This window comes from Beta vulgaris, chromosome 1, assembly GCF_026745355.1.
Source record: "Beta vulgaris subsp. vulgaris cultivar EL10 chromosome 1, EL10.2, whole genome shotgun sequence".
Taxonomy (NCBI): domain Eukaryota; kingdom Viridiplantae; phylum Streptophyta; class Magnoliopsida; order Caryophyllales; family Amaranthaceae; genus Beta; species Beta vulgaris.
The window spans coordinates 1,232,939-1,305,027 of NC_079202.1; the positions used below are offsets into that span (position 1 = coordinate 1,232,939).

At 35.5% G+C, this 72,089-nt stretch overlaps 5 protein-coding genes across 9 annotated transcripts in view; 4 read left to right on the forward strand and 1 right to left on the reverse strand.

Annotated features, from left to right (window-relative positions):
• Positions 1-2,763: 2,763 nt before the first annotated feature.
• LOC104902260 (putative cyclin-A3-1) lies at positions 2,764-5,615 on the reverse strand. The gene is made up of 8 exons (XM_010689978.4): positions 4,769-5,615; positions 4,336-4,568; positions 4,175-4,250; positions 3,983-4,059; positions 3,843-3,876; positions 3,595-3,744; positions 3,370-3,504; positions 2,764-3,271 (listed from the first exon to the last, which is right to left on the reverse strand). Exons 1-8 carry the CDS (start codon positions 5,138-5,140, stop codon positions 3,197-3,199), a joined length of 1,152 nt encoding a protein of 383 aa, XP_010688280.2. The 5' UTR covers positions 5,141-5,615; the 3' UTR covers positions 2,764-3,196.
• Positions 5,616-10,684: 5,069 nt separating this feature from the next.
• Positions 10,685-39,831, forward strand: LOC104902242 (WD40 repeat-containing protein HOS15). Of its 5 annotated transcripts, none has more exons than XM_048637717.2 (14): positions 10,685-10,840; positions 18,772-18,917; positions 19,040-19,379; positions 21,052-21,146; positions 21,215-21,261; positions 22,867-23,017; positions 24,257-24,320; positions 25,037-25,192; positions 25,331-25,452; positions 30,695-30,769; positions 30,927-30,980; positions 31,061-31,134; positions 34,849-34,923; positions 39,270-39,831. In XM_048637717.2, the coding sequence occupies exons 1-14, from the start codon at positions 10,723-10,725 to the stop codon at positions 39,484-39,486; spliced, it is 1,734 nt and encodes a 577-aa protein (XP_048493674.1). In that variant the 5' UTR covers positions 10,685-10,722; the 3' UTR covers positions 39,487-39,831. The 5 variants fall into 5 exon arrangements, with proteins under 5 accessions (XP_048493674.1, XP_010688269.2, XP_048493677.1 ...); XM_010689967.4 differs by having other exon boundaries at positions 10,686-10,840; positions 25,034-25,192; XM_048637720.2 differs by lacking the exon at positions 10,685-10,840 and adding an exon at positions 12,278-12,573 and having other exon boundaries at positions 25,034-25,192.
• Positions 39,832-64,347: 24,516 nt separating this feature from the next.
• LOC125494170 (glutathione S-transferase T2-like) lies at positions 64,348-65,493 on the forward strand. Its single transcript, XM_048637762.1, has one exon. The coding sequence runs from the start codon at positions 64,348-64,350 to the stop codon at positions 65,491-65,493; it is 1,146 nt and encodes a 381-aa protein (XP_048493719.1).
• A 533-nt stretch (positions 65,494-66,026) lies between these two features.
• On the forward strand, positions 66,027-67,679 carry LOC104902945 (uncharacterized). The gene has a single exon (XM_010690885.4). It carries the CDS (start codon positions 66,150-66,152, stop codon positions 67,536-67,538), a length of 1,389 nt encoding a protein of 462 aa, XP_010689187.2. The 5' UTR covers positions 66,027-66,149; the 3' UTR covers positions 67,539-67,679.
• A 2,389-nt stretch (positions 67,680-70,068) lies between these two features.
• Positions 70,069-72,089, forward strand: part of LOC104902232 (cytochrome P450 81E8) — a gene marked incomplete at its 3' end in the record, with an annotated part of 2,453 nt that continues 432 nt past the window's right edge. The window contains exon 1 of the mRNA XM_010689938.4: positions 70,069-70,800. Coding sequence (XP_010688240.3) covers positions 70,232-70,800 — 569 coding nt within the window. The remainder of the gene's footprint in view (positions 70,801-72,089) is intronic.

Here is a 72,089-nt window from a genome sequence, read left to right on the forward strand (position 1 = left end):
TAGAAAATACACTAAAGGGGTATCAAATCTTACTCAAAATAATAATTGACTAAAACGCTCGAAGAATTTTTTTAAATTATTCTTCTCATTTCTCAAAAACATCAAACATGCTAATGAGAAGTTGGTAAATGTTATAAATTGAACTAGAATAATGAAAGAATTCTGTTTGGGCCCATTTACTCAACCAAGGATCTTGCGCCAGCTGGCAGCCACATGGATAAGTATAGGTCCCACCATTCATGACGTGGCCAGAGGTTCCTTGGACTTTTCAATGGGCCAGCAATAATCATAACCAGAAAAGGCAACACAGGCAATCCCTAGGAGGCCCATCCCATCAAAAAGGTCTCCTCTTAGGGATCCTCGGTCCTCACTGCTATAAATACCCCTTGTCCCATCAAGGAAAAGGTATTGAATTCTTACCTAACTAACCAGAACTTCTCACTCTAGACTCTCTCTCTCTACCTCAATCATCAACTGACTTGAGCGTCGGAGGGGGGATTCCGGAACAACCCCGGGGTAGTCTAACGTGTTTTGCAGGATTCCGGTGAACAGATACCCAGCTCAGAAACCATATCTTTAAATTAGAGACTCAGCACAGATCGTTAACCTTAATTTCTAGACAGAAACAAATTCAAATAGAAAGAGCTCCTTTAATTTCTTTAGTTTTGTACATCAGAATTAACCAAAGCTTACAACATTCTGAAGAAAAAAAAAATGGGGGCTTTTTCATATATATGTTTTTTAGTAAAAACTTACTTTCTGATTTAAGTAACTTAACAATAATTAAAATTCGATCAACACTAATTTACGTTAAAGGTTTTAATTAATTATGTTTTGACAAAAAAAGGCCAGGTCCTACTAAGTAACTAGTTTTTAGGCACAGGGTATGCTCCGCGAAATGACACTTTTCATTTATTAATATTTTACTTTAAAATGATAACACTAAATATGATTATGTTAAAACTTTAATTAATATATGAGCTTGAAGTTATGGGATCAAATCTTATACAAAGGATTTTCTAATTTTTTATGTGAATTACATAGACTCAATAATCCTAATGGAGAGTGTCACGCGGCACGGTTCCTTATTTAGGAATGTCTTTTGATATATTTGTATAGATGTTATTAGTATCGGGATCTTACTTTGGATCCCATTGGTTGATAGGATCGGATCGTAAGATCATAATTAAGATATCTACAAAATTAGGTAAAATAGTGAGAATTATGCTACAACATGGTTATAGTTGTTCAATATTCTATGATTGAAGTAACATGCAACCAAAATCTAATAAAAGAATGATGATATGTGAAATTATATTATTATTTTTTTATGATAGGATTCATACAATTGTATTAAGTGGGTAAGGTCAAAGATCCTACGAATTTAAGATTCTATGTAGGATCAAGATCGATGAGGTCCTTTTGAATCGTAGAATCATAAGATGATCATAAGATTCAGGTCAGGAGGTCTAATAACAATGCTACTAAGAATAGAAAACTACTTAGGGGTGTCTTGAATTAGTAGTGTCCCTAAAACATGAAGGTTCATTTCAGGGCATACTTATGTTGGGTAATGATGTGGAAATGGTAGTAGTCGAAAGATGACGATGAAGGAAGGATGTTGTGCCATGTGTGTTGCTTCAAGCTCCAACATTGTGCCAAGCTAAAACATTTGGGGAAGCACAACAATGGATCAAAGCAGCATAAACTGTAGAAGACCACGGCCTGCCCATGGTGTTGACTGCCCATGTGATTCTTTAGGTATTCAAAAGCACAAAAGCCACGGCGCATGCATGGTGTTTTAGGAAGACCACTACCTAGTTGTGATGTTCCTTACTACACGAGTTTCTACTTGTTTTGAATGTGGTTTTCCTTGTTTCATTCGGATTTCTTTTAACCTTAAAGTATAAATATATTTAGAGGTTGTTTTGCCTCATAATTATTATTATTCTCAAATTAGAAAGAGAGAGAGACAGAACACGCACGCTTTAGGAGAGATCCTTGAGAACTTGTTTTCACCATTAAACTCATCTTTGATTTCTAGTACATATTCGTGATTTTTCTCCCAGTCCTCAAGTTTCCACATTAAAATTCCTTTATTTCTATTTATTGCTTTATTCAACTCGTTGTTTTATTATTCTTTGAGATTCATTCCAGATTAATAGACATAAATTAGGATTACAATTTCCATGTAAATTTTTGTTACTATTATTGTATAAACTAGCCTTTCAACACTGAAAAAAAAAAACAAAGAAGATAAACAACTAGCCTTTCAACATATATTCTCTTAGACCACAAATGAACATCTTATAGGCTTGAGCATCTATATTAATAAATAATTACAAACAAATAGTGTAAATATAAGACTAAAAAAATTGATCAAAATAGATATTTAGTGGCTCAGTTCTCTGCCATTCTGACAACAAAGAGAATCGTCATGATTTTGTTCTGCCTCATGCACTCATTATGACTCTTCATTATCCATGTTCAAAGAGATCTTAAATGGTGAAGAAAAGGCCTAAATCTCTTAAGTTCTTACACTTTTTTGTGCACCAAGCAGCCAATTTAGGCATTCACGATCTAGGATCTTATGACCTGCAAATCACATGCTACAGTAATACATAGTAATACATTAGACCACGAGATATGGCTCTGGCTAATCCACCCATTGTTACTCTTTTTTGTCCTTGTTGGTTGTTGCAATAGTTCTTTGATGGTAAAGATTGATGCTTTCATTTGGATGTTCCATAAATTCACACAAGGTTGATATTTACCAAAACTTTACTCATAATTTGAAAGATCGACTATGGCATGAACAACAAGATGTGTCAAAAACTGCAACTCTTATAAGTAAGAATCTTCCATCAAGTGCTAAGCTCAGTCAACATCAATTAGGTAACCTCAATTAGGCACTAGACGAATCATCTACAGCTTATGCCTAAGTTACATGCTTATATACTGCACAAAAAAGTTCTCCGCTAACTTCATCAGCTCTATTAGTCGTATAAGCACAGGGCAGTGTCATGGCTTCGCATTCATCTCAGCACTGGTTTGACGATCCAAAGCAAGCCATTCAGATACAATCAGCAGCAATAATACGCGTAATGCTGGTCCAGGACCCCAAAAATCCTTATGCGCTTAACCAAGAGAACTCTATCTATGGTAAAAGAAGCAAGATCTACTATCCCCCACGGATCTATCTCTCATTAACATCCTCAAAATAAGAAGCGGGTATCTCTGATAGAGATGTCAACGTTGAAACGCATTTGTACTGTCACAGCAAATGAAGAATGATATCAGACAAACTACTTCAATGAAGCATCATCAAAATTTACCATAAGGGTGGGTAAGCAGCCGAAATGTATATACCTTATGCTGCTTGTATTTGTTTTTTACTGCTACCAAAGATCCGCCTCTTCTATCTAGTTGCAAGTCTTGGATCCGAAGAACACATTCTTTTAGATCTGAAGGCTTATATCCGGTGTAACTTTGCAAGCTTGAATTCTGTAAATGCACAATCAACTACTTTAACCTCCATTTCACAATACAATACATTACTTTACTAAACAGAAAATCAAGGTTCAAACTACCGACCCATGGGTGCTTTTTCGGATGGATTGTAAACTTTGCAAGGAAAATAACTGATGCCGCTACCATAGAAGGTAAGAACTTCACACAGCCATAATCTAACAAACTGAGCTCAGCCAAGTAGTAACCCAAAAATTCCAATTGCAGATTGGGATTCTGTACAACCAAAAGATAAAGCAAGAAATGATAAGTAAATCTTTCACAAAAGATTAACCAAAGATGGCATACATTATTGCCATAGCACACAAACTTACTTTAGAATTTCCTTGAGCAACCCTGGTGAACCTCCTGTAAACAATAAATAATGCGAAAGACACACGATTTAGCAAGATATCCACCAAAAACAAACAGATCAAACATAAGGCAATCATTGCAACACGCTCTCGATTCTCACCTGAGAAATGTCTTCGCCGTAGGATTACCCATCTCATAGTTGAGAGTTTTAAGCACTTCAGCCTCCATTTCTACAACCTTCACATTCAATGAAAAGCAAAACTCTCAATACTAACATAAACCCAGATTCAGATTCAGTAAATTTGATACTTGAGATAACTTAAAACAAAATTTTAAAAATAATATCACTAACCTCATGTTTAGTGTAGGTATTTTCTGTCATATCACAAAATTTTTCCACAGGTTTTGGATCTATTTCTTCATACTTTCTACAATCAATAACAGAGGACTTCAATAAATAAATAAATTACATTTAAGAGACAATAAAAATACCCAAAAATCACATAAACTTACGATGCAATAAGCATTGCAGAAACACCCAGAAGCTGAAGTCTTTGTCGATTAATAGGTTTTGTCGATAAAAATCGATCGATGTGTGAAATTGTCAAATAAAGTGTATCAGAAACAACTTTAAATTCTTCAGCAAGCTCAACTAACCAATCCACCAAAATTCCTCTCATATTTGCACTCACATCTTTCTGAATCTTCTGCATGTAATCCCCTTGTGGCCTTCTCTTCTCTTCTTGCTAAAAAAAAAAAAAAAAAAACCAATTCAATTTCAATCATAAATAAACCCTAATTCCCGCAAAAACAAACTCATCTCACAATCAACCGAAAAAAAATCAAATTAAAAAAATGGGTTCTCAAATTAACACCATTAATAATGTAAATATTGCTTAAATCCCAATAAAAACTTGAATAAATGAAACTAATTCAATAATCTTACCTCCATATTACGAAGATATTCATAAATTCCAGTAACATATGGACCACACATTTGAGGATCATTAGAAACAGCATCAATATCATCATTAGAAACTTTCGGTGGACCCACAACATCCTCCTCCGGCGTTTTTTCCGACGCCGGAATCAAGTTAGAGCTACTGAATTTACTAGATTTCCTCGAACGAGCTCGTGTTCGAGGCTCAGAACATGATTTTAAGCTTGAACTACCCAAAACATTCGACGAAATTTCACCTAAAACAACCCGTTTTTGCTTCGCTGGTGGTTGTTGCTGCGGTTGATCAGACAAAGCTTCAGCTGCTCTTCGCTTTGCTGATAGTCTAGTGACCCTCATACAGTTCTCCTGATTCGCCATTGTTATTGAAGAAGAAGAAATAGAATAAAAGATGAGAGAGAAAGTAATGAGAATGATAGAGAGAGAAAGTAAGAAAGGTGAAAATGGAGGTAGGAGAAGAGAGAGATTTTGTAGTAGTGTGATATAAGGGCGCCATTTGAGAATATGTTCAAAAATGTTAAACTTTTCGCGGTCCTTGTTAAAAAAAAATACGATGTTATGTTAAACTTTTGGGTTTGGTTTTTTTGATTGATTAAATTCACCGGTTCGAAATTCGAAAATTGGGAAAGAGTTTTCGCGGAGTTTGTTTTTAGGGGGTTTTGACACATTTGAGATTGAAAAAAAAAGGGCGGTTTCATTTTGTTGTTGGTACTTAAGATTCGAGTAATTTGGTAGTGTAAGGCGGGCAACTTTGTGGTCTTATTCCGTGAATTGGGATTTTGAGCACTGTGAAATTAGTTTGGAGAATCTTTCTACATGTGGCATGTGGGTGGACTTGAAGTATATTAAACCCACCTGAAGCACGAAGGTATAGGCATGGGCCGGATGGCTAGGACAGCCTCATAGTGATAGATACCATCAAGGCATCAACTAGTTGATGGCTAGTTGGCTACACAATGAAGATGTGATAAGTGGGTTGTGTCTTGGTTATGGATAGTGTTATGTTATGTCAAAGTGAATGGTTATTCGTCGATTGTCGTCCAATTTTTATTATCATGGCTCGTTTTGTTTACTCATTGTCATCTGACACTCTTTTTTTTTTAACTCTCTTTTCGGGATTTCTCGGCAAAACTGGTTATGATATTTGTTAATGGTCATAGTCGTAGTAGCTATTGTTTTTCTTATTGATTGTAATATGTTTTTTGTTGTTTGTTAGAGCTTAGATATTAAACTAAGGACATGTTCACCCCAACTTATTTTCAGTTCAATTCAATTCAATTCCTAATTTATTTATTATCATTACTATTGGTTATAATTTAATTCAAATCGGTTCAAATCAGTTGCAAACAGTTCAATTCATATTGAGTCGGTTTATTTCAGTTCGGCTGCAATCAGTTCAGTCCAACTGTTTATGTCGAAAAGAACATATCCTAAAACTTAAAATAATTAGCGAAAGATGAACTAGTTCTTGAATATGTAAAAGAACAAAAAAAAAAGTAACAAAGATCTACTTTCAAAAGCTACTCTAAACGTTATGAGTACCTTAAAAGATAATATTTGTTCTGCTACTAAAAATTGTAAAGGTACGGTACCATTTTCACATTTAATAGAGTTTTGAGTTGGTCAAAATTTCTTTAGTTGTTACTTGGAAAGTGTTGTTGAAGATGACCTTAGCCACTCTTCATTCACTAACACTAACAGATTGTTACAAATCATTTACTTAAAGGTTATTATGATGATTTATAGCGGACAATGCATCAAGATTGGATTTTTGTTAATATTATTAGAAAAAGGTGGGGCACACAGATAAGTGACGACCCATAATAAGGTTGTTCCAACTAGATTAGTCGTTGAAAGTTCATCTTGCGACAAATCTACTAAGAGGATTGGTCTTACTTTTTGCCTGATAACAGTGATGGATCCAAAACTTTTTATATTCAGTGGGTTGTATTTAAAATAAAGTACTCATTTTAGGGTGTGAATATCCCTAGTCTTAAGGATGAGTCTTCAGACAAGATTTGAGGGAGTCTTTGACAAGACTAGGGATATTCAAGGAGAAAGGGTGAAGGAGTCTGGGGATGAGTTTTAATTTCCCAAACTCATCCTAAGACTCATGCGTGGGCCCCACCAAGTATTTAACAACACTTTTTTTGGTTTTCCTTCCCCACAGCAACGTAAACTTGCAGTTTTTTTTTTTTGTTTAAGCTCCAATCCAACGGTAATATATTAGTGTTTGTAAAATTTTATAATATTAGTGTCAATTTAATTTAATTTTTTTTTTCATTTAACTAATTATTTATTGGTAATGATTTTAATTTATTACATTTTCATAATATAATGGTATTGAAAACAAAAAAAAAAAAAATTAGAATACATAAAATAAAGTGATGTGAGTCTGGAGATAATCTAAGGGATAGAGTATAGAATTGGAATGAGTCTGAAGTGAGTCTGTAGAATTAAAAAGTAGTAGAAAGCTGATGTGGCACAGTTTAAAGTTTAGAGGTGAGTCTGAGGGATATTCACACCCTTAATGTTGTGGGTTAAATTAGTAATTTGACATGCGAATTCAGACATACGTAATATTTGACTATTTAAAAAGATATTTAATAACAATATAACATGTATCTTTTAATTTACATAATGTTATATGTTTGTGTAGATAAAAGGCTAATACTTTTGACGCTCTTGTTTTATTTTCTTTGAATAAGAACTGATTTTCTTTTGTAAACTATTGTAAAAGGTTTGAATATTTTACTATGTATTTGATGGATCCATAATTACTACAATTGTACATGTTGTGAATGGTTTTTATTCGTTGATATGCCTTAAAGTAGAACATTGATTAAAGAATTACGAGACATAATCTTTATGAAAAAATCTTAACACATAAAAGAAGTATGATCATAAACGGGTTTTAAAGACCATGCTAATTCCAAGTAGAAAGATCAAAGAGGAAAATTTATTGTATAAGAAATTTTGTTCGCTATTAGTTAAAATCCTTAGCGAAAAACAAGCATGAAAGACATAATTAGAGACAAAATATCTTTTTTTTTCTTAGGACAAAGCCAAATTAGATAAGAGATAAATGCATGTTGTATATGTTGAGAATCAAAGACACGCCATATTAAGATGGTAAGTTTAATACTCCACTTATAGCCAACAACAAACTGAATTAATTAAGATTTTTACTTATTTGTTACAAACTAAACAAGTATAATTTTATCGATAAAACCAATAAAATGTATAAATTTCTCGATGACAACCCACCTTGGCCTACCCCTAGCTAAACTTCTACATGAATAGTCCCAATAAGCGCAAATTAGATCCTACACCGAGGTGTAGGATGAGCATCCTACACCTTGCCCATGTGGCTGGCTTTTGGTAGTATTTTTTAAAGTGGGCCAGCTTTTTCTCTCTCATCACGTGAAACAACTTTTTTAATGTACAAATGCATATGGTTTGGTGTACAATAATATACGAGTGTACATTTGGGGATTTTCAGTGATCAAAGCAATGACCATCAATGTACATTGTTATTTTATTGAATTTCGGTATGAGACTGTAATTGTACATATTGAATTTCATTAGTGAACAAACATCAAGCACACTAGTGTACAAAGATTGAAAATTACTCACTTGACATATTTCGTTATGGGATTGTAATTGTACATATTGAATTTCATTAGTGAACAAACATCAACACACCTAGTGTACAAAGATTGCAAATTACTCACTTGACATCAGCTTCATGAATTGTGTTACTTTCAGCTGGGGGGTTGTCATTGTACATTTTGATTTTATTAATGAACAACCACGAAGCCAAGAATGTACAAGGAGGTTGAGTGTGGAAAAGAGAGAAGTGGTGAATTTCGGTATGAGACTGTAATTGTTCATAATGAATTTTATTAGTGGACAAACATCAACACACCCAGTGTACAAGGATTGCAAATTACTCACTTGACATCAGCTTTATGAATTGGGTTACTTTCAGCTGGGGGTTGTCATTGTACATTTCGATTTTGTTAATGAACAACCACGAATGTACAAGGAGGTTGAGTGTGGAAAAGAGAGACGTGTTGAACAGTATATGGGGGAAAATGATGGCATTTGACATCAAATCTATACAAATATATTAAAAGGCGTGCGAAAACAAGAAATTGTGCCACGTGGCGCTCTCCCTAGGGAGTTTTAGTTCATATAATCCATGTACAATCAAAAAATTAAGAAATTGCATAATATAGGGTTTGATCCCAAGACCTCAAGTATATATACTAAAGTTCTAACCACTAGGCTAAGTTGTATTTAGTGTTATTATGATGAAGTATTATATTAATAAACGAAATTTTTTCTCCCCCGGGGCATAGCCCGGGCCTAATAACTAGTCAGTTATTAAATGGTGAACAATAACTGTCAAATCAGTTACTTTTTGTTTTTTCGACATGTACACTGGACGTAATAGGAATGTACATTAGCTGTCAAATCAATTACTTTTTTGCATGTTGAATGGTGCGTTTCATTCTTCTTGCCCTGCGTTTTGGAGTTGGTGTAGGATGCTCATCATACACCTTGGTCCAGGATCTACTAATTGCCCAATAAGTTTGTGTAGAGAGTGTAGATCAAGATTGTTGGGTTGGGGACCCATTGACCACCTTTATCTATTTTGTTAGGTCGTAGCCTTGTAGGGGTATTTAGCTAATATAATTGATAATAAATTTAATAACTCCAATATTCCTCAGTACAATTAACATGGGTTGTTTTGTAGAGCCTCATTTGAGCTACCTTTCTCGATGTAAAAATAATAATTTTCACTATTATTAAAATGTGTGAGGGAGAATCAAAACTCGACACATGTCATAACAATCTCCACATGTTGACATAACGCCACATCAGACATGACATGGCATCTTTCTTTTCAATTTACCTTTCTTGATGGAAAGTAACAATTTATACTATTAATAAAATGTGTGGGGGAGTATCAGAGGCCGATACATGTCACCAAAATCTCCACATGTTAACATGAAGCCACGTAAGACATGACATGACATATTTCTTTTCGATTCACCTCAGCTCGATGGAAAACAACAATTTATACCATTATATAAAGTGTGGGGAGCATTGGAGCATTGGAGCCTTGAACCTGTCACCAAAATCTCCACATGTTGACATGGCGCCACGTAAGACATGACATATTTCTTTTAAATTTGCATTATTTTTCATTCCAATCACTCTACAATCTTATTCCCATTCATGATTAAAGCTCTAAAATTTAAGATTGGACTCACAACTTTTTATTCTACTCATGAATAAGGGTGCCCTAATATTCACCAAAAAGTAAAATTATTCTATCACCAAACCAAATCTCTTTATTTATATACCACATCTCTTTATAAAAATCGAGGGCATCACTCCAACCGAATAACTAGTTTCATATTCGACATACACACAAAATTGCTAATTCTTGTGAGTATGACTTCACAAAAATACCAAAACACCCATATTTTTCCTTGTAAAACTCAAAACGCCTCAAATTGGCAAAAAATACAAATTTTGCAAACAATGTAGATGTAAGCACTATTTGCATATACAAGGTGACTCGATTGGTGAAATAGTATCTCTTTCCGAAAAAACATGTTTTTTTTACGGGCACACAAAGAAAATATTTTGTTATACTTCATCCATTTAGAAATAGTTGCACCATTCGCATAATGCTTACTATTTACATCTTACACTTTGATTAATTTTGGTAGTTTATATTTTAGGAAAAATATAGCCATATAGGATCTTGTTAGATTCGTCTCAATGTATATATTTTTAATATTAGCTTTTTATAACTTTTACTCTAATTGAAGCTATTAACGTTTGAAACCCTATATCGGTAACCGTGAATACATGAAACGGTGTCGCTATTTCTAAACGGAGTATAAAACTGGAAAAAAACCTTTATGCGAACTGCCATATTTCAAGCATCAACGTATCTCTCGTCTTACGAACCGTGGAAGATGGTGTCTATAACCTCAACTGAGTTGAATTATCTTGTCTTCCGATATCTGCATGAATCAGGTTTACATTTTCTCATCTCTCATTTTTTTTTTTCAAATTTCACATCGAAATGTGAATTTGACTTCGTTCGGTAATTCCATGATTCATGCACCTGTTATATGTTCCAAATATTTCCACATTTAGGGTGCTAGATTTTCTTTTTTGTGATCAGAAAAGATAATGCAAATTTTCTTAGTAAATGCTCATGTTAGTGGGAGAATTCTACTCAATTTTTTTATTTGTTTATATCTATATATGTATGGAGAGTTTGGTATTCTGGTATTGGTATTTTCTCCAGTATAATTTTTGTAATCTTTGCTTTGTTTTGTGGAGTGAAAAAGAGGATGATAATCTTCTTTATTCTAGAATTAGCTGTTGGGGTGTAATTATAATGATATCTTATCAACTCAGCGGCTAATAGTTTGAAGTTGATTGTGTGCTCCCTGGTTGATTTGGTTGCCTCCAATTCAGTTGAAGGTGGCTCAGGGATTTTCCGTCCTCCGTCGACAGAGGCGTTGGGGGTCGTCCTGGGGTAGAAATCTCCTTACATGAGATAGGAGACGGGTAAAACACGAATGATAAGTGATTTATGGGTTAATTATGAAGTTCAATTAGATAATATTCCAACTTTTAGCATTAATTAATTGTAGAGGGGTAATGCCAAGCTGAATAAACTGATTGTGGAAGTGGTGTTGAAGGAATGCTGATGTACCATGGTGCTCTGTAGTGTGTAGTGACATGATAATGTAAAGGACGTTCGGGTAGTGATGGTGTTTAGGGAATCAAGGGTGAAAAGAAGGTAGAGAAAATTAACTTATGGTTTGCCAGAAGGGCCCTTATCACTTAGGTTTAAGGTTCCTGCCCAAGGATAGCATGTAGTTGCTTACAATTTGATAATTCGCCTAACGTATAATTACTTTTGGACAATGGTTTTTCAATTGGTTTCTCCAATTATGTTCATCATTATGATCTTTCAGCATTGGAAAGCAGGAAATGTTGTTCGAATTGGTAACACAACTTCATTTAGAAGGCAAGTAAATTTTTCGCGGTGCTGTTTTCAGCCTCTATAATGGGACCTATCTAAGAACTCCTATAATTTTTTGCTGTACAATCGCATACTACTATGTACATATTTTGTTAGAGGAATATTGGGTCTCTACGATGATTGAAAACAACATCAAAGTGACACCTATGTGGTTAGACTGGAGATGGAATCCACATTATCCTCTTCTTATATGTCCTATTTTCAACAGATTAACGAGTTTGGGATAATTTACAGCGAATTCCCCTTTGTGTCTGTTTTTGTCACATTTTTCTTCTCCAATATTCTCGTAATTGTTGCCCTTCCCTCCGCGCCCCTTTTTCCTGTATTGACCTGCTTCTCCTTCTCTTACTTTTTGGCCAATCTGTATCTCTCTCTCTATATTTCCAATCATTGGAGCACTTCCATTTCATTATGGGTGGGTGGCCTAGACTTTGGCTTTTGGTGACCAATCCTTTGTGGCATAGTTAGGACGTAGGTCCTAGATATATGTCATCGTTTAACCAAAGAAGGAAGTAAAATGCAACAAATCGAGGGGAGGAAATATGAATCGAGAAAGAAGGTAATTTGTCATGGGGGAGACCAAGGAGGCATGCTGAGGTGATAAAAAGATGTTATGGTAGCATAGATGGTTAACGTGGGTATGCTGAACTTGGAGCTGATACTTAGCTGGTTGATTGGTGTGATTGCGGCACATATGGTCGCCAATGTTGTGAGTTTTTTTGTTTAGCTTTAAAATGTTTTATATGGGAATTTCCCTAAATCTCCCCCTTCTCGTGAATCCCACACTCTAGGCTTTTAGAGTGACAAGTGATTTTCAATTTATATTATTTTGACACAATCTAGTACTTTGTGATTCAATTGATCCGAAATAACTTTATATATAGGCTGTCTCTAACACCTGTATGCCTATACAAACAAGGTTTTCCAATGGGTAACATACGGGAATAATATAGTACACATGCTCATAACTCATAAGGCAACCTTAATAATAGGTGCTATTGAATACCTAGGATTTGCTTATGTCTTATGTCATCTAACGATCTATGTACCTTTTGAGATAGGTTCTCTAATGCGACTTTTTGTTATGGAAATATGTGTAACTATCCTAAAAATGTATTAGCATATGTTGAGATAGGAAATATTTGTAATTTACCCTTGTTATGATGCTTACCTCATTCATGTTGATGTGCATAAGTTAGCATATCCTTCACCATGAATGACTGAGAGGGTCTTGTATACCTTTGGTTGACCCGTTATCTTAAAATGCATTAGATGCAATTAGTTAAACTTTCAGTTTGGTCTCTAGTAATTTAAATTTTAAATTTGATAATCGTCCTAGAGTCTTTTTTAGTTTTGAAGATAGATATTGCTCTTTAAGAAATTAGAAAATGAAATACTTCAGAGAGTTTAAAGTAGAAAGGTCAACAACCAGGGGTATTTGATGATGATGCAAGCTCCGATTGAAAGAGAGTTTAGGATTAGAGATCTTTGGCTTTAACTTTTCCAGATGTCTTCATTGAGCAAGGTGACACGAAGAAAATAAGTTTTGTGGCCTGAAATTAGTTGGAGAAAGGAAAGGGAGATTTATTATGTGAATGGGATTAAAAATAGTTACTTGAACTATTAAACTAAAGGCTAAATCAAAAAAATTCATGAGAAATTAGGCTAAAGATATCAAGCTTCATTGATTTTAAGTGTTTAGTTTGTTGAATTCAACCTCTAATAGCTTTTGTTATATAAATGACATTAAGTAATGAGGAATTACTTTCATGGTTTTTAAGGTTTGTTTTGGTATCATCCCAATTTCTAGATTTTGATTTTCAAATTTTCAGCATTCATGTAAAAAATTACAAAATATCTATCTTAGCATGGACTAGTCAATGATCATGTTAAGTTTAAACAAGGAAAATACTTTATTTTATGTGTTATAAGAAGACTAGAAATCATAGAATGATACCAAATAATCCTTCGTTTTATTTTCCAGTAAAATTAGGCTGCTATTCTTTATAAATCCTAGTAAATTGGTTTTAATTTTTTTTTGAATCCAATCATTATCAGAGTTTCTAAGAGGTCGAAATGTTTGATAGATGAATACATGCTTATTTCTTTTTCTTGGGGGAGGGGGACTTTCCAATCTTATCATGCTCTTTTATAGATCTACCGCATGGTATCACTTCAAAGCATTTGATGAGCTTGGCTTTGTAGTTGGAGAAAGTTATGAGATATATGATTTGGTGGGGGAGAAGGAGAGGAGAGATTATCGAAGGAGGCTTTGACATAAGGCCTCCATGTGCTATAATTGACTAATTGAGGCTCTCAAAATAAATTGACATGGATGTTCGCTAATGAAAGGAATGTTAGAGTCATCCAAGCCAAACATGAGTAGTGTAATCGGGTTTGTGGACCAATTGGAACATTCATCTTAGGCTGTTAGTGTTCAGAATGCTATTTTATTAGGTTCATTGACACTTTGTGTCTATGGTTGAAGTTAAGCTATTTAATGTTTCTAGATTTATCTTTTGGCTTGATGCTTGGTGTGATGTATGACCTTAGAGCTCAATTCCAAACTCTCATAGGGTTGCCGACTTGCCTCGCTTAAAGAAGCTACAATGGCTGGAGGTGGTGAAGTTGAAGACTCGGAAGAGGAAGAAATCTGCACCTACTAGATTTGCTATTGAATATAATAATCAAAATTCATAGGGGATGATACAAGTGTAGAGATTTATGGTTAAAGAGGATTGCTATGTTAAAAAAAAAATGTGCAGCGTGCTTGAAAGGAATCATAAGTTCAACTTTGACTTCTACCTTGTAATCTTTTTAAGGTCACATGTTCTTCTTAAAGCATGGAGGTACTTCGGGAAGATCCCAATACATATTGAAACCAAATTTAGGTATTTGAGCCTTGCTAACTAATGTAGTCTTTTGAAATTTAAAGAGTAAGGCACTGTTCTTTTGGACTTATTTTCAGTTCAGTTAATATCACTTCACTTCAGTTAGTTTCCTCTCACAGTTTTCATTCAGTTCAGCGAGTTGAGTCCAAAAGAACAAGGCCTAAGTTGATCAACTCTTTTCTTTTGTGCTTGAGCTTTTCTTTCTAATGACTTAGGTTAACTTGCTACAGTGAATTTTTTTCTAATGTGTTTGAAGTGATTGAAAGACGATTGATCTCCTGAATGGGGAAACTAGTTTTGGCGTTTTTGGTGATGTACATAGAAGAAAGGCAATTTATTGATCTTTAGGGGAAGTCTTTTCACTCTAAGTGTTCAAGTTTCAATTTGTAAGAATTGTGTGTAGTTGAAGTTGAGTGCTTCAGTGGGAACAATTTATTTTGCTTGATTTTAGAGATAAGATTATGCACGATTTAATAGATGAAAGACCTGAACTTTTGCCTTCTTTTTATTCTTATTTTTAGGCGTGTGGTTTCTGTAGACTTCAAACCGTTTTGTGGCATGATACCTTTTGACCCTAACCCTCCTTTTGTGTATGATTAAGCGACCATTTATGTCGTATTAATGTAATTTTTAATGACTTGTCAGTGATGAGAGAGAGCAATCATCCAACTAGTTGCGAATCTATTTGTAAAACCAAAAAAGAGGGATCCTTTTGCCGCTTTGCAAGGAAATAGCTTCAATGCAGCTCCGTTCTGCATAAAGTGACTGAATCACTTATGTCTATTGTAGAAAGGGTGAAGCACGATGAAACATAGTGAAAAGGCCTTAAGCTTCAAGTTAATGGAAGTGTCTTTCGTAAAAGTTTCCTCACCTTCTTTATCTTGGTCAATTATAAGACAGGTAAGAGGGATTTTTCTTTTGAGTTTAGGTGGAACCTTGTGAAGGGTACTAGTCATTCTTTATCCTTTTTCCTTGCAACTCTTTCAATTTTTTTAGTTTATCGCACCCTATTCCATAGTTTTGTAGGATAGGAAATCAGTTCGTGTGAATTGTCATTTCAAGACATACTTGTGATTGCGAGCTAGACGTGTTCTAGTTTTCTGTGTATTCTTGATTATGTTTCCTATCAAGCTTTCCGATGCTTTAATGGATCCCCCCGTGCTGTCTCCCATAGCTTTGTTAATTTTTGTCTACAGAAAGCTCCTATCCATAAGGAATTTTTGATGGGTGGTTTTGGTGAAATTTAATAATTATGAGAGACTCCAAGGTTAAAAACCAAATAAATGCTATCTCCTTTTATCCACATCATGTTTTTTCCTAGTAAGGAGATGGGTACCCACTTTTTTCTTGCATTTAGAGTTGCTACTAGTTTAGGAGACCAACTTTATTTTTTTCACTATGATCAAGTAATTTGTTTTGTAGCAAATGCTGTTTTGGAGCATTTCCAAGCTTCTCATATGGGTTTTATAGATTTGATGGGTTCTGATCCTGTGTTTTTCATCCTTCTTTGCTATATTGTGGGTGCTGAAGGTTTCATAGATTAGGTTTCTAGCCATGATAATTTCAGGAATTCTAGTTCATAATATCAATTTTCTGCACATGGAGTGCATTTCATAGTATTCCAACATAAAAAGGGCTCCAAATGATTATGCTCTCTATATATGTGATGCTTTATACCCATACTGCTGCTGCAGTGTGCCATCAATGTTTTCTTTATTATTACCAGTCTTATATGCACGCTATGCGTGCGAAATTATATTAACAATTAATCATATTTCCTTTTCACATAAGAACTAACATTTCTTTATTGTCATTTATTTATGGGTTTATGATACCAACTTGCAATGAGAAATACGACCCTTATTATCATGTCAAGTGATTTATCTTTGTTAAAAATAATTTATCTAACTAAAAGCATTTATCCAGCCTTTTTATTAGTTTACCAAACTACCTAAAAAGCCAGAAAAAAAACTTAATGAATTAATATCAACACTTATTAATATTCGTTAAATATTTACTCCTAACTAAGACTTTTATTTTTGGCTATTTACAATTAACTTTTCACTTTTCAAATATGCAATTGCACCTCTTTATCTAAGACTTTTAAAGAACTAAACTAATATAAATTGATTATAGACATTCCAAATCGGGAGATTGCATTTTTAATTACAAATAATTACCAAATGTAATTACACAACACAATTAATTTAACTGTCCACATGATTTCAAACGCATAGCATGTATATGTGCTAGTAAATATAAAATATAAAATTTAAAATGATTTATACCTAATTAAAACTGAAACTATGTAGCACATATATATGCATTGGTATTATAACGTTAACTCAATCCCAAACCATTTTTCTTTGTATCACTTACATACTACTTACTCCTTTCGAGTCCCATGATAAGAGCACCTAATTGTATTTAAAAACTTAAATCTTGTCCATGTCAAAATCCATATGCCCAATTACGATTTCGGACAGTAGAAACATTCTGAGAAATTTCCAACATATGTGGTGGTGTCATCCTTCATTGTGAAACTTGACGAAACCAGCTACACAGTACGCACCGAACACCGATGACTCATCGACCACCAGCCATTATCTGTTAATAGAACAGATGAATTGAGAAAGGGAAGAGAGAAAAAGATGATGGGTTTTCCAAATCCATAATCAACTTTCTTAAATGATTGCTACCTTTTATGTTTCCAGTTTATGAAATGTACTCAAAATTAGTTCTTTAAAACGGTTTTATCAAACATGTTTTGTTTTCATTATTTGAAAGATAAACAAAACCGCCATAGCAGAAACCATCTCTTTTATTTTTAATTTTTTCTTTTTTCCATTTTTTGGTTTCCTAAGTCTCTTGACATGTAGTACATAGTAATGTAACAAAGAAAAAACAATTTTGTTATTGTAAATTGTTATCCTTTTGTACGCCTATGAAGGCTTATACTTTTTTTAGGGAATATAAAGGCTCATACTTGTTAGTAACATATTAGCAGATCATTCAAAGGTTTTTCTAATCTTATAGAAAGTAGATTTTTTAAAAAAAGAATAAAGAAAATAATGGTAACTCAACATATAGAACGCATTATACAATCTCCTTGTCTATAAAGTTAGACAAATTTGATGGAGATGAATTCCTCATCCAACCAAAATGATGAATTTGCAGAGCATAAGAGTAAAAGAAATAAAAATTGATAAAAAAATACCATCAGTGACGATAGTGCTGGTTGAGGAGGGACTTTAAATTCCTTGGTGGCAAATTTGAGAACACCGGTGAAAGGTGCGGCTTTTCCACTACAGTGAGGAACCAAAGTTCTTGAACCAAAGCCCAAAGCCCAAAACCCAACAGAAAAGTGAGAAACTAAAAAATGGTAAGGAAAAAATTGAGACGAAGAAGATTGAGAAAGCAAATGAATGATGAAGATTGGAGTCGAGGCCGTTCCTTCTTATGAACGGTTGATAATCTGATTTGTGAATTGTTTCTGTTTATGGGAGAGAATATGGTATAATATAGAAAGCAAAAAAACTTAACCGTTGGAATTCTGGGTAACTGTGTTAGGGGAATTGGGGTGGTTTTGTTTTGTACTTTGCAGTGAATTACAGTTATGCTGTGTGACGTGATTTTGAAAAAAATAATATATTGATTTATTTTATTAGATGTAATTTGCTTTAGTTAGTGAGGGTAAAATAGGAGTTTTTGTATTTTGGTGTCCCCCTATAGTTGCCTTATAGAATAGAGATTATTTTTTGTCTATTGTTGAATGTTGCGAGTTTGTGAGCAACTGAATGATGTTTTGCATTCAGATATGGTAGTATCTTGATAGATTGTTTGTTGCTGTATGTTTAAGCTGGATTGGATGCATAGAGGAAAAGTATCTGTGGAATGTCAGATTTATTTTTGAATATTTTCTGTGCTACATTTTCTTCTACTTATGAAGGAGCTGTATACACTATATGATTGTTGATTATTCTACTTTGTTAATAAACCATGTCGTTTCCTTCCAGGCTTTACACACTCAGCTTTTGCTTTTGGGTATGAGGCAGGGATAAATAACAGCAAAATTGATGGAAATTTGGTTCCACCCAGTGCTCTAGTTAGGTTTGTCCAGAAGGGTCTTCAATACATGGAACTGGAAATGAACCTCAGTTGTGTAGGTTTTCAATTCACATTTTCTCATAGTTTATTCTTCTAATGGTTCTGAAGAAATCAGCTTTTACAAATATTCTCATAGTTTCATATGATTCTTGTCTTGTACCTTAATAAGGTTTCCAGAGTGATGTAGACAAGGATGACAATTTTGCACTTTTACAACCTTTGGATCTCATTACAAAGGATATTGATGAGCTACAAAAGATAATCAATGAGAAAAAAGAAAGTTTATGGGATCACAAGCATAAAGAGAAGGACAAGGATCATGAGCATGGTTGTGACAATGTGCATGAGAGTAAGAGGGAGAATCAAAGAACAGAAAAAGGAGAGCAAGACAAAGAGAGGGCACAGATTGACAGAGAACAAGCCAAGAGAAAGGAGAAGCCACAAGATATTCAAGCTGATGTGAAATTTCATGAAGATAAATTTGGCATCCAAATTGAAGTAAATGAAACTTCTGGAGGTATAATTCCCCTAATTATTTTGCTCTTAACAATACTTTTTCAAGCTACAAAAAATGCTGTTTATTGCCTTCACGAAATATATATATGGGATTTTTCTTCTACTGGAATCAGGCAATCATCTCATAAAAAACTCTGAAATTTGCTTGTGAAATTCATCTGGGCGTAGTGTAAATTTTTGAAATCAGCTCAGTAACTGGTGCTCGTATTACACCAATTATCCAAGAGTAGTTGATAAAATAAAATCAAACTATATGTTCATACACTTGATGAAATAAGAAATTCATATTTAAAATATTATTAACAGATAAAGTATACATGAAATAATTACAACAAAATATTAGAAAGATGTATTTACATTTGTATTTAGAAACTTCTAACCCCTAGAATTAGAGAAGGCGAGGAAAAGAAAAGGAATTAGTGAAGGTGATAAAACAAAAATAATTGCAAGGTTGTGTATAGTCACAAGAATGATCCAAAAGTTAAAGATTACATAATGCTATCAACTTCAGAACCATTCACATGATAAGTTGCATACTTGGTATAATATCAGAGATGGTAAAAAGTTGGAATTGTTTTTCTTTCAATGGCCTGAACTTGTGATAATATTTGTCATATAAGATGAAAAGACAAAAAATAACTACAGATCAGTTAACTATAAAAATTAACTATAACTTGTAGTTCAGTTTTTTAAGGTAAGTTCAGTATTTACTTTACAATATGAATTATTTGATTTTTTATGTAATATATAAACACAAGCAAATCATGAAGCCGGTAATTAATAGACCAGAATTACCCAATGCCTTCAAGGCTTCAACACTTTTAGCTAGATGTCAATATAAAGTAAAAAGAGGAAAGAAAGATGTCAGTACTATATAACTAAAATTCCAAGTATCAAAGGGTGCTATTCCCAATTTCAACATCTATACTTCCTTACTAATGGGTATATGAAAACTTTGAAAGCTATCTCATATTATAATGCTGAAGAAGGCCCTCACGTTCCATATTCCTTGAGATTAAGAGATCACTTTTTTGCTTTTACTGTTTTCGTTTTTGTGTACTGGAGCATTCCATGTTTCAGCAACCCTTCTACGTACATACCTCGTCAAAATCTGTACTAATTGTTTCTGTTAAGTTAGCTTTAAGCTATTATCTCTCTCCTCTGTTTGTTGCTCTTTTAAGATTTCTGCGAATTCTTTAAGCCAACAGGTGTATAGCACTTCTGATGATGAGAACTTGTTATAGAAATTTTTAAGGCCAGCAAATGAATTGAAGGTTTTTCTTCTTTCCTTTTGAATGCAAGCTTCAAGAGGTCGCAACAGTGAAAATTTGTAATCATAACTATAGTGTATGATAAGAGCATATATGTTTGTTCATCTATTAGTGTATGACTCGTAGATCATCAGTCCTGGAATTTCCATCAGAAACCAACGTCCAACGTATTGCAGGACTGAACCGTTTTTTGCAGGCATTATTTTTTGCAATATTATGATCAATCATTATTGAAAAAAATATCTTCTATATACCTCATATCGGACAAAACTATGAGATGATGGATTTGTTGAGCAGCATACCTCATGTAAAGTATCCCACACTTTGATTTTGCTAAGCATGTTGTCTCTGAATCTATATCTGCTCTGCTTTGTTTGGTCTGTTTACATCATCACAAAATAGGAGCTGCACCAATGGATATATCAATGGATACAGCCTCATTACCTCGGGAAATACCATCCTCTGATGTAACAGTTCTGGAGGGTCATACCTCTGAGGTATGTGTGCATCTTTTGTGGTCATATCACCATAATCCTTCAATAACAATGCCTACTTAATTTTCCAGGTCTTTACTTGTGCATGGAGTCCAGCAGGTTCACTTGTTGCTTCAGGGTAGGTATTATATAATTTTATTTTATGGGGATTTTTACCTATGGTTCAACTATGCTTTTAAATGCCCAAGACAGTTAAAATTGCATTGGTTTTATGGGTGCTTTTGTTTTGCCTGATCGTTGCATCATCTTGGTGGCTGAAACACCTAGAAGTATGTTATGTTCCTGGAATCTATATGATGTTAAATGTTAATCATAATTATCAATAGTCTTTATATCTTTTTAATCCTTGTTTGACCTCATGGAGTTTAACAATCCGAATTCAATTATTGTTGTTGAAACCCAAACCTATTTGTTTTACTTGCTGTTGAAACTTGAAACAGTAGGATTTTGTTTTGTATGAACTCTTTCCTTATTAGTTAAATGTACGGAAGTTTGTTTTTATCTGATTTCTTTTGTTTCAACGGCTACATTTCTGAGAATACAGTTGATGAGTAATAGGACTCTGAGATCCATGATACTGTGCGTCACACTAATGATCAAATATTTCTTCTCCCCTTAGAGCACTTTGAATTTACCTGTCCACTATGTCTATTAGACACATGAACTATGTGTCTTCCTAGTCAATCTCTATTTTCCCTAGAAAATCGAGAGATTCCGTGATTTTAGATGCTGCATTATATGTGATTTGTTCACCAATATGTATTTTTTTATGACTTATCAAACTGATATCTCTTTAGTTATAATAGGCTATTGCATATCGGTTGATAAATAGCTGATACCACTGAATACTGCTACAATAGGCCAATTTCGATACGAAAAATATAAGATATATACCACACCAATTACGATTCTGTCTTACACCACAATGGAGTAGTTCTACTACAATACGTGACTATTATCAATTTATTGTTGGCCTTAATTGTTACTTAAAATTATTGACAACCACAAGTATCTTGCTTTTATGTAGGATACTTGCCTTTAGAAAACTTGCACTTTTGATGAGTATGAACTGTGAAAGGATTCATGGTTTTAAAAGCATTGCTTACGTTACAGATGGTATAGCATACAAAGTTATGGGTATGGATGATGACACATAAGGGTATGAATGATTTGAAATTATCGATATTTTATTGGGCAAATGCTCTTGATGTTTAGCATGTATGATAAGAATAGCATAAGAGACTTAGTAAAAGCGTTCTCAAACGATCTCAATCACAGATGACTATGTCTCTCGAGCTCTTCATTTTAACTCAAGTACTATTTTCACCACTCGAACATAGTTATTGACACTTCAACACTTTATTTTGGGCCCATATCATGTAGAATTCACATAAAATAGCTGAGTTGGACACTTGGACATGTGTGACTGATACAAGTATCAGAGTTACTCAGAGAGCAAACTTATTTCTGGTGCTATTTTCATAGGGACAGTACATTGCAGTTGAAAGCTTAAATGATCATGCCGTTCGTATTGTTTCCATGTTTTTAATATTGACGCATATTAACAGCGGATGCCTTCCCCTAAGGCCCCAAATTAGGTGAATCCTTTTCAAATTGCTTTCTTTGGATTGAGTTAATCTGTACCTTTCTGTAGTTGTGAGCTGCACATAGTTGAGGTTTATGCTCCAAATATTTGCTAATACTTTAAATTCTTGTATTCTAGGTCTGGAGATGCTACGGCACGTATTTGGCCAATTGCTGATGGGCCTTCTACCTCGAGTAGGCGTAATGGACTTCTAAATGTTGTGGTATTAAAGCACTTTAGGGGCCGAACCAATGAGAATATCAAGGATGTGACAACACTTGATTGGAATGTAAGATCTCTTTCATGGTGGTTTGCATATTATTTGTGATATTCACTTCATGGAGTAAAATGTCAATTGTCATTACATGCTTCTATTTTTTTTTTTGAAGGGAAAAGTTACATGCTTCTAGTTGGCAATTACCAATTGGCAATAATCAATTTTGTTGTCCCAATTAATGCAAGTAACTGTATTAATTTTAGCGTGTGTATGTTGTGTTTTGTTTGTGTTTGCCTATCTTTTAAGAAAAGGAAGAATTGTCAATAATAAGTTAACCTTTGTCCCGTCCGCTAAAAATAAGTCATCTTTTGATTATTTCCTGAATAAGTCTACCTTTAGTACTTATCAATTTTAAACAAGTTAAATCACAAATAATTTGTCTTTTTTCTTTTTCTTTTGTAATTTTTAGTTTCTTTTTGTTTTCTCTCTCATTCCTTTGAAAAGTTACACATATCATATTTAAGCGATTAAATAAGTTAATAACAGGCAAAGACTTGTTAAAAACAGATTGGTACTAAAGGTTGACTTATTCAAGGATAATCAAAGAGTTGACTTGTTTTTAGTGGTTGGCTTAAAGGTTGACTTATTCTCATAACAATTCAACAGGAAGTTAGAGACTTGTGATTTGATGGAATAGCTATGGTAGGATGTTGCATAATGAGCGCAATTTTCTTAAGCAGAAGTCAGACATGAACTATACATAAATATTCTTTGACATGCAATCAAATTGAAATTTCAATTTGATCAAGAATTCTGTGTTTTTCCCCCGAAGTTGGGCGCCTTTGTTTTAGATCCAGGGACTCATATTCTCTTAATCTGGCAGAGTGAGATCCATCTAAATGGATTCTCTTAAGATGAAAGGATGTGGTGATTTCTGAGAGACTTGGTGTGTTTATGGGATAATGTATGCTTCAAGCCCTTAAAAAGGTTCTGGTAGTGATTAAAGATTACTTACTTTCTGGAAAATCAGCAGAATGTACAACTTCAGATTTCAGACATCAAACATGATGATACTTTTCGACCATTCACTTTTCTTTCTTTTCACTGTTGCTTTTCTCCACCTTTCTTGGTTTTCTTTTTCCTGATATCTCTTTTTATTTTTATTTTTATTTTTTCATACATCTTGACAGTTCGAGTTGTATGTCTGTCAAATGTTCTTGGCAGCATAGTTTGGAGATACAAAAATACATCCCATTTTTCTTCTTTGATATCGTTCCTTTTTATATTAATAGTATTTCAATTTATTTTCAGTGGGATGGGACACTTCTTGCTACGGGATCTTATGACGGACAGGCAAGAATTTGGAGCAAAAATGGTAATGATTGCAGCATTCAAGTTTCTTTAAACATATCTTGTGATCCATATCATCCATTCTATTGTTTGCGAGATAGACGCCAATCTAGAGATGACTACTAATCTAATGATGGAGTTGCGAGATTCGAACAAGTTGATGTGTAATGATGATGTTTGTGCAAACTTGAAATTATAGCTTCTCCTTGTTAGCTTCCTTTTTATATACTCCCTCCGTTTTTTTTAGATGTAACATTGGACTTTTCACATTTGTCGAGGCACAACTTTGACCGATAATATCTCTAATTGTATAAAAGTAAAAATTATAAAAAATATATATTTGGAAAGTGTAAACCGCGAATCAAACAAGATCGCACATGACTATATTTTTTCTTATGTATAAATGACAAATAATGGTCAAAGGGTATTGGATGAATAGTGTCCACAGTCAATATGTTACATCTAAAAAAAAAACGGAGGAAGTACTTATTTGTGATTATTGGTTATGTAGTTCCTCTTATTTGAATTACATCTAATTAGACACATGCTTATTCTTTCTTCCAATATTTTCTTGATATTCTGACCTGTATAAGGGTGTGTAGTTTAAGTGAAAAAACAGCTTGGATGTGTAGAAAGAAGTGATAAATTGATTTGTAATATGGTTCTAGGCCTTATATGGCCTTGTCTATGAAAATCCATTCAGCACCTTTTTCCTAATCTGATGCTGTCTTCATCTAGGAGATTTGAGAAGTACTTTGAATAAACATAAAGGTCCAATTTTCTCTCTGAAATGGAATAAGAAAGGAGATTATCTTCTTAGTGGCAGTATTGACAAAACGGCTATCGTCTGGGATGCAAAGACAGGAGAGTGGAAGCAACAATTTGAATTCCACACAGGTGATGCATGGTCTTCCGTTTGCCTGGTTACCTATTGCTTCTGCTTCAGACACTTTTCATTTTAAAAGTTGGATTATTTGGATCAATTGATTCAGTAAGCTCTTGTCATGATTGTTGTTAACTAATAGTAGTCTGCAGCACCCACTCTTGATGTTGACTGGAGAAATAATGTTTCCTTTGCCACATGCTCCACCGATAACATGATCTACGTCTGTAAGCTTGGGGAGAATCGACCGATTAGATCTTTTTCAGGGCACAAGGTACACTCTAGTTTCATTCATTGTATAAAATTGGATATTTTGTCATAAACTACCCATTAATTATGCATTTTGGAACACCTACCTATTTAAAACTTTCTTTAAAAACAAAAACTACTTCAAAAACTCAAAACGTTTGAGTAGCACTACCAACAAACATTAATCCCTCTGAATATTCTGTTTGTAGGCCCCACTTTTAACTCAATCTTCTGTTTGTTTTAGAATGAAATCGATGTTTATATAACTCTCTTTCCTTTCATTTGTGGTTCCGAACATAAAACCAGTCATAAAGATTCAAATTAAAGATATAAGTAATAAGGACAAGGAGAAATTTTTTCTCATCTACAAGTATGCAGGGTTCAATATTATGGTAATTAAATTGCAATTGGTAAGATAGAATATGAATGTATTTTAATTTCTACCTAATTGCTATAATCAGGGTGTACAGTTTTGGGATCTAGGATTCTTATCTCTTATTTTAGGGTTTTTCCCTCCAATTTAGGGTTAAAATTGATTGTTTAATCGCCCTATTTTTTCGAGGAATTGTATCTAGAACATTATACCCAATCAATTTGTGGACTAGTACCAAACTAGGAAGAAGATTTTGGGTTTCATTTTTTTGACAATTAAATGAGGGAGATAAGTTTTTAATAACAATGGGCAGCGTGAGCATGTGCGTCATAGGCGACTCCACAAAGCCCTTGAAAAATATAGGGCCCCAAATACTACTTTTGATTTAATAGTTATTGACTTGTTGTATAAAACATTTTTTGTTGTTGGCATTGGACTGAAATATCATATATGCATAATTTTTTATTGTAGAATTTTGATGTTAATGTGTGAATTTTTTAATATTTATTTTAGAAAATTAAAATATAATTTAAACATATTAGTACTTATTAATTTATTAATAAAGGACCCATTAAAATCTTCATTGCTCAAGACCTCTTTGACAATTGAACCGTCTGCATTAATAAGGAGGGAATCCATTGGGAAAGGAAGGAGGTTGGGAGACATGAAAAAGGGCATAAATGTCTTTTGGTGTGCCAAAATTGAAGGTAAAACAAAGAAGTAGGGCCTACAAACGGAAAATTGAGATGGAAAACAGTCTGTTGGCACTGCTAGGTTTTTAAGGTAGTTTTTGTCGAAAGAAGTTTCGAAAGGTAATTGTTCCCAAAAGTGCCTATTTAATAGGCCTAATTTCTAACAAAAAATTCTATCAAATTTTATGTCTTGTTGAACAAACTCTTTTCCAGCTTGAATATGTCAGTATTTATATTCAAGCTTCATTGTTGCGTTTATACTTGGCTGTGGGTGGAGGGTGAAGTCATCACAATCGGAGAACCGTACGGTCTAAATTTATTGACCGTTTTGTGCCTTCAATCTAGGATGCTGATTTGATGTTTACTAGTATTTGCTTGTATTAGAAATTGCCCTAGCATTTCTGTGATCCTCACATCATTTGATAGTGAAATGTCAACTGAAGATGCTGTTTGGCTCCATGAGGAAAATTGAGTTCTGTAAGGATTTGTTGCAGGCATGTTTCGCTAAGCTAGCTTAACTTGAGAAGTTTGTTGGAAGTGCTAGTTGATAGTTACATATCGTGTTGAAAAGATAGCTTAAAGTTCAGATGGTTGTACCTGAAATTCTTTAGTTGTGTTGGCGAAACTAGCGGAAAAGCTAAAAGCGTAGTTGAAAGCTAACAACTTAGTTAAAAAGGTTTCTTAAAGTTGAAAATCTAGTGAAAAGGTAGCTGATTTTGAGAAGCTACTTTCATCACCTGGTCCTGTAAACTGTAGTGTTAAGCTAAATGGAAAAGGGTAAAATAACATGAAATAAAATAGAAATGATATAATAGCTGATACACTTACCAAAGAGTTGAGATAACAAGATATTGGAAATTGGCGGCTGAAAAGATAAAGAAGTATCTGACATGGTTGCCAAGTCGGAAGTAAACAATAAATTAGCTGAAATGTTATGTTAGCAGAAAGGTGAAATGTGTACAGTCCCTTCATTCACCTCATTTCAGGACTTTCTTACAGAATTTTAGATTCGATGATATCAGACTAGACTAGACAACAGATAACCACATCTGATGAGACTACACCAGAAAAAATAACATCATATTATTTACATTAGATAACCACTTTATATTCGGATAAATATTTTATAATCTATTGTAGTTATGAACTATGATCATATTATTAACATTGGTATTAACATTACATATAATTGGATAAACGTTTTTTAGGAAGCAATCTCTACTCCTTTTACGAAGCAATCTGTACTCCCTTTGCCACTTTAAAATTTTCACGTTTAGTTTTGGCACAACCGCACAAACATTAAGAATAGTTTTTCTGATATCTGAACAAAAACCTTAGAGAGAGAAGAAAAGTTAAGAGTGAGTGTTATGACAGAAAAAGAAGAAAAGAAAATTTAAGAGCAAGTGTTATGACAAAAAAACAGATTGATTTTGTGGAGCTCGAGGACAGGTTTACCATTTACCTTAAATTTTGTGTGAATCTTCTTTGTCGGGGCAACCCAAAAAGAAATGCATGAAATTAATTAAGGACTCTTACTATAATGTAGAATTAAAAATAAATTTGTTTAATATTATAAGATTTATTATATCCAATTGAATTACTTACAATCAAGAGAAGTATGATAAATATGCTAAGCTTAATCATCCCGCTTTTGTTACTTATTCTAATTTCTAAATTTACACTTCAGAATCTTTTGACACGAGTTAAGTATTTGACTCTGAAGAGTGGTATTCATATATACCAAATTAAGAGCAAATTGCGGTAAGAAACCAAGAGATATAAATGAAGCCCCTCCGTCCCATTCTCTTTTGCCACTTTTTGAAAGACTAATGCGCTTATTAAGTTTTGACGGAGGGGAAGTTGATATGAGATAGAGGGAGCACACAAATAGCAATTAAGTTTTGATGTGTGACAGAAAGTTTTTATGTAGTGCGTTCGTCTGTGGTACACATTTCAATGTGCTTATTTGTAGGGAACACGGAAATCAGAATTGATATAACGTAAAACTTTTAAAAGAAACATTTGGATTCTTATTGCTGCTATTTTCATTTCTTTATTCTATATTTCTAAATGAATATATCTGTAAAAATTAATGACAAGATAAATCCCAGGCACTACTCTCTCATCTCCAGGGACTTATCCCTCTCCCCAACCATATACTGCCCAGGTATTTTCTAGGGAAATCATCTGCTGAAATCCTTCCCTCTTTCTACAGCTAGGGTTGGCCTCCCCCCTCCATTAATGGACGCTTCACTTTTCCATAATTTTAGCCTTACCTAGTCTAAGTGTAAGTAAAGTAAAAGGCTTGATAGTTGATGCCCCCCATTTGGGACGTCAAGGAGAACTCTATTGGCTTACAACTCCCCTTTTGTGGCTCTCTCTCCTCCTCTCATGACTCCTCTTTCTTTTTCTTCTTTTTTTTTTGGGTTGGTGTTGTTTTCAATGCTGTCTTGTTGCTGGCAACATGAACTCGTGAACGGCTTCCATGTGCACTGCAAGACAAGGGCTCACCCCATATTTTGCTTGCCGCCCCCTACTTCATCTTTGCGCACCCTTTTACTTGTGTGCATGGACAAGGAGCTGGTGGGTTTGGTTGGTGGTAAGGGATAGGGTCGGGTGTGGGGCTATAAAGGGTGGTCGGGAATCACGGTGGGTGGGTAGAAGGATCGGGAGGTTGTGGTGATTGGTGAACATGGTAGGGAAGGGTGTGGGTAATTGATGTTGAACGTGGTTGTGGGCCAATATGCATATGGTGGTGGGAGTGGGGCTGAGAGGAAAGATGTTGTAACTTAGTCACTTGACTAGTTTAGAAAGATAACTCCCAAACTTGAGATCATTAAAAATATAAATGAAAGTTGAGATTATTATGAGCAGAATTCCCAAATTTGGGATTTATCATGTCAATATTTAGGATTATGTCATCTTAACCCATGTGATGTGATGTGATGATTTCTAATAATAGTAGTGTCCTCTATCAATTGTTTTGGTCAGTACATAAATAATGATTGTCATATTAGAATAACTCAATTCATATGATGTTGCCCCCTCCCCCCTCTACAAATCTTTATTTCTCTCTCTCGAGTAATATTCAGTGGGATCCCCCCCAAAAAGAAATTTAAATCCCTATTACTCTTATATGCGTAGGCCTAATAGGAGAATTTAGCGAGGACGGAGGAAGTAATAATAATTATAATCAAAACAAGATATTTTTGTTTTTTAGATCCTTTATAAAATATTAATAACAATGATTGCAATGATGACAAGTCTAACTATTATCATAACACTTCAGAAAAAGTAATGATGATATGCTATAAAAATATCAGATCATATAACCTGATTTCAAGTTAACTATAGCCTAAGTTACACACCATAAAAGTCCAAACCTTTGGAATGGGGAAGTATCAATTAGGTTCCGTAAGTAATTTTCTTTGGTTGGCCAATAAACTTCCTAAAAGACTTTTGTGTAGATATACTATAATCCCCACTAACATGTAATAGGTTATTCTTGATCCATGTGAGGGATGGCTCGTTTCCTACAAATCCTAGTTCTGTTAGGATTGGTGTGTTTTCCTAATTCTAGTAGCAATAGGTATCTTGAAATCATAATCCTAGTAGGATTAGAACTCCTAGTTCTATTAGGAGTATTAAATGTTTTAGTTTGGTTGTAATTCTAGTTGAGTTAGAAATCCAAATCCTAGTTGGATTAGGATTCTAATCGTAGTAGAGTTATAATAGTATTAGGAGTCTAGTTAGTAGTCGCCAAGTTGAGCTTGTTCTACTTGGATTAGGAGTGTGTTTATTTCTTTCCTATCTTGTTCTTAGTTTCCTAGCCTTAGCAGGACTAGGGTTTGCTTGTTTGCTTTGCTTTACACGCCTATATAAGGCTTGCATGTTAATTAATAAAATCAGTTTTGAGTTTATGAATTAAAGTGTTAAGCGTTGTGCTTGCATTGAATTGAGTATTCAACTACACAAACCGAGACTTTGTGTTATCTTGGAGTCGAGACTTACAAGAGAACCTCTTAAACTGAGATTTAAGAGCACTATCCTTTTCTTTTCGTTGTTCTTCATTTGTAATAGCATAAAACACAAAAAGAGTTCGAATTCGCCAACAAAAATCACATCAATTCCAATGGCTCAAAGGCAGTGCTATATCAAAATTTTTGGCATAGCTGCTGAGTGTTCCACTCTGTTTTTTTCAGGGTGAAGTGAATGCTATTAAGTGGGATCCAGAAGGCTCACTTTTGGCCTCCTGCTCCGATGATTGCACTGCAAAGGTGTGTTCTGCATTTGAGGATTAGCTGTAGCATGTAGGGTTTATGGCTGGTGGTGCTGTTCATTGTGCTCTAGTTAAAAATCGAAATTGATTTTCTTGCACATCTGCTTTTGGCTTGCAAAATTTACCTCACGATCATTGATTATTTAATGATGTAGGTATGGAGTATGAAGCAGAATATGTATTTGCATGATTTAAGAGAACATGCAAAGGTAAAATCTGTACCACATTACTTGTATACCTTGTCAAATCTGTTTATATGTTGGTAAATGCAATATGTGCATGTTTGCAGGAGATATACACCATCAAATGGAGTCCAACTGGACCAGGTTCCAGAAATCCTAACCAGAAACCTATTTTGGCAAGGTAAATTTACTTAGTGTGGTCTTTTATCTTTGGGCATCTTTTTTGATTTGAAAACTACTCTGGATATGCAAAAGCAAACAGTTCTTATCTAAGCTGGAGTTAGCTTTTGTTCCCCTTGTTTTTGGTTCTTTTTCTCTAGGTCATAATGCTCCTTCATGAAGGACCTTTATGAGCAACAATATTCCTGAATTCATTTTGTTTCTATGCAAGACTTACTGTTTGTATTCGGCCTGGCAAATTTTAAGGTTGTCATTGTTATGAAATGGTAGTATTAAGCTGTGATCCAATAAGACTTTTAATTTTGGAAAAGAAGCAAAATGATTCACTTTATACTATAAAGCTGGATTTTTAACACCTCAAAATCAGGCCATTTAGTCCCAGGTGACATCTCGATTGCTGGAGTACCTTATGAAGGTCAAATAAAGAATGAAGTGATCCTCATTCTATGACCCCTAAGACACATATAGCTCATCTTACCTTTTCCTTCTTCTTAAGTAATGGATGTCTTTTAACAGTGATTTTATCTATTATACCAAGCAAGTATTTGATTAGTATAATTAAGTCAAGTTGGTATGATCGGATACTTCTCATATATGAGATTTTTCCTCTCATGAGTTATTAACAAAAGGTATGAATATCCCAATTACTTAATGAAGCTTCTAAAGTTAACTTCACAGATCTTGATCGTAAGAGCAAATCAGGGAAATCATCACCATACCTAAAGAGAAAAATGGCTTATTTTTAATACGAAATTTTCACCAAAGATCCATAATTTTTTTTTTCACGAAATATCCTCCAACCTTTCAAAATTTACTATATACCCCTTGGTTTCTTTAAACTCATCATATTCCCTTAATGACTAACGACTGTTAGCTTTTTCAGTCATTAATCCCTAGTTACATTACCATTTACCAACCCTTATTAACCCCTTTTTTACCAATTTTCCTCAATTGACTACCATTGAAACACCTTTTGTGGCCCCCTTTTTCTCTTTTTCCTCCATAACTCTATTTCCTCTTTTTTTTGGCCATAGGTGGTGCTCAATGGTGATCTATTAAGATGAATGACTCAAGATAGGGTTAATTAGGGTTTGATAACTGGAATTAGGGGTTAGTGACTAAAGGTGATGGACGTTAGTTATTGAGGATGTTTGGTGAATTCTAAGGAAATTAGAAGGTACATGTGAATTTTGAAAGGCTGGAAGATATTTGGTGGAAATTTTTTTTACTCAAGGATATTTGGTGGAAAATTCGTTTAATGTATATCATAACAAAAAATGATACTAGCCAATAGGGGGTAAGTCTTCCCTTATAAATTCCAAGTTTAATTATTTGTTATAATCCTAAATTTGGGGCAAGTCTTCCTAAATTAGTCCCTATTTTTCTCTCTCCTATTCTCATTTCATGTTCTAAACATCCATCCTTTCCCTTTTTAGCATCACCCCCACCATATTCCTTGTCAGCAACCCCTCTCCTTGCAAATTACTTCCTCCATACAATTTTCAATATTTTTGATGGAAAAATTGACATAAATAATCCTAACTTTCACTTATTTTCTTAAAATGATTCATACTTTGGATTATTCAGATATAAGCCAAAATCTTGGGAGGACGTTCTTATAATTATCCAAACAGTTTATTTCTTACCTATGCTAATCCATTTTGGGTCTATGGTGTATAGGTTACTTAACCATTCGGATTTCATTCTAAGGAGGTATCTCTTAAACTTGGGATTACACCAAAATAATCGAAAGTTGTAATTATTTTGAGAAGATGGGTGAAAGTTAAAATTATTTATGTCAATTTTTTCTTAGAAGTAATCACCAATTGATTTTTGGAGTTATTTCTAGTTTTTGAGTTGAACATTTGTTTCTTAAGGGGAAAGAGTTTTCATAATTTCAAGAATCAATATCAGAACCAATGATGCGGATATGAATAGCAATTGGAAAACTTTCCTTTAGATATCATTGCCATGGGAAGATGAACAAACATAGTGTTCAGAAGTAGCGAAACTCTTGGTGTGAGACTGATATGCAGTATGAACATTACATCGTGAAGTAAGAGTCAAATCAAGCAAGGTGAGGAAGGTGTATCCTAATAAAGAAGCATAAGAGGCATACGAGATCCATTGCCACTAAGAAGCAAATATGAACGACACAATCATAGAATATATACATCATCCAAAAAGGATATCTAGAAGAGAAAAAAAAATTAAAAGATATGAGAAGTTGCCCGTTAGCAATAGCGACACCAAAAGCGGTGTAGATTTCTAAAGAGAAAAGCAAACAAATTTTCTAACGAACATGCCAGAGTCTCTAGGACTTAAAACGACAGAGGAGGTTGGCAAAATTGGTGGCGGAATGATGATAATCATCTTATGGAAACCGAAGTTCATGAATAGTATAAGGGATTAATTCTATAAGAGGAGAATGAAATTGAGGTTCAGCTTAAGAAGGTAGGGAAGGCTGTTTTTCTTTTATGTGCTCATTTTTCTATTGGTCTTTAAGGTTTGCTAAAGAGAGGGCAGAACCTCCTACTCCGAGAATGAACTTTAATCAGTTTCTTTCCGACAAAGGATAAACAATTAAAAAGTTCATTCTCAAAATAGCCATTGTTTTTCTTGTTATGCTTCAAAATTGGCATATTCTTTGGTAAAGTTCTATAAAACTATTATTATTATTTTATTTTGAATTTGAAATATTCTATGATATAACTCATTAAACCTTTGTAGAATACTTTCTTATAAAGTTAATATATGTTGATTGACATGTATTCTCGAAGTTCATTATTTCCCACAATGAAAGTCGCTTATAAATCACAAGTTATAATACATCTCCTCCGTTTCTTAAAGGTTGATATTCCTCTTAGGGAAAGCTCACAATAGTTGCAAGATTTCTCTTTTTGGTAAATCCTTGTACAGCTGGGCCACGTTGCATTCTCTCTCCTCAGTTTATGGGCAAAAAGAAATGTTGCAACCTTTAAGAAACGGAGGTGGTATTCTTTAAAGGGTTTTTCTCTCCTATGCACCTAGTGCAAATGATTAGCCCTATATTACATCCTCTCTTAGAAATCATATATTAAGCATCATATTAACATAGAAGAATCTCACTAAAATGATAAGAAAACCAGAAGATTATTAAATAATCAGCATAATTTTAGGAAGAATCTTCTAGGTTGGTTACGATGCATGATATATGATATGCTAATAGGGGATGTAATCACGTAATATAGGTCTTATCCTTTGCACTAGGTGCATAGGATAGAAAAACCGTTCTTAAAATTCCTTGAAATAATGAATATCACACTTGAAGAGTTGGTATAACGTGTTTATATTATGGAGATTGTAGTAGGAAACTATGTGGCTGGAGTTTCTTTTAGATGGGTAATTAAAGCTCCACCAACAACCCAAAATAGACTAATCAGAGCACTTATATAATTCATGACAATGCTGAAGATGAATGCATCTAAAGACTTCTTATTAGGAATCCTGGAAGATGAACTGTTATCAGCTCTATAAGGTTTCATATTTAGGATCATAGGATTATATTGTGTAATTGCTATACTTGCCATTGCATGAAAGCTCTATGACATGGAGTTTTTTTCCCCTTCTTTTAGTTGTGAAAGTTACTTTAGTTGCATCTAATCTTATATAACTCCTTGTGTATGATTGTCTTCCTTGCTTTTATCTGCTTATAATCTTTTATGCTTTTTTGTAGTGCTTCTTTTGACTCCACGATAAAGCTATGGGATATCGAATTAGGATCTCTTCTATGCAGCTTGAATGGTCACAGGTACCACCACCTCTTTTTTTCTTTCTTCTTTACACCTTGAGTTAATATGTCTCTCCCTTTGACCAATCCGTCGATCCCTTGGGTGGCTAACTAATTAATCTAAAGCAAAATTAGGTCACTGGAAAAGGTAGGAATAGCTATCAGGCTTCCTCTTGCCGTCCCCGGCAAGCATGCAATATAGTACCTCTTTCTTTTTTACTCGCTAAGTCGCAACATAAAAATGTGCACAAAGACCAAGGAGAGAGGTAAGAAAAGAACCATCATGTGTTAGGAGAGAAAAAGAGACAATTATATTGCCATGGAATATCAATGTTGCACATAAAAGAGAACTTAAAATGGGAAACAGACCAAGTCTTATAAAACGGAGGAAGTATGTATGACATAGAAAGGCATAAGTTAATCACTACATATCCCTTTGTTTAGAAGTTTAATTTTTAGAATCGTGGGATCATGACCCACAATGACTATCCCACTATCATACTAAGGTCACAATATATAGTAGAGTTAAGAAACTACACTTATTTATTTGACTAACTAAAATATTTGATTGTCCCATTAAGAAGCATACCCTTAAACATGACAACTTAACCACACTAATTACACTACTTCGAATGATATATACTCAACATTCCCCTTCCAATTTGTTGCTTGGGCTCTCATTTTGCCATGTTAATTTTGACCGTGACATTAAGATCCCCACAATAGTGCTATAAGAGCTAAAAACACTCTTTTGAGAAGAGCTTGCTCTCTTCTCTAACAATTTGAAGAAAATTAGTTTGTTTTGATCCTTTGTTTATCCCCACACTTTACTTCCTTGTGATAATACCTCTTGTAGTATTAGCAGTTTAACGCTGATTGTTATGCTATTCATTGAGTGTTGTTGATCTACAACTCGACTACCATATCCTCATGAAGTTCCATAGCCACGGCCACGGCCATGGAAATCGCCTCTGCCATGACCAAGACCTCCTACATTCTCCAATTTGTTTAATTGCCACTCATTTTTTGGTTGTCCCTCACTTCAAATGCCTTCTCTTCCAATTTCTTTGAAGACTTATCTGCTCTCTTTTCTTATCACCACAAAAATTATTGCTTAAGAACCTCACACGCTTGTGTGGAGGCTAAAATCGTGGAAATTCAAGAAAAAATATGATCATCAAGTGTCCATTGGAAATAGATAGAGCCTTTACCTTTCTTTTCTATTTTCCTGGAACCTTTGATCGGGTTCCTATGGAGCCTCAATGGGTTCCACATACCCTTACCCCACCATGTCCAATAACTATTAGGAGTCCATGGTGGGTCATCATTCTACGATTCCTAGTCTTGGTTTTAGGAATCAGTTTTGCTCTAATGCCTATTTAATAGCTTGTTTATTGCTTTGATCATTATTTTTATTATTAGTCTTATTTCCATCTTAAGCCTATATTTTTAGTTTCAACATGGTATGGAGAGATTCACGTTAGATTCTTAAAGTGTAAGTCATTTAAAAGAAAAAGGCGAGAAAAAGATACAAGCACGAGAACTTTGTTTCAATTGTGAGCAATTTTGTGAGTGAAACTCTTTTGTGAGGGACTTATTTGGAGTCCATGGCTAGCAATCCAACAACCAACAACTAAATCCTTAATCTCATTATTTAAGTGAGAACTTTATCATCTATGGAATCTTACTGGTAAGACTATGCTCAAGTCCTAAGAGTTATGGGATGTGGTGCAATGCCTCAACCCAATCATTGGTTGCGGGGAAATCGGAAAAGAGATGCAAAGAACGTCTTTTTCTTTCTTCAAAAGACGGGATAATAGATTTTTCTTTGATTTGTGGTAGCATCAACATGCAAGCAAGCATTCTCTATAGTGGTTGTGAGAATATAGCTATGCAAGATAAATGAGTCTTAGCAAAAAATTTAAATTTGAAGTGTATGAGTCAAATGAGGTTTTATGGTGATAATATCACAAATGAGACTTACAAGACAAAATAAGTATCTTGTCATTGAAATTTTGGAGTTTAAGGACCTATATTATATAAACATTGAGTTCCTTGATGGCTCATGAAGAAGGGTTTGACGAGTCTTATGAGAAAGTACAAGAGAAAGCTTTCCAAGCGAAGGGGAGCAATCATTTGCAGTTGGAGAATGAAGGAAGTTGAAGCTATGGTAGAGGCAAATTCAATGGTTGTGGTCGTGGCGATGCAAGAGGACGTGGTGGTCAAGCATTAATCTATGGATCTCTATTCTATATGGGAAGAGGGGTAGGACACCAAAATATTAAAAACCCCATTTTACCCTTATTACATCTCTATTCTAACTACTTACTCTAATTTAAAAATAAAAAAGGAAACTACCTAATTAATTTAAAAAATAAAAAAAATATTATAAAAAAAAACCATCTAACAATTCAAATATCCCTAATTTATTAAATATAATTAAAAATTAATTTAATTTTTTACATTCCCAAAAAAAATTTTATACGTATTTTTGCACGCATCGCGTGCATATATAAACTAGTAGCATTTATAGCAATTGGTGCTATTACTATCATTACTACAAAAGGTATGGTCACATGACCTCCATTTCATGTGGAGGTTTCACCTTTGCTTGGAAAAGCTTTCTCTTTTACTTATAAGACTTATCAAACTTTTATTTATGAGCCATTAAGGAACTCATAAAAAATATTATATAGGTCCTTAGACTCCAAAACTTCAGTGACCACATAATTATAGGCTTTGTGTAGACTCATGAACACCCTTCCAACAACTGTCTCATTTGTGATATTATCATCATATATCCTCATTTGACTCGACACTCTAGATTAAAAAACTTTGCTAAGATTAATTATCTTAGATAGACATATACTATTGAGAATTTGTAATTTAACGACAATTAACTTTTTTTCCCTAATATTTTCTTGCATTGAAATCTCGCTTGCTTGTATGTTGACGTTGTCGTAGTTCTTAGAATGATCTCATCATCCATTTTCGATCGAATGAAAAAAAGAGTCTTGCCATCTCTTTTATGGTTTTCCTACAACCGTTGATGTAGTTCAGTCGTGGCTTCTACTTACTCATGCTCCACTATGCTTATAACTTTTGGCACTTAAACATGATATACATTTTGAGACTTCATAAATGATAATTTTCTGCGTTGAATAATAAATTTTAGGGTTTGGATGAAAGATTGGTGGCATTGTTAGTCATGGAATCCAAATGAGTCACTCACAAAAATTTAAACATTATATAAAGGGTTTAGCGGATGTATTAAATACCATTACTAGTCATGACTTAAATTAGTCACAAATTAAACTCTATATTATGAACTTAAGTTTTGTGGGATGATTTAAGTGAAACAAGTACCATAGTTTGCTGGGTTTTAATAATTCTATCTTTCACACTCGCTAAGCAAACTTTGTCTTTGCCTCACAACGATCTAAACTCGATGAAGAGAAACAAGAGGTTGTGCTTGCACTACCTTTCAACGCTCTGATACCATGTTGAAACTAAATATACATGCTTAAGAGAGAGAAATAAGAGTAACAATGAATATATCTCAAAATCATTCCATTTGTTGAAAGCATTAAACAACATATTAAACAGGCAATAAAATAGATCGAGCTTATGAAATGAAGCAATTGAAAACTTAGAAATGTGGGATAATGACCCACTATCACTACTCCACTACCACATTAAGTTTTACAACTTATAATATCTAATTGACTAACTAAACTTAGAAGAAAAACTATGCTTGGTTATTTGATTTACTAAAACATCTGATTGACTCATTAAGAAACACACCCTTAAAACAAGACAACTAATCAAGCCCATTAACTACACTACTTTGATGGATATACTCTACATGAGCTAACCCCCCCCCCCCCCCCCCAACACCCCCACCAACACACACACATACAGTGTGTGCGTATACATGTATGATTGTTTGGATTAACATGTTCCACAGGAACTATACTTCTTGCTTAGTAGTGGTGATTTTTGGCATGCAGCGTGATTTTTGGCATGCAGCATGTACACTATTGTATATATCCCTGCCCTATACATGTACATACAATTTGTTGATGACTTGATGTATCTTGCCTTTTCGTTCTCTTTGCAACATCCTTTGATTTGGGACTTTGGGTGCTCGCTCTTCCTTGGCATGACTTTTAAAATTGGTGATCTGAGGGAGCCATCGCTTACCAACCTAAGCAAAGTAGCAACCAGTAGTAGTCTGTTTATTGTTCCACATTCGCAGATAGCCTTTTATATTTTGAGCGAATGCATTGTTTGCCTTGATGAAATAGTGCAAGGCTGGTACTCTATGCAGACGAGAACTTGACCTGGTTTCTTTATTTAAACAATAGGGATTGTGTGTACTCAGTGGCATTCAGTCCTAATGGAGAATATCTGGCAAGTGGTTCTTTAGATAAGTGTGTGAACATATGGTCAGTGAAGGAAGGCAGAATAATCAAGACTTACACGGGACACGGAGGCATTTTTGAAGTTTGTTGGAACACAGAAGGTGATAAAGTAGCTGCTTGTTTTGCGAACAATGTGGTCTGCATTGACGTTCGGATGTAAATAATGAAGCTTTTACTTCCAATTGCTGGTTTGATTTCCGCTAATAGATTAAGAGATCGGCGACAGATTTTGTTTATCGTGACGAGTAAGAAAATTTTACGGCAATGTATCATTGTAATATGAGATGTTGTGTTTGTGCTGTGGATTTCTCTAGGGATTGTGATCATATAACATGATCAGGAACTCATTCAACTCATCTAAGTGGTGTTGCAGCTTGCAACTCTTCTAACATGACGGGGAACTCATTACAACTCATCTAATTGTAATTCTTGGTTTCAGTAATAATTGATTGTCAATTCGATAACTTGATTTCAGTATAATGGATTTGATTACTTATTTGCTCCCCTCGTCCTGCATCCACTCTTTTGACCTCTTTAATAAAATAGTTTTATCTTTGTCGTGCGCATGTATTAAACATAAGAAATTAGTACAATGGAAATATGTAATCTGCTAACTGTCAATTTGAAAAGTTAGAGCAAAATGAAAACTGTTTTGAGCGACATTTTTGTGAAATTTTCTTTATTTAAGAATGATATATAATTATTGGTCAGTGTTGTTTATTTTCTTGAAAGTAACCTTGTTTATTAGAAATGAGACGAATATGGTGAGTAGATCTGGATTTAGGTTCAAAACTGCATAGGCAGCTAGATGTTGAAATTGTACACTCATGGTTAGTAAATAGTTGGTAAATAGGTGGTAGGTATAAAAACTTTAGGTAAATGTGAGTATGAAAGAGGGGAATATCCACATCTGATTCGCCCGATTGTCATCCCTAAAATTGCAGTTTAAGCTTTAGTTTAAGTCACTTCTATTACTATGTGTAGTTTGTATGTGTAGTTTGTGGTGATATTTTGATATTTTCTTTTTGATAAGTTATGAAATTATATATTGCCAAACAAAAAAAAACCACTCTTCTAAGTTCTAAATAAGACATATTAACGAACTTTTGATAAACTCTATGGTTAGCGACATGCTTTATTTCTCAATCGACCAATCTTCTAATCTCTTTATACAAAGAAAGAGAGATAAGACTTGATGTTCACCCTAAATCACAAATGTACCCTCAAACAAAAAAGACAATCACACTCATTTTTAGCAATTTTTTTTTTTAAAAAAGAAAGAAAACAAGGCCATTTTACAAACAATTTTTTCATATTTCAATGCAATTTCTCAACTTAATTGACATATTTTTCTTTAGCAAAACTTTGTAAACAAGTTTTCTTAATCACATGCCATTTCAGGTTATTAGATGTAATTGACGCAATCTAACTTTCGTACACATTACATGTATATAAAACTAGTTCTCTAAAAAGCAAGTAAAGTCGCATTTGGAACCAAACCTCACGAAAAATACCAAAGTATATGGTTATAATATAGTGGAATGTTATGTTGCTAACTCATTTCCTGGAAGACGTGATAGAGGGTGATCATTGTCCATTCCTCCTAATTCCACAAAGCCCAACAATGCCAAGCCATGAACAAAGTAAGATGTGATCCATTATTTAGGGAGTGGTGGGAGATTACGAGTAGTATTTTAGCTCCCTCCGTCTCATAATATAGTGTTTGTTTATCTCTGTTTAAGTCAAACTTTAAAATTTTTGATCACACATTTTCATTTGTATATATAAAAAACATATTTATGCAGGATCTTGTTATATTCGTCTTATGTGTAATTTCATAATATCAACTTTTTATATTTTTTTATTAATAAGGTATTGAAGATATCAAAGGTAAAATGTTTATATGGAAGACTGTGTAAAAAGAAACAAATACTATATTATGGGGCGGAGGGAGTATAATATAGTGCTTGTTTTTCTCTTGAGGTCAAACTTTAAAAACGTTGACCAAGTATTCTCATCTATATATATATATATATATATATATATATATAAAACAAGGTTCATTTTACTTATGTGTCGTTTACCTATTCATTTGTCCATATGTTAAGCCCATAATAATCCTCTACACACAATTGTGCCACATGTATTGCAATGTTATAATCTTTCTGATGTGTCGACACAAAGATTCCTTTTTAGTCGTGTGCCTCAATGTTTACTCGGCTGAAATCAAGGTTCAAATAAAAAACTTCCATAATTCAATTACAATCAACTAAATTTGTTAAGTTATAAAACATTGCTTGATTTATGAATGACGGTTTGAAATTGCCATTATAATTTCTATGAATTCAAACTTCGAAAGTCATGGCAAAATTACAATCCAAAATTAAAAATTTTGACAGTACCCTATTACATTTGTCATCTGTAATGCTATACATAGTCCACAAATGCACAAACAACTTCTAATGTTCCATGAATCCATTGAAAATTTTCGCCATTGCTCCATGCATTTGGAGCATAGAAAGCATAAAAAGCAAATCCCAAGTGCTAAAAACACAGCAACAGCTACAACCTGCAACGAAATTCAACCAACATTTAGGAGAGAGAAAAATTTCAACAAAAATTAACAGGAAAAATGAAGAGAGAGAATGGTACTTGAAGTGGGTGGTATGAAAGTTGTCATATATGCTTTCTCATTTTCTCTCACTGCTCAACTCAACTCAACTCTTGACTTATAAGAATGGATCAAAGATTAATACTTTAAGCAGAAACATCAAGGTTTTAAAAACAAATTGACGATTTTTTTGAATAGAATTATCCGCTCTACTTTCCCCTAATTTTCTGGGAAGGATGGGTTTAGATCGGTGTTTTACAGTATGAGAATTCTGAGAGAGAAAAGATCAAAATCCCCATTTCCCCCCTTCTTTTTTGTTGGGTTTCGTATAGATGAGGATAATCGAATAACTGAGACCAGGCAAGAAGATCACTAAAGAGACAAAGGTTCGGTTGGTTTGGTTTTACCCATTCTTTTAGTACTTTAATCAGGAAATGAAGCTAATAATGCTGTATTATTACTTTATGCTAACAGTGTCATGAGCTACCAAATGAAAAATTACAATGGTGCATTTAAAACGCTAACAAAAAGAAAAGAAAGTCATTGTCTGCAATAGTTTCTCAATAAAATTCAAGGACTTCCTCCAAGTTAGTAATAACATATACTTATACTTAAGTTAGATATTAGGGGATGAGGAATAAGTTTTGTTTGTTGGGTGTTAGACAACAATTATTGCTAATTAGTGGCCATCAACCTCCAAGATGAAATTAGGATTCTTATTGTATATAATTATACATTGTTAGTTGGAGGATCGGGTCAGGGTTGGTGCAGGTAGCGAGTTGGGGCATTAAGGGTCACTTCATAAGGGGTCGCTAGTAGGTCGGTCGGAATGCGGATCGTGGGTCGATTACTTACTGATAATGGTCGGGTAAGAAAAAATAATGAATGGAGAGAGACAAAAATGAGTGTAATTGGACAGGAATTCATACATGTAATTTTTTTTTCAATATCTAATTTATTTTTCAAAATCTTTGGGATATTTTGTCGGTCCTATAACGATCATGTCCAATAATGATCATGTCTAATGAAAACCTTTAAATTTGACCCTAACCATGTAGCCATTGGACTACCCTGTCCAATAATCAGGTCTATATATGATATACTCTGATCATGTTATATAATAAATTAGGGACTTTTATTTTTAGAGGATAAGTTATTAAACTTAGGGCGTGTTCGGCACAACCTTTTTAAGTAGCTTTTACTCATCATTCACACTATATCAATCAAGCATATATCCAATCAATCAACCATCTTAAGCATTGTGAATTTTCGCCACAAATAAGACAAGTTACTGTATCTTATGAATTCCTTTAGAAGCAATCACCTGATTTCATTTATTTGATTGTTTTGTTTGATATATTTACAATTAATTCTCAAATATATAGTTTCAAGAAACTATAGTTATGTTAAATTATTTTCTTTATTGTGTCTTGGATTGTGAATGTTTTAGAGTTGTAAATTGTGCCTTGGCGTGTTGTTTGTAAGGGTATTGGGATAAAGATTATAGAGAAGTAAATTAGTAATTGTATTACACCCAATCTTTTATTTTTACGCATTCTTGGAGTCTTCCTACAACACGAAATTAATTAGTACCTAGCAATGACTCATACACCATCAGTTGCTATATGATCTTCTTGATACTTTAATTTGACTTTTTTTTTAAATGATGGAAAACGTAATCACTCTTTACTTTGATTAAATTATATATAGTACATAGGCTTGATTATAATATTTCGGAAAATATTTATGAACTTTACAACATATTTTTGGGGAAGCTATCATAAAATCTTAAATTTATCATTTCCATGTAATTTGCAGGGTCAAAAACCTATACTAAAATTTTCCGATCAAATTTATTATCAGCATATATTATGTCCACCCACACATGAGAACTATGGTATTAGTGGGACTATACTTTTTTTTCGTATGTTTAGAAACAAAAATTATTAAAAGAGACGGTCTAATTTTAATATAAAAGTAGACTTAGTTATTAAATGGATTAAACTAGTCACAGAAAGAAATTAACCTAGTTACTATTGGGCTAATTTTCTTTTTAATATTGGGTCTACCATTGCCTAATTTTAATTTAAAAGTAGACGGTCTCTTACAAGACAAAATCGTAAAGAAATTGATATAGACATTTAAATTGACTATAAGGAATAATGGCATAAAACTTACGTGCATTAAAGGATCTATGAGACAAGTTTTACCGCTAAAAAATTATTTAAAGTTAAATAATAACCCTAAGTAGGTCCATTTTTTTAGGTCCCGTTCTAAGAAAATAAGAACAATCCTACTACTAATTATAGATAATTCACAATCATAATCTTACTGCACAAGGGTCGTAAGCCAGTTTTAAACTATTCTCATTACAAGATTCTAAATTTTTTAATCACAAGGCCATAATAAATATTTCAACCTAAAATTCCGAGATACACCTCATTCACGAGTATGTTAGAATGTAAATATAGAAGTTTGAAATTGGTCTACAATACAATTCTAAAAATCGAAAAGAATATGGAAAAGAACAGGTCATATGGTAATTAAGAAATAAAGGCAAATCAAGACAAAAACATGCCATATTTAAATTAATTTTTCACTTAGAAATTTAGAGATAACCTCATTCATTGTGATGAAAATCATATGCTATATAAAACTTTGAGATTGTTCTTTAATACAATTTGGATAATCATATCATACAAAAAATAAAAATCTGTAGTAAAATAGTTTAATAAGAGAAAGGGGTTGAGCGGGACTGCAAAAAGCAAGGAGTGAAAGTTGTTGCATGATTGAGTGCCACAAGTGGCGCGCATTGTGTTTTTATATGAACCTCTGAATAAAACAATAGGCAAAACAAAAGCTTCTTCATTCAACTATTTTTATTTAAAAAAATATTTTTTTGCTAAGCAAGTAATTATATTAATTAGAGCAAACAAATACAACCTAAAACCAACTAAGAGGAAGCGAACAAAAAAAAAAGAGTTGGTTGGTCACATGTTTTATCATCACATTAGTCACATCAACCACTAAACATACGTGTCATAAGTCGGTTTTAAAATTTATTTCTAATACACGATATGATTATGAAAACTTGAATCAATCAGCTACTATTCAAATCATGATTTTAGGAGAAACATCCTAAAATTTTAAATTTATAAACAAAGTATTCCCCCGCATTTTAATGTGTTTTTTTGTTTCATTTATGTATTATAATTGTATATATCAAGATTACAAGATTTTTAAAATTTAAAAATGTTGTAACAATGGATTTATATATATATTAAATATAATTTTACATTTTGTATTTTTTTAATCTTAAATAAATGGATTCTAATGATTTCGGATTCAATATATATCAAACTAGCCTTTTGTGAACGCGATGCGTGCGATGATATTTTTAGGCCTAATATTAAGTAGTAAAAAAACTGAAAATGCAAGTTAGTATTTAAGTTCACCTCCGATTCTTCCATATTCTTTTTATGTTGTTATTCATTTTTGTGATTTTGAATAGTTTTTTGTTTCTCAAGTCTTATATGCGTATGTTCTTTTATAATCAGTATGATGTTCTTTACTAAATATCGTCATGTTCTTTTTCTTGGTTTATTCATTTTTCTAATTTATAATAGTTTTTGATATGGATTTCAGTAATTTCTCTATGATCCCAAAATTTTAACCGAAAAGTATAATACAATTTCAGTTTTTTTTCCTTGTTTAACTTCTAAATTCCGATTTCACAAATTGATATTTATAAATTTTCATCATTTTAATTTTTCTCCTTTTCTAAGTGTTCACACTTTGAGTTTCAATTATATTTGAAATGAAATTTTAAGTTTTTCATACACAATCTGATTTAGCATGAAATGGTCATTTTTAATTTTTCTCCTTTTCTAAATTTTAACACTTTGAGTTTCAAATATAGGTGAAATAAAATTTTAAATTTTTCATACACAATCTGATTTCGCAAATTAATGTAAATTTTTTTTTTCTGAAAATGGATTTTTGCAATAGTTATTCGCAAAAAGGTTTGATATTGTTTTGTTTTTCAAAATATATTTCTGAACATGGATATTTTTGCTAAAGTTTTGGGCAAAAATTTTATATTGGAATTTTAAAAAAAGAACTAAATTTTTAACTTTTTCATCAGTGTCATAAATGAATCAAATTTCATACACATCTTGTTTTCTGATTTTATATGAAACTGAATCAAATTTAAGTCTAATTATATAAAAGCCCTTTTCAACTAATTGCTATTATCTCTATTTTTTCGACTACATAACACTCAACTAATGTGAAATAACTTTGAAGATTAAAAAAATTATTATGTACCTGTTTGAAAGTTCGCAAATCGCCGATGGACGAATGTGTGATATCACTGTCATAATCTTATGTTTTTCTCAGATTTGTATTTGTAGGCAATTTTTGTGAGTATGTAATTGTGAATGGTTATTGAGAACAATGCTTTGTAAGTCAATTTTGTGAATGTTTTTGTACGTATTGACGTCCTAGTATATTAGTTTTAGTTTGTAAGTTGATTTTTAGTTTTTGTAAAGTTTCCTGATCATTTGAGTGATTTGCATGATTTTTACAAAGTGATTTTCTCAAATCTATGAGTGATTTGTAAGGTTTCCTCATATAAGTGATTTCTGAGTGATTGTTGATAATTAATTTCCGGTGGCTTTGTTTGACCCCCATTTTGGTCTTGAGTTTCCTTTTATAATTTAGAATGGGAAGGGGGGCAAAATAGTCAGTTCAATAGAGGACACCGTTGTTCCCCCTTTCCTTATGTAATAGAGATATACACAACTACGTACATAATATACAAAACAATTGTTGCACATTATACACGGCTCCAAATCATTTCTACATAAAACCTCCCGTGCATTTTTGCACGGGTGTAAAGCTAGTTTGTATATATAAAAAACATATTCATGTGTGATCTTGTTAGATACGTTTCAAAGTGTAGTTTTATAATATAATTTTTTTATATTATTTAATAATCAGTAATTGAAGGTCAAATGTTTATCTTGAATTCCGTGTAAACAATAAACAAGCACTATCTTATAAGACAGAGGGACTGAGGGAGTAAAAAAAAAAAAGGGTCTTAGATAGAATGACAAAGGATTTGATTAATTGCTAAACCATGATTAGAAGGAAAAACATGGTTACTTTCTGAAAAGGCTAATCACTCCCAACAGAAGTGAAAAAAGCAGAAAAGCCAAAACATTGTCGTTCATCTAAATCCAAATTATGCCTAGAGTGAGTCAGTCGAGTCGAGAGACCTGAATTTAGGGGTACTAAAAGTAAAAACCAAAAAGCAGCAGAAACATGCAATAAAAAGTTCTCATCAGTAACAAAGTTTTAGTATAGATATATAAACTAAGAATAACAAAAATTATATCCCGTGACTCTTGTCCCCTTTTAGCAGGTTATGCTCAATTTGTCACCAATTTATGTTTCTTTCCTCCCTCCTTAAATGGCCAAGAGAAACAAACAACCACCTTATAATTGGTCAAAATTCCAATATTTTCTCTCCTATTTCTTTCACTTTGCTTACTCATTTTATGCATAATAACCATGCACTATATTTTTTCATCTATTTTGCAATTCTTGATGGTTTTTAGTTTACTGTTTTTGGTTTTAGTCTCTGATACTGAGAAAACTCATACAATGCTTAACAACCCAACTCTTGCAAAGCCACAATTGCACCAAAAACAAAGAGAGCCACAAGAACAATTGCTACCAAATAACATGAAACGTTCGAAAAGCCGAAAATTTGGCAACTTCTCTATGTACTACTCGTCCGAGAGAAAAGTTCCGAATGAAGCTGACCCTGTTCACAATCGTTGATGTATGTAGCTCAAACTCATGCTTAGTTGGTTGGTGCAATATTAGCATGATGTTTATGGATGGCGCTTTGTAGAAATCATTCATCAGTGACAGTGAGTATATATTATATGTCTATCAGACTATCAGTTGCATCAGATTGTATCATAAACGTGTTGCATATTTAATTTGTAGCGTGTAGTATATATATATGGTAGTAAACTAGTAATAATAATGGAAGTTTTGTGCTATGGACATTAGTTAGTGTGTGCAGTGTGGTTTGAGATTTTTTTCACAAAAATTAGCTATAAAGATTTAGAAATTTGTAGTTATTACCACCTACTAAAGGCTGGTAAGTGTTTGAAATTGGGAAGGATGTGTATATGAAAATATGTTATCGGCTTGAATGAGTGAGTTATGCACATGTTAAAAGAACGACAGTTATGTAGGTTATGTATTAGATATAACTGTCGTTCTTTTAACATGTGTCTAACTCACTCATGTGCCATTTCTCTTAACTTGTTCGATCAACCCGAATCCAAAAGCTAGGTGTTTCTGCTAAGAAATTGAGGGTGATCATAAGTGTTGATGTGTGCTGAGAAACTTGATGTGGGCCCCAAGAAGGTACGCCTGAGCTCCGTTATCCGTACATCGGAATCCTGCAAAAGGCAAGGTTAGCCTACCCCGGGGGTGGTCCCGGGATCGCCCCTCCGACGCTCAAGTCAGTAAATGAATGAGGTAGAGAGAGAAAGGGATTAATGTAGAGAGAGATGCTCTGGTTTTGGCAGCTTAGAGTCGCGTACCTTTGCCTGGTGAGACAACCCCTATTTATAGAGGGAGGAGCCCAATAAATGAGGGTATTTTGGTCACCTCCAGCTGGTGGAGGGATGGCTTCCCTAGATGTAGGGGCATTTTAGTAACTTTGCCATAGGTGGGCTGGTCCAAGAAATGGGCCAAAAATTAGCCCCACGCCAAGCAATCGGAGTGAAAATCGCCATTTTAGCTCGGTTGATTGGCGGAATTTTCATGCCGGATCGCAGCGGAGGAAATCTTCTGGCGCTAGGATTAACCAAGCACGGGGGTCTCGCTGACCGGTCAGCGAGTCGGGGTCCAGGGGTGAAACGCCCTGGTGGGGGTTAGGGGGGCAACGCCCCCGGACTTTTTCGGAGCATAGGATGGCTGAGTGGCCGAGCGGCTTTTCCCGTGGCCGAGCTGGCCGAACGGGTGCCAGGCTGGCCGAGCCGGTGCCAGGCTGGCCGAGCTGGTGCTGGGATGGCCGAGTGGCTTCTTTGGCCGACCCGGGCGCTTCGAGGGTGGCCTAAGGCTGGCTGACCCGGGTGCTTCGAGGGTGGCCTCATGCTGGCCGACCCGGGTGCTTCGAGGGTGGCCTAAGGCTGGCCGACCCGGGTGCTTCGAGGGTGGCCTCATGCTTGCCGACCCGGATGCTTCGAGGGTGGCCTCATGCTGGCCGACCCGGGTGCTTCGAGGGTGGCCTCATGCTGGCCGACCCGGATGCTTCGAGGGTGGCCTAAGGCTGGCCGACCCGGGTGCTTCGAGGGTGGCCTCATGCTGGCCGACCCGGGTGCTTCGAGGGTGGCCTCATGCTGGCCGACCCGGATGCTTCGAGGGTGGTCGAGATCTGCTAGCCGACCCGGGTGCTTCGAGGGTGACCGAGGTCTGCTGGCCGACCCGGGTGCTTCGAGGGTGGCCGAGCTCCCTTGTCCGAGCCGGTCTCTTGGCCGAGCTCCCTTATCCGAGCTGGCTCTCTTGGCCGAGCTCCCTTATCCGAGCTGGCTCTCTTTGCCTAGCCGAGTGGATGCATGGTCGAATGGCAGATCAGGTGCCTTTGGTCAAGAGGTCGACCCGGTGCCTTCGGGTGCCTTGATGAGGGGTTGACCGGGTGCGCCTAGACCGACCAGCTTCATAGTCCGACCAGGTGCCTAGGCCGAGTGGCCGAGCAACTCTCGAGCTTTGCTGGCCAAGGAGGTGCTTAGGTTGAGTAGGTCTTTTTGCGGATCCGAGGCCACTCGGATGAGGAGCTAATAATGCGCCTCATGCTGTCCGAGTGGGGGCACATGAAGTACTTTAGCTTAATTTTTGCCAAGTATAAGAGCGACTCGCCAAAGGAGAGGGGGCCTCTTAGTGGCCGAGCGGGTCTCCAATAAGCCGAGTGGGTCGTACGCCACTCGGATGAGGAGCTAATGAGCCCCATGCTGTTCTGAGTGGGTGCCATAAGGTACTTAGCTTTAATTTGGCTAAGTATTTGAGAACGACTCGTCAAAGGATCTAATGAGCCCCATGCTGTCCGAGTAGGTGCCAATGAAGTACTTAGTTTGATTTGGCTAAGTATGAGAGCGACTCGTCAAAGGAGAAAGCTACTCCTAGTGGCCGAGCGACTCGATTTGTTTGCACTTTAGCTATTTTCGCTAAATGGTAGGTTACTCCTGGCATAGCCGAGGAGGTACCGCGGGATACACGCTCGACTCGGAAGGCTGATGAGCCCCAAGTTTGGCCGAGGAGGTGCCTTCTCTTGCTAAGTCATTCAAGACTTAGGAGATCGACTCAACCAAGGAGGTGAAGGCCTCCTTGGGCTGAGTTGGGTGGACGCGGCTCGGATGAGGGGCCAATGAGTCCCAAGCTTGTCCGAGCCGGTGCCGTCTCTCGCTAAGTCAATCTGGGACTTAGGAGAGTGACCCAACCAAGGAGGGAGACCTCCTTGGGCTGAGTTGGGTGGACGCGGCTCGGATGAGGGCCAATGAGCCCCACGCTTGTCCGAGCCGGTGCCGTCTCTCGCCAAGTCAAACTGGGACTTGGGAGAGTGACCCAACCAAGGAAGGCGGCTTCCTTGGGCCGAGTTAGGTGGACGCGGCTCGGATGAGGGGCCAATGAACCCCAAGCTTGTCCGAGCCGGTGCCTGCTCTCGCTAAGTCAATCTGGGACTTAGGAGACTTACTCAACCAAGGAGGAGTGCCTCCAAGGGCCGAGCTGGTTGGACGCGGCTCGGATGAGGGGCCAATGAACCCCAAGCTTGTCCGAGCCGGTGCCTGCTCTCGCTAAGTCAATCTGGGACTTAGGAGACTTACTCAACCAAGGAGGAGTGCCTCCAAGGGCCGAGCTGGTTGGACGCGGCTCGGATGAGGGGCCAATGAACCCCAAGCTTGTCCGAGCCGGTGCCTGCTCTCGCTAAGTCAATCTGGGACTTAGGAGACTTACTCAACCAAGGAGGAGTGCCTCCAAGGGCCGAGCTGGTTTGGACGCGGCTCGGATGAGGGGCCAATGAACCCCAAGCTTGTCCGAGCCGGTGCCTGCTCTCGCTAAGTCAATCTGGGACTTAGGAGACTTACTCAACCAAGGAGAGTGCCTCCAGGGCCGAGTTGGTTGGACGCGGCTCGGATGAGGGGCCAATGAACCCCAAGCTTGTCCGAGCCGGTGCTGATGAAATACTTAGCCTTGAATTTGGCTAAGTACGAGGCGAATCGTTAGAGGAGAGGGGGTCTCCTGGTGACCGAGCGACTCGATTTGTTTGCACATAGCTATTTTTGCTAAGTGTTAGGGTATTCCTGGCATAGCCGAGGAGGTACCGCAATATATGCTCGACTCGGGGGCGCTAATGAGCCCCATGCTTCCCGAGGAGGTCTTCCGACGCTACTCAGATCTTGAGTAGGTTAATAGTTGATACTTAGCCGTTTTTCGGCTAAGTTAGTGGACGCTCCTTTTCTGACTGAGGAGGTGCCCATGATGGGATTCTCGACTCGGGGAAGCTAGGGAGATCCATGCTTCCCGAGGAGGTCTTCGACGCTACTCAGATCTCGAGTAGGTTCAATAGTTGATACTTAGCCGTTTTTTCGACTAAGTTTGGGACGCTCCTTTTCTGACTGAGGAGGTGCCATGATGGAGATTCTCGACTCGGGGAAGCTAGGGAGATCCATGCTTCCCGAGGAGGTCTTCTGACGCTACTCAGATCTCGAGTAGGTTCAATAGTTGATACTTAGCCGTTTTTTCGACTAAGTTAGTGGGACGCTCCTTTTCTGACTGAGGAGGTGCCCATGATGGAGATTCTCGACTCGGGGAAGCTAGGGAGATCCATGCTTCCCGAGGAGGTCTTCTGACGCTACTCAGATTCGAGTAGGTTCAATAGTTGATACTTAGCCGTTTTTTCGACTAAGTTAGTCGGGGGAGGCTTCTCCATATTTGAGTGCCATTGGAGAAGTTTTTATTCAGGAGATGACGAACATCATCGCACCTCCATCAATTGTATTCATTTGACCAGCTGAGGCGTTCAAGCAATTAGCCCCACGTTGGATGATCGGATAGGGTAGCATCATTCTTTCCCAAGGCGATCGTCCAGCGGAAACCGAGAGAGATCTACGCTCCGGGGTACCCTGCTAGGCCTGAGAGGGGGGGGGGAGAAGCCCAGTGAAAGTTAGGAAGCAACGCCCTCGAACTTTTGCGAAGTATAAGCTCCCGAACAGCTCCCTTGGCCGAGATTGTGCCTCGCTTCAAGTTATGCTCAATACAGGATGGCCGACCGGGTCCCTGTCCGAGCAGGTATCAGTGAATTACTTAGCCTAAATTTGGCTTAAGTATAAGGGCGGCTCGACGAAGGAGAGAGGGTCTCCTATCAGCTGAGCGGTCGGATGCCACTCGGATGAGGGACTAATGAGCCACATGCCGTCCGAGTGGGCGCCAATTTAAGTACTTAGCTTGAGTATGCCGCTAAGTATGAGTGACTCAGCAAAGGAGAAGGGGTCTCCTAGTGACCGAGCGGGTCCAGATATGGAGGATATGGGTCGACTTGAGCTTCCCTTTTGACGTCATGAATCTCCGGTATGTTGTACTTAGCCATTTTTTGCTATGTTAGTGAGATTTCCCCTCCTGACTGAGGAGGTGTCATGGCGAAATTCTAGCCTTTTGAGCCTCCTTTTGCTCGCCTCTATTGGCTTGATAGTCTTAGTTTTGCTGGACTGATCTGGGTGATGCAAGGCTTTTGATAGTGTGCCTTTGAAGCTGAGATAAATTTCTCATAAGTTGAGTAGGCATCTGAGGCCGAGTAGATGCCTCGGCTCAGCAAGCACCCAAGGATGAGTGGGTACATCGAAGGAGTAGGTACCGTTGATGAGTTGGTGCCTTTGATGATGAATAGGCACATCTGGCTGAGCATATTCTTTTCGCCGAGGGGCACAAGGATGAGTGGGTACCTTAAATGAGTAGACATCGTCGATGAGTCGATGTTTTTTGATGAATAGGCCCTCTAGCTGAACTACATAATATTGAGGGTGCCACTGCTTATTCTGGAGAGGTTTTACGGTTCTGAGTCACCAACCCCTTGTTCAGGTCAGTCTTATGGGTTGTGTTCTTCAATACAACCTTTCCGAGTGATAACAGGTTTTGCCCTTTGAGGGTTAACGGTCCTTCCCTCTATTTAGGCCCTAGCCGGTTAGGCTGACCATCTCAGGAAGGACGAATGATCTCCTCTAGACGAGTGGAGACCATACACATCGACTTTGCTGGAGAGTTTGTTGAAGATGAGATGCATCAAGGTGACGTTTGTTGCAGTCATGGGCATTGGGTCAGCTACTCATATCTGACCTGATGCTAGGGGTGACCGACTCCGTAGTGGATTTCCATTGGGGTGGAATCCTCGTCATTCGGATAGAGGGATAGCACCATAGGTGCATATAGGATGCTTGAGCTCTCCAGGAACGGTTGGCTTGGCATGTCTTCATGGTTGGGGCCATTGCTGAGCAGCAATGAGGTGAGTTTTGCTGAGTAGCAACAAGGTGAATCTTGCTGAGTGGTGGCGAAGTAACTTCTTGTACTTTCCCCACAGACGGCGCCAAACTGTTTCTGCTAAGAAATTGAGGGTGATCAATAAGTGTTGATGTGTGCTGAGAACTTGATGTGGGCCCCAAGAAGGTAGCCTGAGCTCCGTTATCCGTACATCGGAATCCTGCAAAAGGAAGGTTAGCCTACCCCGGGGGTGGCCCGGGATCGCCCCTCCGACGCTCAAGTCAGTAAATGATTGAGGTAGAGAGAGAAAGGGATCAATGTAGAGAGAGATGCTCTGGTTTTGGCAGCTTAGAGTCGCGTACCTTTGCCTGGTGAGACAACCCCTATTTATAGAGGAGAGGAGCCCCAATAAATGAGGGTATTTTGGTCACCTCCAGCTGGTGGAGGGATGGCTTCCCTAGATGTAGGGGCATTTTAGTAACTTTGCCATAGGTGGGCTGGTCCAAGAAATGGGCCCAAACACTAGGCTTTTGCATAACATTAACTTGAACCCGTTGGTCATGAATTATAAATAAGTGATCATAAGCCGACTTCAAACAAACCCGTCTCAAAAGCCACCTTACCCTGAAGTAATCTACCTAAAATTATGTCTCCAAGCTAATCAACCCATTTGACAGGTATAACCCTATCAGAAATAAAGAAAAGAAAAAACAACTAGCTAGTTAATAAATGGATGACTCCATCCTTCCTTAAATAGAATTCCCATTTCTTTTGGACACAAATATTAGAGTAACCTAAGCAGTTACCCTCCTTGTGGGTTATGAGGAGAGAGAGTATAAAATTAATATTAGTTTATTAGGAGACAAAAAAAATTTGGCCAAAGAATTGATGCTCGGCTCTTCATAATGGACCAAGAAAAAGAGGAGCAAAGAAGGAATTGGAGGAGAGAGAAAATATGGTGAGGTAGGTGGAAGAGTGAGGAAGTTATAAAATAATTAATTACCATAAACTATAAGGCAACCATTGTTTTTGCTCTAAGGAGAAATTATAAGTAGGACCTTAGTTGTATTAGATCAAAATTAAAAATTGATGTTGGTACACTATTCATGAATGGTTTATTGAGGAAAGAAAATGTAGACCACTTTACAAAGTCATCTTCTTTACGGGAAAGTGGGTATTGTAATAATAAGAAACGGTTTTTTTCACCTGATACCCCCGAGTTTTCAAAAAATTTACCTGATACCCTCCATGTTTTCAAAATTTACTAGGTACCCCTCAGTTTCGAACTAATACACTCAGATACCCTTAATGACTAACGGCGGTTAACGCCGTTAGCCTTAAACCTCATTAAACCCTAATTAGGCCTAATTAACCTAACTAAATCCTAATTAGGTCTAATTAACCTAACCCTAATCCCTAATTTCAAAAACTCTAACCCCACTACCACCTAAGCACCACCCCCTTCCCTCCACCCACCCCACCCCCTGCAGCCACAACCCCCACCGCAATCCCCACCCCCACCTTCCCTCCCCCACTCCCCGCAACCACCACAACCCCCGAAATCTCACCCCTCCCCCACTCCCACTCCCGCACCCCCACAACACACCCCACAACACACCCCACCCCACCCCGCCACCACAACACCACCTCACTTCCATTTTCGCAACCCTCCCCACCCCCGTTGCACCACCCTTCTCCAATTTCCGCGAAACACAAAGTACCCCCAAACCAAAAAACAGAGGGAAGAAGAAGGGGTTGCGGGCGGCCGGGGGGTGCGGGCAGTGGGGTGCGAAAATTGAAGGGGGTGGTGCTGTGGGGGGCGCGGGGGTGGGGGAGGGTCGGGGGGCGCGATGGGGAGGGAGGGTGGGAGGACTACTGAATTGAACTGAGTGAGGAGGAGGGCTGCTGCATGGGGAGGGGGTTTGGCTGCTGCGGGGGTGAGGGAGGGGGGTCGGGCTGCTGGCGGGGGAGGGGGAGGGGTCGGGCTACTGGCGAGGGAAGGGGAGGGAGGTCGGGCTGCTGTGGGGGTGGGGGAGGGGGAGGGTGCTGTGGTGGGGGGGTGGGGGTGGAGGGGGGTTGGGTGGTTAGGGTTAGGTTAGGGATAGTTAGGTTTTAGGGTTTAGGGTTTATTTAGGTTAATTAGAGTTTATTTAGATTAATTAGGGGAAATTAAAGGTTAATTAGAGTTAATGACTAACGGTGGTTAACGCCATTAGTCATTAAGGGTATCTGGGTGTATTTACACAAAACTAAGGGGTACCCTGTGAATTTTGAAAACTTGGAGGTACCAGATGAATTTTTTGAAAACCCGGGGGTACTTGGTGAAAAAATCGAATAAGAAAAGCTAAATAATATTTTAATTACTGGATCCATACCAAATAATTAAGGAATTGAGAAATTTATTTAGGATAAACATAAATAGAAAATTGGAAACTCTATCAGGGACGGAGGAAGTAACTAGCATCCTACAACTTATTGTCAAAAAAAATTAAATACTCTATTTGTCCAATATATTATTAGAGTAATATAGAGTCTGTAATTTTATCAAAAATAAAAATTATTTGGACAATCTTCGGATCGGATATGGATCGGATCCGAAAATCCGTATATCCGGATTTTTTCGGATCGGATTTTTGCCAATCCGATAGCCGATAATGCACACCCGGCCCCTAGGTCCAAGACCTTCATAGGATCTAATAGAGCTCCATTGCTGCCTTTATGAAATGAGCATGAGTCCAATATATCCACCAGGCGTGTTATATTTAAGTCCATGGCTTTGTTCTTGAAAAGTGCAATTATATCACGTTTTCTTGCACTTTTAATAGTCCTTTACGACGTCTGTAATTAACACAGTTTCAGTCTTAAGTTTGTAAGAAAGTACCTGTAATTCTATATTTCATGTTGGTAATAATCATTACCATTTTATCTTGGCTTTTAGTTTAATTATTCTCTCCTCTTCTTCAACGTCACGCATGTCATGATAATAAAGTTTTGTTATATTTAAGATTTTTGTCTTGATGATTTTGTCTTATGTTTATGTCTTTTTCTTTACTACCTTTCTGCCTATCGTCTATCTTTCTAGACTAATAGCAATAGCAATGTATAGGTTCATGGCTTCATGCATAAATTAGCTTTTGTATATTCATATAAGTTATGAAGACGGTACAAAGTATATATAAAGAAGGAGAGGAGGATTCGAATCTCTGACATATTATCTATAACACATTAATCTTAACCACTAGACCAATACATTCGTTGTATAAATTAACTTTTCTTGTATCCTTCATAGTTAGAGTTTTGCTAGGATTGTATATGCATGTCACCCAATTATGAGCAATTTCCAAGGATAAACGAATCTCCTACTTGATGAGAAGTCTTTTCATTAAGAGCTTTTTGGTTCAGATTGGAAATAGTAGCACTGAGAAGGTTTTTCTTTCATCTTGGTACTAACTACTGAAAACTGAAAAGTGGCTTTATCAATAATATTCCAATGGAAAATTGAAGGACAATTTCCACGGTTGTGTTCCCAAAAATGTTACTCGAGCTAACAAGTGATTTTGTTACAAGTTTTAATGAGAGCAAAAGAGTAGAGAAAATAAGGTATCTAGAAGTGGGGCGAATATAGGAGAAAAATAGAAATAGCTTTTCAGGGTATGTTATAACTAAAAATTGGGACATCTGAAAATCAAATTGAGAGTTTAATATTTATTGTACACCTGGGTGTACTATGCTCATGGTACACTCAAGACTATATTATTCAAATTATACACCTGGGTGTACTATGCTCATGGTACACCCAAGACTATATTATCCAAATGAGCAAAATGAGCGAATGAACAAATGAGCAAAATGAACAAATGAGCAAAATGAACAAATGAGCAAATGAACAAACATTTCTACTCATTTAAGAAAATGAGCAAACACTTTTATTACAAAATGAGCAAATGAGTAAAATGCGAGTAAATGAGCAAAATGCCCATATGAGCAAATTTGGTGTCAAATGAGCACCTGAAATTCTAATTTATTACAAAAATACTCCTCGATGTACTGTGCTCATAGTACACCCGAGTGTACCATGAGTGAACTCTAGTAACAAATAATGCAAGTATCGCATGAAGAGTAAAATAAAATCAATCAATCTTCGAATTATCTAATAAATGGAACCTATTAATAAGAACAAATATCCTACTAAAAATTAAACTCAAAACATATTAAATTACAGAAAAGCTTAAAAAGAACCCTAGTGGTCCTTTATCCTATAATAACTAATTAGGGCGTGTTCTCCCCAACTTATTTTCAGTTCAGTTGCAATCGGTTAGTTTAGTCCAGTTCCTAATTTATTTATTATCATTAATATTAGTTATAATTTAGGGCCTGTTCTCTTCGGCATAAAACAGCTGAACTGAACTGAAATGAATAGTGATATGTGAGAGTAAAAGTATTGTCAAGAGCTGAACTGAACTGAACTGATCTGAATTGAACTGAAAATAAGCTAGGGAGAACAGGCCCTTAATCCAGTCCAGTTGCAATCAGTTCAGTTCAGTTGCAATTAATTTAGTTCGATTCAGTTGAATTCAGTTCAGTTCAATTAGCTCTATTATAAGCCAAGGGGGGGACCGGGGGGCAATGGTGTCCCCTTTGAATTTGCATATTCTTTTTATACCAAAACCATTACACATATAAACTTACCAAAAAAAATTCAATCAAATCTCTATTAAACCCAATCAACTCATATAATTGTCAATCACATAACTTGCCAATAAAAAAAGATTCAATCAAATTAAGTTTAGATCCAATCAACTAAAAAAATTCGTAATCAAGAACTTACAAAAATTAATACCACAGACAAAAAAAAAAAAAAATGACATTCTCATTACAAAGACAACTCATATACAAAATTAATCACAAATACAAACTCAGAGAAAAATTCAGTTTTTTCAGTACTTGGATATGCAATTTTATCACTTATAGTTACTTTAAAGATGTTTTTAGATACTATTTGTAAGTATTTAAAATACTTCTTACTTACCAAATAAAGGTGAACGTAGATATGTACTTTCATAATTTTATTTTTCATTTCTTTTTATACCGAATACTAGTTATACCTAAACTATTACCGCATGTATAGCATGCACAAAAGCTACTTTTGTACCAAAGAGAACAAATGCTTAGTCTATCAAATAAAGATGGAAGATTCTACACGATGCCCTTATATATTGCAAATTTCCATATTATTGGAAAAAAAATTTGATTTTTCATATTGACCCTCTATTAACATATACTACTATCAACTAAATCTGAATAGACTATCCCACTAATAGTTTTATTAGAGGTGATCAAGGATTGGTCAGGCAGACCTTTTGCCAACAATAGTGGCTTGTTCTAAGCCAGGCGGGACTTAGACTAACTATTAGGATGACATTTTAGGCACAATCTAGGATATTGGGTTGGACTTTTAGGACTAAATATCATTCCATAAGCATGATTCTTTTCTCCAAATTGCAAGCCCGCTTGATCCAAAGATTGTAGTAGAAAATTCATTCCAACTTGGACCCTTTTCGGGCTTAAAATTAACTAGGTTTTGGACCCGTGCATAATGCACGGGAACTTTTTAGTATAATAAGAATGTTTATATATTACGTCTACTTGATAAAAAAAAATTTTGTGTTTAAGAGAAATACACCTTTATATACATTTTAAATTTGTTTAGCAGATACATGATACTTATATATTTTGGAAGACTTTTTTTAGGGCAGAACAAAATTTATTAAGAAGCTACTTCCTCCGTTCTTTTCTATTGCAACAATGAGATTTTTACGCTATTTATTCACCACCCTTTTACTATCTATTGTGGTTTTTATGTAAGGAAAAAATAGTCATGTGATATCTTGTTAGATTCGTCTCGATATATACTTTCAAGTTTTTCAAAAAATTTGTAATTTTTACTAAAAAGTAATTAAAGACATAATAGTTAAAGTGTGTATTGGCAAGCGTGAAACTCAATTTTTTACAGTAGAAAAAGAACGGAGGAAGTATAACATAGTCAAAAGCAACTACATCATCATAAGCAAAAGCCAACAACACCTTTGGAGGAACATTGGAATTCCAAATTTTCTTCAACACTCCTGATAAAATAAAACCGCCAACAACATCTGTATGGGAATTCTTTTAAAAAAAAAATGATGGCCGAATTTAATAAAATACTAACCAATTTTGGTGTAGCTCCACACAAAGCCATCATTTAAGGTTGAGATGGCTGAGGTAAATCAAGGATCTCAACCGCCACAAAAGAAAGAGAATTTACACGAACTTTGTCTTCATCTCAATTCCAGTGAGGGGGTCAATTGTCTCAGAAACCCTCTCCACATTATTGTCTTCATTTTTTTTCCCTTGAAATAGTCTTAAAGTATTATAATTCCCATGTTCTTTCTCATAAATTAGTACTATTAAACAATTTTTACTCGTGACTGAGAAATGGCAACATTAAATTGGCCATGACTGATAATTGGTCTCGAGAGATACAAATCTACTATGCGATAAGGATTGTCCTTGAATTTTAACACAAGCCAAAAAAAAAGCCTTTTTCGAAACCTGATATGAAATTTTGTTCCATCTAACAGAATGCGTACCATATAGTGTATAAATACCTTATTCCTCATTGCTACCTGAAATGACCACAATTTCGATGATATATTATATCACACCTTATTCCCCATTCCATCTGACAAAATAAGTATCATATGGAATTTCCCGCTTTACTTTTCGCCTAAATACCTTACTCCCCGTTGCTACCTGAATGACCACAATTTCGATGATGTATTATGTCATACCTTATTCCCCATTCCATCAGACGGATCGGAATGAGTATTATACAGGTTTCCCACTTTACTTTTCGACTCCCAAAGACTACCCCAAGTGACTCCAATGGCCCACCATTAACCTTATCTCATTAATTTCTTCCTACTAACAATTTTAGAATACATTAAGCCAACAATAGTTTTAATATTCATTAAGACTAATTTAGAAAATGATAATGTTGTATAGTAAATAAATGTAAATATGCAATACTTGTATAATGTTTGTGTATTTTATAGGTTCTCTATATGATTTACATTTCAATGTTATCTTTTACAACAAAGAAAAAAGAAGTTGTCAAAACGAAGTGCATAGACAAATTAACAACTTTTCCAATTCAATAACTTTATCAGATCTTTTCACAACAGTTTCACTCTCTTATAAACCAACTAAAATTGAATACTTATAAATCCTCTCCTTTGACATATAAGCTTGACAATTAACTCATTTTATTGATTCACCTTTCTCAATTAGTGTTGCGATGCTCATCAGATATCTCTCTTTCGAGTCTAATATTCATACGATGTATGGTTTACAAATTGTTACATTACTTTTATAGAAAATAATAAGATAAATAGGTTACTCATCATTTTCACTTTACTTTTCGCCTAAATACCTTGTTCCCCGTTGCTATCTGAAATGACCACAATTTCGATGATATATTGTATCATACCTTATTTCCCGTTCCATCTGACAAAATGAGTATTATATATGGTTTCCACTTTACTGTTCGCATCTGAAAGACTACCCCAAGTGACTACGATGGTCCACCATCCCTTACTCATTAATTTCTTCCTACAAACAATTTTAGTGTCAATACTACCAATACCTTTTTCGTGTTCAGTTCTTGTCGTTGTCATGTTAAGCTACTTTTGATAACTATAAACCAATGCTCCTTATTAATATCCTATTTAATGTAGAAATTATGTTAAAACGGGTTCAAGCGTGTCATTTTCGTGTTGGAAACCTCAACTTTAACCCAATCCATTTAGTAAGACCTGTCGTGTCATGTCAGCCCATATATTTAATATAATGTTTTATTAAAAATTGTGCTATATATCTTATTATAAATTATGCCCAAAAATATCTATTCCCTCCGTTCCATAGAGTTCTCTCGCTTTTCATTTAAGGGTGTTACATAAAGTTCTTCTCATGTCTACTTTATTTTATATTTGGTAGTTTATAATAATAATTTAATATTTGCATATGTCCCACAAGTTGTTAACAATATAACTCAGTCTCCCCGAAGTTTATAATTTAATATGTGCATATGACATTTTCTATCCTCCCCAAGAACTAATCCTATACCCCACTACCAATACTTTATAATATTCCTTGGTTTGTGGAGAAAGAATAAATGTGAAGGATATTATGGACCGGAGGAAGTATATCATAAGATATAGTGGAGCTCCATAAGATAACAATATTTTTGATTTAGATTATTCTCATTAATTCCACAGTTGAAGATATTATGGCCTTATGTAATAATTCATTGCAAAGTTAAATTTTTTCTTGGACATTATGAATTCAACTAATTTTTGCTTATATAAACTTATTATAAATTTATATGTACTTATCTATACTAATTAAAATATGATATGAAAATTTTTTAATTGGCAAACATGTAACCTTGTTGGTTCTTCTGTTCAACATTCTAGACCCATTCATAATATTTCCCATTAACATAAAATAAAAAATAGCCCATTTTAGTAATTCTTCAACTGTTACAATAACTCTTTCACCTTCCATTATCTTAGAGTTTCGATCCATCAACCACCACAAATTCATTCTATCAAATTCTCTCAAAAACTAATGTCTTGTGATTAGAACTTGGCACTCTCGCTACACATTGGCATTTTTCTTCAAAAGAATCGAATTACATACTCCTAAAACTTTAGAAATAATTCCCGAAAAAACTCCAATATAATGCTTTTCTTCATTGCCTTCTTTTCGGCGAAGATTCAATGCTATTATTTTAATGACTGAAGCAACTTTCCCGGCAAAGATTTAGTTCTCACAATATGCATAAGGCAACCATAAACTATAGGCTTTAAATCGATTTGTTTTGTTCTTCTCCAAATACGATTAGAACTTACTTGCATGTCTTCTATAATTTAAAGGTAATACTTTAGTACTCTTGTAATTTCAATGGAAATTTTTTGGATTGAATTGTAATTGGTAATCCATTATTTGATGCAAGATTTTCCGGCGTTAATCTATCTATTTATATAGACATGCAACACATTTTTTTCTAATGTGAAAATTTGAGAGTATTAACAGCCCTTATATATTAGATTATTTATTTATAGTACAATGGAGTTATGGAATGATCAATTATGTGAAAATCACAATGGAATGATCAATTAGGAGCGATTTTGTTTCATTTTGCAATAATAATTCCGTGAATGATTCAATTCATTTCCTTATTATATGGATGATTGAATGATTTATGCAAGCAAATTTAGAAACAAATAAAGAGTGCATCAAACATTGCATTTTAATAAACCATGACACATGGCGTGTACTCTCCTTACTCTATAAATCTGTTGTGAACTGTGAGGGCTGGATTCATAGAAGCATGCCACGTAGGCTAATTTTTTCTTCTTCTATTATTATATATGATATGTTTAAAATTTTGCATTCTTCTCAAAGCCTAATCCCTAATTCTATTAAATAAAGCATAAGTTTCTCAATCCCTAAGCAATAATGAAAACCACACGTGGTGAGATGGAAGGAATTATTTTGTTTATCATATACTACCTCCGTTTCATATTAATCTACACACTTTGACATTTACACTATTCACAAATTGCACTTTGACCCTCGTTTGTGATTTATACGTGAATAAAAACATAGTCATGTGGGATCTTGTTAGATTCGTATTAGTATGTATTTTATTAATATGTACTTTTTATAATTTTTATAAATACAAAACTAAAGATATATGTCCTCAAAGTTTTGCATTGACATGCGTGAAAAGTGTAAGTGTGTAGATTAAATTGAAACGGAGATAGTATAATATTAGGAAGATGAAGAATTTGATAGCCATAATACAAAATGAATTGCCTTTGCTACTATATTATAACTATGTTGAAGAATCATACGTTTTGATATGAAGAAGAGCCCAATATTTGGAAAGAATCACCAAACCATGTTGAAGAATCAATTATAATATAGTAGCAGCACATTTATTGAAGAATTTGGTGTTAATTTGCCATACACACTTCATTGCCTCAATTGAAAAGGATTTGTAAAATTACTTTAAGAGCACTCCCAATGGTGACATAACTCATCACCAAAATCAGCAAATTTGGGCTGAACAAAAAAAACATGCTTCCCAATGGTGAGAGAAAACCCATCACCAAATGACATATTTTGTCATCCATCACCATGTGAGCAAACCCATCAACAAATGAGCCGTGTGAAAGGAAGGAAAAATAAGCTTAGTCACACACAGCCAGCCAGTGGCTGCTGCTGTGTTCTTTTTGGGAAATTTCGTGGAAATTTCCACGGAATTTCCCAGAAAATTCGTATTTCCAAAAAAAAAAAAAAACCAAAATTCATATTTTTTTCCCCTCTATAAAATGATACCCATATTGATATATTTCAGAACAAAAAAAAACACTTCTCCTCCTCACCTTTCTCTCTCTAAAAATATTTATACATCATTTTTCTCTATAATTTTTTACCTTCTCCTCCTCACCTAAAAAGAGGAAAAAAAAAAAAAAATCATATTTTCTAATAAATATATTTACCTTGTTTTACTAAAAAAAACATCTTTAATCCTCCTCTCTCTAAATAAAATTACCAAAGTTCACAATTGTTGTTGTTGTTGTTGTTGTTTTTATTATTATTTTATATTATTATTAGTAATATTGTATTTTTCGTTATTATTAGTATTATTAGTAATATCACTTGGTGTTATTATTATTATTATTATTATTATTATTATTATTATTATTATTGTTGTTGTTGTTATTATTAACCCGAAAAATATTAGTCATGGATCCTAACAATCCTAACTTTCAAGGGAACGAAAATAATTTAAATTTTGATCCAGAATTTGCTTCTCATCCCAATTTTCAAGTGTTGATGCAAATGATGAGGGCAATTCCTTCAAATTTTCAACATAATTCTAGTAGCTCAAATCCTACACCTTCCTTTCACCAAGATATATCCCAAAATTTCAATGAGAGTCAGAGCTATCATACCTCATTACAAGATTCATACACTGATAATAATTCTACACAACCATATTTTGGAGTTGTTGGGGGTCAAGGTAGCAGTAATGAAGTGTTGCGTGAGGAAGATGATGATGTAGAAGAAACACATCCAACGACGATAGAGCCGATCTTAACTCCGCCAGTGGTGGTGAGATCCAAAAAGAAGAAGACTCCCAATGCCACTACAAAAGCAGCTGCAGCAAACATGAGTTGGTCGGTAAGAGAGGAGGAGGCTGTTATTTCTTGCTACATGGAACATTGCACTGATGCTACTACTGGAACAAACCAAACAGGAGCAGAACCCTGGAGGAAAGTTTTTGCATCTTATGAATTGGCTAGACAATCACGACCTCATGAATTACCGGAAAGAACTCCTAATTCTATAAGGAGTCGTTGGTCCCGGATGGCTAAAGATGTGCTGAAGTGGGTTGGGTACCTCGAGGAAGTGGCAAGGGTCAAAAAGAGTGGCCAAGTTGATGATGATATTAGGCGCGAAGCACATATTATGTGGAGACGTCATGAAAATTGCAATTTCATCTACGAGAAAGCATTTGAGAGCCTGTTCCTTTACCCAAAATGGAAAACTAGGATTCGGAGGTACCTCCCAAAGAGTCTAAGGGACGAGGAAACCAACATTACCCAAGAATCTGACCCGGATAGTAGCGGAAGCGGCAAAAGGGTAAGGCTTGATGAGGATGATGAAGTTGCTGTAGACGATGATTCTACTGGTGGTAGGGCCTTTATGTCTGGGGGTATTGTTCGACCTGGTGGGGTGAAACAAGCTAAAGCAAAGAAGTTCAAAGGGAAAGCCACCTCATCATGCTCTGAGGAAGTTGCTATGAGTTTGGGTGAGAATCTCAAATTACATGCTGAAATGAGAGGTGTAGATATTAACTTACAAAAGGAGAAGTTAGAGTTCGAATAGGCTAGAAAAAGGCGTAGGGCTGAGCAGTTGGAATTAGAGAAGCAACATATCAAAGCTCAAAATCTGAAAATAAAATGGGATATGCTACAGACGTTGCTTGCAAGATCTAACCTTAGTCAACAGGAAGAGGCTTTCAAGAACAAGTTGATGCAAGAAATTTATGGAAATCAGGACGATTAATGGACAAGTTAGTTTGTCATTTTAATTATGTAAAATTGTTGCCAATTACCGTTGTAATTGGTTCTTATTGTTTTTGTTTGTTTTTGTTATTGGTTATCACTTGCTCATGTACCTTTATATTAAAGCTATTGTGGTTGTATTATGTAATTTCGATATTATGTAATGTAAAATGTGTTTGTGGTGAGACTCTCATGCATTTATTTTGCATTTAAAAGTAGTAATGATTCTCAATATCCTGAAAAGACTAGTCAAAAATAACAGTCATAATGTCACTGACTTTATGAGACACAAAGTATAGACTTGTCTATTCATACTTTAAATTATGAATTGTACAAACATGCAGAATTCACATGGATACAGTGTTGGGAAAATTTGTGGACATCATTTGCTTGGAAAGCTCTATAACTACCATGACTTCGAAACAAGACCATCACACCTTACTCACATAAAATACATATACATCAAACACCATCAACATGTCTTATCGTCTCTTTAACAGATCCTCTTCCTCTGAATCTAATGATGATGATGAAAAGAGAAGACAACAATTTGAAGAAGTAGACGCCATGATCGACAATTATATGGTCACTGAATTCGCTAATTTTGTGATGCCAACTCCTGAAAGGCCACCCCGACGACGTCGTAGGGTGGTCGACGAAAATGGAGATGTTGTTATCAGGGTCCGAAGAGGGCATGAAGAAGGTCATCAACGCCTATACAATGACTACTTTGCTGAACATCCTGTGTACAACAGTCGAATATTTCGTCGTAGATTTCGCATGCAAAAGCACTTGTTTTTGCGAATAAAGAATGCTATAGAGGAGAACGACACGTGGTTTGAGCTACGAAGGGATGCAAAGGGGGAACTAGGCTTGTCACCACTTCAGAAATGTACGGCAGCGTTGAGGATGTTAGCCTATGGGATGGCGGCTGATCAAGTAGATGAATATCTACGTATGGGCGAAACCACTGCAAGAACATCCCTCATAAGATTCTCAGAAGGGGTTATCAAAATTTTCGGTGAGGAGTACCTAAGGAGACCGACCGAATCTGATTTGCAGAGACTCCTTCAAAATGGTGAGCGACGTGGGTTACCTGGTATGATCGGAAGCATTGACTGCATGCATTGGGAGTGGAAAAACTGTCCAGCAGCATGGAAAGCGCAATACCAAGGCCGAAGTGGTAAAGCAACCCTTGCACTTGAAGCCGTTGCGTCACGAGATCTTTGGATTTGGCACGCCTTCTTTGGCATCCCTGGTTCGTGTAACGACCTAAATATTCTACATCGTTCCGATGTTTTTGATGATGTCATGCAAGGCCGAGCGCTATCGGTTAATTTCACGGTTAATGGTCATCAATACAACATGGGCTACTACCTCACTAATGGCATATATCCACAATGGGCTGCTTTCATTCAAGGTATTACTCTTCCACAAACCGACAAGCATAGACTATTTGCGCAACATCAAGCGGCAGCTCGTAAAGACGTTGAGCGCGCATTCGGAGTCTTGCAATCTCGATTCGCAATTGTACGACATCCCTCTCTCGTATGGGACGAGGACGCAATGCATATTATCATGAAGGCTTGCATCATCATGCACAACATGATAGTCGAAGATGAACGACACAATTATCTTAATTATACTGATCCATCCGAGTTCATCGCTGATCGCCCGCAGCAAAGAGCTAGTACAAGCGCCACTTCAGAAGAAGATGAGCCTTTCGTGTACAATGTCGAACGTCCGTTTGACATGGAGCTCTACTTCACAAAAAGGGAAGCGGTGCGTGACAAACATGTTCACCTAGCTCTAAAATCAGATTTGATTGAAAATATTTGGAAATGCTATGGACGTAGGGGTTGTTAGTTGTGCTTTAATCAGATTTGCCTCTAGTTGTGCTTTCATTTCTGCGTGTGTAATCATCTTTTGATTGTTGTTAATGAATTGATGTTGCGTTTTCGATTACTAGTAATTAATCATCGACTAATGAAAGTAATTATCCGATAATAATAATTTTTCTGGACTTAATACGCGATAATTATAATTACATTATCGTAAGTAATTATTATTTTACCCGCCATGCGATAATAATAATTAATTTTTTGTAATTAATTATTATTTACTAATAACCCAATAATGATAATTAATTTTGGTAATTAATTATTATAATTTTAAGTAATCATAAGATGATTCATTTTTATTTTTAATATGTAAATTATATTATTTATTGAAGTAGGAAAGAGAAATAGGAGAGAGAAAGTTGAGGTGGAGTAGTGAAAAGTAGGAGAGATAAAGTGGAGTTTGATGGTTTTTTTGTTCATGAGTGGGGTGGAGATGATACATTTGATCATGAAATTATCAAAACATGAGTAAGTAGGAAAATTTGGTGATGAAACCCATCACCATTGGGAATGCTCTAATAAGTGACACGTGGCAAGTGAATGAGAAGGGTGGAAAAATCAAAGAGCAATGAGAGGTGAGAAAGAATATGGGACTGCCACGTTGGATGTTTTTTTCTTGCTTTAATATTATATATGATTAAGACTTTGAGCACCACTAGTCCACTACCAAATCCCAAAATTTTGCCCTAATATTCAGCCCGAGACTGATATAAAAATCGGGTCAACTTTTTTTTCTCAACACAGTGCTTTTTTGGCACCAGGGTGTGCATCTATCCAGGATCGGTGGGTCGGAATCTGGAGATTTGTTGGACTGAAATCTATGTTTTTCTTTTCAAAAAATCATTTTGTTTAGATTTAAACATATTTAGAAATTCGATACATTAAAATTTAATAATTCTAAAAACCATAACTCTAAAAGCATAATTCTAAAAGCAATAAAGATTAGGTTTTAGCTTTCTAACTTTTAAACTTTTTTTAGGTCATATTTTTTTTTTAAACTAAAAAGACGAGAAAATCTGATCCACCGGTTCGGACCGAAAAATTCAGGGTTTGGACCGGACACAATGGTGGATCTAGAAATTCGGAAATGGGGGTACAGAACAATGGGCAATTAGATTAATAAAATATATCATTTTTACGTCCCTAATCTTTGGCTATATACCATTAATATATAAGAAAAAATATTATACAATATAAATGCTCCGATACAAAATGTGGATAAAGGTAATGAATTTGAATTCCGAAGAAAATTTGAAAGATAAATTATTGTAGAAGAATTTTTTTTAAATTTTGTTGTTGATATAAGTCACATAATCATGTTAATGGAATAAGGTGGAAAATGGTTATTAGAAGATAAAATGATGACTTAATAAGTACATAGAAGTGAGATAAAAAAAAATACAAAATAACCCCACTTTTAATATAAGTTAGCAACTTTCTATAATTCATATATATTGGTGTATGTATAATAAGAATTGCATATTTAACTTCTACATAAATTATTCCTTTTATTTAGGAGAACCTGAAAGAGTAAGAGGAAGAAAAAATGTTGCTAAAGAACACGTGAGAAAAAAGAAAGAGTAAGAAAAAGAAAGAAAGATTGAAAGGTAGATTACAGGAATCGAACATGCAACCACACACTCTTATATCAATTTCCTTTCCCTTACTACTGAAACAAACACTAGTTTTGATAAAAGTCTGCATGTGTAAACTATATATATATATATGCTTTTCTAAATTAATGGGGGTACAGTTGTACCCACTGTACCCCTGTGTATCCGCCAGTGACCGGACCGGAAACTCGAAATCATAAATTTTCCGGTCTATTCCAGTGATCCAGTTCCGGTCCTAGTCCAAACTACACAATCCTAAACACCACACCAGAGTGAATAAGTTTAGAATTCAGATGTACTAATATTTACTCTCTCAATTTTACTTTACAACATAATAAGAAGTCCCTATCAAAAAATATTTCTAGTCGAGTGTAAGTCATCGGATTCCATGCTGCTAATACTAAATACTAATGACTTCAACACATAAAAAAATTTATAAATAACTTTGAGCACCACTACTATGACTAAATTTTGGCATTACACTTATAGTTGTTGCATTAAGAAATACATTGAATTGTATTACACTATTTGCTAGAACCAATATCTTGACTAACAATGAATTTTCAAACAAAGCACGCTTGAATGTTCAAATCTGCTTTTCATTTTTTTATCCAACAATTCCCTCTCATCAATATTCAATAATAAAATTTGGTCATCACATTTGCAGAAGTACTATTAAGACCAGTACATTATTTTTTCCATGCATCATATTCATTGCGCCCAAGAGAGTGAGGAATAGCCTAATAGTTAGAGCTTTTCTCCCGATTCCAGAAAATCCTGGGATCGATTCTCACCCTTGACAAGTTGGGATTCCTTTTAACTGAAAAAATACAGTCACGTTTATCTTCACTTGGTTACATATAGTCAATTCGTTTGCACTCCAGTAAATCTCCGGCAACATAAAGTCCAAAGTCTTACCACTGAAAAGTACACTATTACATGGACTAAAAAACAAGTCCAACATAGAAATCCATATATAAAAGCATGTAAATTTGATGTAGTTACACAAGATCAAACCACATTTAGCTAAAAAAACAGTACAAGAATGGAAGTATTCAATTGGTTCACTTGTATACTCCCACTTATTTTCATTTTGATAGTTCATAAATTTCTAACTAAAGCAAAAAATCTACCTCCTAGTCCTCCATCTCTTCCAATTATAGGCCATCTACACATGCTAAAACGACCACTACACCAAACACTTCATGAAATCTCCACAACATATGGAGAAATCTTACTTCTTAAGCTTGGTGTCCGTAAAGTCCTCCTTATCTCCTCCCCTGCAGCAGTGGAGGAATGTCTAGTAAAAAACGACTCGATTTTCGCTGATCGACCTGATACTCTCGTTGGTAGGCTGCTTCATTACAACAACACTTCGATTGCGTTTTCGCCCTACAATGATCACTTCCGGACTCTAAAGAGGTTGTTGACACAAGAAGTGTTTTCTTCCACCAAGATACCATTATACTCTAGTATTCGACAGGATGAATGCAACCATCTCGTCGCCAGTCTGTGGCAGGAAGCTGTCACTGAGAAGTCTGTGCAAGTGAATTTGAATGGGGGAATCAATGATTTAGCTCTCAATATTATGACTAAGATGACTGCAGGGAAGAGGTAACTGTTTCTCACACTATATTATGCAAGATGTTTTATTAGTACTTCCCCCGTTTGTATAAAAATGCTAAAATTATACTTCTGCACTAATCGCATACTCTATCTTAGTCCTATCTGTAACATATGAAAATAAATGCTACCATAGTAGATGTTACTTCATATTAGATAACAATTTAAAATGCATAGTTAAAGTAGGTCTTGCTATTGATCTCCCGTACTAAATCAAGCTTGCTTAGTGGAGGTAGGGAGAACTCACCTTGTGATTTGGAGGTCACAAGTTCGAACCCCACTACCTACTTGTGCTTGGGAGTAGGAATTCTCTTATATCCCCTACTCTCAAGCGTTGACCTGTGTAGTTGGACTGTGGGCTGGCTGACTTGAGCGAAGTGCTGGTCTAGTAGGGTCCTTGTTCTTATCAAGGGGTTCCTAGTGAAACCCCAAGAAAAAATAAAATAAAATTTACCTCCCGTACTTGTATATGTATTTTTTCTTTACCTCAAAAATGTAAAAAAATTTTGATTCCACCATGGAGGAATCAAAATTTTTCTCGGTTCCATGTGAAAAATAAAAAATATTTTTTTGGAAGAGAAGGTGGTGTTAAGGGCTGGGGCTACGGGTGTCGGGGTGAGAGGGGGAGGATGCAGGAAGGAGGTGAAGAGGGAGGGGGTAGGGGTAGGGGTGGGGGCTTAGGTTTGGTGGGGTGGCGGGTGGGAACTGTGAGAGGCTGCGGGGGGTGGTGGTGGTAGTGGTGGCTGGGGGTGATGGTTATGGAGGAAGAGGAAGTAGAGGAGGCAAATAACGTGAAAGCTAATGTAATATGACCATAAATCAACAAGTCTTTTGTGCAATTGATCTCACGGCTAATATTTATGTGGCCGTGCGCATCATAAACAAAATAACTAGTGAGTGTCCCGGGCGATGTTCCGGGTTGTTACTTTCCGTAACATTTTTGTCAAGTTAGGAAAAATTGACATATTGACCTGATAAGTAATTGCATGATTTTTGAAAAATAAACCCTTTAAAGTTTGGGGATGAAAGCAATAACTTAACTTTATACATGGAATTGAAGTAAGAATTTATGTCTATAATAGTCTTGTTGTTATCATAAAAATATTAGCTATTTAACTACTTGTGCAAATCTTTTAATGAGATATATTAATAAGACCTTATGATATTTTATTTTGAAATACTAAACAACGGTGTTATGTTGGATTAATGGTTAAACTTCCACTTTTCATTTCAAAGGTCACGTGATCGATATCTTAGAACAACAAATAATCCCAATAATT

Bases quoted from the DNA above. Each gene is read 5' to 3' on its own strand.
- LOC104902260 (XM_010689978.4), bottom strand. From the start codon at position 5,140: ATGGCGAATCAGGAGAACTGTATGAGGGTCACTAGACTATCAGCAAAG. The intron at 4,569-4,768 runs GTAAGATTATTG...TTTTTTTTTTAG, and splicing joins AATATCTTCGTAATATGGAG to CAAGAAGAGAAGAGAAGGCC. The intron at 3,272-3,369 runs GTATATACATTT...TTGCTGTGACAG, and splicing joins ACAAATACAAGCAGCATAAG to TACAAATGCGTTTCAACGTT.
- LOC104902242 (XM_010689967.4), top strand. From the start codon at position 10,723: ATGCGAACTGCCATATTTCAAGCATCAACGTATCTCTCGTCTTACGAA. The intron at 18,918-19,039 runs GTAGGTTTTCAA...TAAGGTTTCCAG, and splicing joins TGGAAATGAACCTCAGTTGT to AGTGATGTAGACAAGGATGA. The intron at 25,453-30,694 runs GTACACTCTAGT...TGTTTTTTTCAG, and splicing joins GATCTTTTTCAGGGCACAAG to GGTGAAGTGAATGCTATTAA.
- LOC125494170 (XM_048637762.1), top strand. From the start codon at position 64,348: ATGGATCCTAACAATCCTAACTTTCAAGGGAACGAAAATAATTTAAAT.
- LOC104902945 (XM_010690885.4), top strand. From the start codon at position 66,150: ATGTCTTATCGTCTCTTTAACAGATCCTCTTCCTCTGAATCTAATGAT.